Source organism: Manihot esculenta, chromosome 7 (assembly GCF_001659605.2).
Source record: "Manihot esculenta cultivar AM560-2 chromosome 7, M.esculenta_v8, whole genome shotgun sequence".
NCBI lineage: Eukaryota > Viridiplantae > Streptophyta > Magnoliopsida > Malpighiales > Euphorbiaceae > Manihot > Manihot esculenta.
Genome location: NC_035167.2, coordinates 27,931,855 through 28,003,943, shown reverse-complemented (window position 1 = coordinate 28,003,943; position 72,089 = coordinate 27,931,855). Strand labels below are relative to the sequence as shown.

Sequence of the window (72,089 nt, the reverse complement as noted above, 5' to 3'; positions counted from 1 at the left end):
ACTTGTTCTAAAACATACATACACATCATACATCACACCTAGGGGTCTCAAACTACCTTAAACCCCAACTACAACACACATACACAAGCATTTGCAAGCCACATTTGCATAAACTCAAAAATCATCCATAACTCACTAAAAATCTACACATGCATTTCTACCCCATAGATCTTGCATAAAACTTACTTAAAACATACAATGAGCTCAAGATCGGCTCTTACCTCTTGAAGATCGAGAGAGAGACGACCTAAACTCGAAGATCCAAGCAAATGAGCTCCTGAGTTCCCAAAGCTCCAAAACTTGTCTTAAATGCTCAAAACTTGCAATGAGAGGTGAAAACTCAAGAAAAATGGAGGAGATTTGGAGAAAGAACACAAGATCAGGGGAGAGGGAGGTCGGAAGCTAGCTACGGCCGAAAATGGGAGAAAGCTCGCCCATTTCGGCTAAGTGACCCTTTTATAGTGGCTGGCCAGGCCACGTTCGGGGGCCGAAAGTGCTTCCGCATGCATGCCATGTTCGGCGGCCGAACTTGACTTTCGGCGGCTGAACCTGGACTTCCCTCACTCATGCTTTCGGGGGCCTAACGTGCCTCCAAAACGCATGCATGTTCGGCGGCCGAACTTGACTTTCGGCGGCCGAACCTGGGTTTTCCTCCAAAGACTTTTCATGCAAAAACTCATTTCCTTTTTATTCAAAATCATCAAAAACATTAAAACATCTCATGAAAACATGGTTTTACCCTTCTAGAGGTCTTCGACATCCGAGATTCCACCGGGCGGTAGGAATTTCGATATCGGAGTCTAGCCGGGTATTACATTCTCCCCCCCTTAAGAACATTCGTCCCCGAATGTACCTCAACTAGCACACATGGCATGGCATAAAACATAACATACATACAAAGCACATAAACCCAAAGAGATCCAACCTTAAAAGAGATGAGGGTACTGCTGGAGCATAGACTCCCGTGTCTCCCAAGTGCATTCTTCCAAGTTGTGGTGGTTCCACAGGACTTTCACCATCGGGATTTCCTTGTTTCTTAACTTTCTGATCTGGGTGTCTATGATCCGTACCGGCTGTTCAACATAAGTGAGATCCTCTTGGACCTCCACATCAGGCTCACTAAGAACCTTGCTCGGATCTGACACGAACTTCCTCAACATGGAAACATGGAAAACCGGATGGATTCTCTCCATTGAAGCAGGTAAATCCAGCTTGTACGACACATTCCCAATCTTTTGCAAGATTTCAAAGGGTCCGATGTATCGTGGGGCTAGTTTACCTTTCTTCCCGAAGCGAACCACTCCCTTCATTGGAGACACCTTGAGCAATACCAGATCCCCCTCCTGAAACTCTAACTGTCTCCTGCGGACGTCTGCATAGCTCTTCTGTCTGCTGGCAGCAGTCTTGATTCTCTCTCTGATTATGGGTACCACCCTGCTGGTGATCTCTACTAGCTCAGGCCCTGCCAAGGCCTTTTCTCCAACTTCCTCCCAGCAAACAGGTGACCTGCACTTCCTTCCGTATAAAGCTTCATATGGAGCCATCCCGATGCTAGCATGATGGCTGTTATTGTAGGCAAACTCCACCAAAGGTAGATGTTGCCTCCAAGAACTGCCAAAGTCCAGCACACACATTCTGAGCATATCCTCTATGGTCTGGATGGTCCTTTCTGATTGTCCGTCCGTCTGTGGGTGGAAGGCAGTACTGAAATCCAACCTAGTACCCATGGCATTCTGCAGACTCCGCCAAAACCTGGAGGTGAACTGGGGCCCTCTATCTGACACTATCGAAACAGGAACCCCATGCAGCCTGACGATCTCATCCACATATACCTGCGCCAACTTGTCCACAGAGTAGCCACTCCTGACAGGAATGAAGTGAGCAGATTTGGTGAGTCTGTCCACAATCACCCATATGGAGTCCACTCTGTTGGACGCCGCCGGTAACCCCACTACGAAGTCCATAGCTATATTCTCCCATTTCCATTCTGGAATAGGTAGCGGGTTAAGCATTCCAGCCGGCTTCTGATGTTCCAGCTTCACCCTCTGACACACTTCGCAGGCTGACACGAACTGTGCCACTTCTTTCTTCATAGCTGGCCACCAATAAACCTTCTTTAGATCTTGATACATCTTGGTGGCTCCGGGGTGAACGCTGTATCTTGCATTATGAGCCTCTCTCATAATGTCTCCTTTTAGCCCTATGTCATCTGGTACACATAGTCTGCTCCCATAGCGGAGGATCCCCTTGCTGTCGAATCTGAACTCACTACCATTGCCTGACTGAACAGTCCTGGCAATCTTCACTAACTCCGGGTCCTCATGCTGTTTCTGAGCCACCTGCTCCAGAAACACGGGTGCTACTCTCATCTGGGCCACCAAGGCACCTGTACCAGACAACTCCATCTGTAGACCTTCCTCAATAAGCTTGTAGAACTCCTTCACCACTGGCCTCCTCTCTGCCGATATGTGGGATAAACTGCCTAGTGACTTCCGGCTTAGGGCGTCTGCCACGACATTCGCCTTACCCGAATGATACTGAATCTTGCAATCATAGTCACTCAGCAACTCCACCCATCTCCTCTGTCTCAAGTTCAAATCTCTTTGACTCAGGATGTACTGCAGGCTTTTATGATCTGTGAAGATCTCACATTTTACCCCATAGAGGTAGTGCCTCCACATCTTGAGTGCAAAGATTACTGCTGCCATCTCCAGGTCGTGTGTGGGGTAATTCAACTCATGCTTCTTCAGCTGCCTAGAAGCATAAGCAATCACCCTCTCATTCTGCATCAGTACACAACCCAGTCCCACACGGGACGCATCACAAAAGACTGTAAAGTCTTCATCACTAGATGGCAGAGCTAAAACTGGTGCTGAAGTCAACCTCTTCTTAAGCTCTTCAAAACTCTCTTCGCACTGGTCGGTCCACAGAAACTTCTGATTCTTCCTGGTTAACCTGGTCAGAGGAGCTGCTATCTTTGAGAAGTCCTGAACGAACCTCCTGTAGTAACCTGCCAAACCCAAGAAACTTCTAATCTCTGTCACTGAAGTGGGTCTAGGCCAGTTAACCACAGTTTCTGTCTTCTTGGGGTCTACCTCTATCCCATTCTCTGACACTACATGCCCCAAGAACGAAATGCTCCTCAGCCAGAACTCACATTTAGAGAACTTGGCATACAAGCCGTGTTCCCTCAAGGTCTGCAAGACCAACCGCAGATGATGGGCATGCTCCTCTGCATTCCTGGAATACACTAAAATATCATCTATGAAGACAATAACAAAGTGATCCAGGTATTGACTAAACACTCTGTTCATGAGATCCATGAATGCTGCAGGGGCGTTGGTCAACCCGAACGGCATTACAAGGAACTCAAAATGCCCATATCTGGTCCTGAAAGCTGTCTTTGGCACATCTTCTTCTTTTATCCTTAGTTGATGGTACCCCGATCTTAGATCTATTTTGGAGAAACAACCCGCTCCTGCTAGCTGGTCGAATAGATCATCGATCCTTGGCAAAGGGTACCTATTCTTGGTAGTGACTTTGTTCAACTGCCTGTAGTCGATACAAAGTCTAAGGGATCCATCCTTCTTTCTCACAAACAAGACCGGAGCACCCCAAGGTGAGGTACTCTGTCGAATGAAACCCTTTTCTACCAGCTCTTGCAATTGCTCTTTCAACTCCTTCAAATCGGCTGGGGCCATCCTGTAGGGAGGGATAGAGATCGGTCTAGTTCCAGGCACCAACTCTATCTCGAACTCTATCTCCCTAGCAGGTGGTAAACCTGGAAGCTCATCCGGAAAAACATCCTGAAACTCTCTGACAACTGGCACCGAGGCCGGCTCCCTGACCTGACTGCCTAGCTCTCTCACATGAGCTAAGTACCCTTGACATCCCTTCCTAAGCAACCTACGAGCCTGAAGAGCTGATATCAGACCTCTAGGTGTGCCCCTCTTGTCTCCTCTGAAGACGACCTCTGACCCGTTCTGATCTCTGAACCTGACTACCTTGTCCCCGCAGTCCAAGGTAGCACCATGGGTAGATAGCCAATCCATCCCTAGAATGACGTCAAAGTCTGTCAAATCTAGAACCACAAGGTCGGCGGAGAGGCATCTTCCCTCAATAAAAACTGGACTGAACTGGCAGACTGACACTGCCACTGACGGGTCACACTTGGGTCCACTAACCCATAGGGGACACTCTAACCCAGAGACTATTAGACCCAACCTCTCAACGGCTCTCGGAGCAATAAATGAATGAGATGCACCCGGGTCCATTAATGCATACACATCAGAACACCCAATGACGAGATTACCTGACACCACGGTGTTGGATGTGTTAGCCTCCTGCTGAGTCATGGTGAAGATCCTGGCTGGAGCTGATGGACCTTCACCTCGGGAACCAGAAGAAGAGGCTGCCCCTCTCCCTCTACCTCTGCCACTGCCCTGAGTTGTGGCTGGAACTGCTGGCTGTGCCACACTACCAGAAGCTGTCTGCTGGGGCTGGCCCATAAAAGGCGCTCTAGGACACTCCCGAGCTATGTGTCCCTCCTGTCCACATCTGAAACATGTATTAGTCCCAGCTCGACACACTCCCCTGTGCGGTCTTCCACATCTCTGGCATTCTGTACCATCTGAGCCTGAGCTCGAGCCACCGCCAAATCCCAGACCGGATTTCAACTTGTTCCAAAACTTATTCTTCTTCGGCTTCCTGGTGGTGTTATCCCACCTCTTCTTACCTGAGCTCTGAGAAGAGAACCCTGGTCCTCCTCTACCTGGGGTCTTAACCCCTAAAGGCTGGGTCACTGACTGCTTCACTGACCCCTCAACTATAGCACTTGCTTCCATTCTTCGAGCCATATCCACCACAGTGTGGAAACTTTCTCTCTCAGCTGACTGAATCAACGAGGAGTACCTGGAATGCAGCTTCATAACATACCTCTTGGCTTTCTTCGTATCTGTATCTAGAGCTTGCCCTGAAAAAGGCAATAGCTCTAAGAATTTATCCGTGAACTCCTCTACACCCATGTGCTCTGACTGCCTCAGTTGCTCAAACTCAATCATCTTCAGTTCTCTAGAACTGTCTGGAAAAGCCCATCCAGCGAACTCATTCGCAAATTCTTCCCATGTCATACCGTCTAGTCTCGGGTCCACATAGCACTTGAACCATTCCCGTGCCTTCTTGCACTTTAAAGTGAACCCTGCCATCTGAATGGCCCTGCTGTCACTTGCCCCTAGCTCATCAGTTATTGTCTTCACCACTCTCAGATACTCAAAGGGGTCATCCCCTGACTTGTATTTGGGAGCATCTAGCTTGAGGTAATCTGTCATCTTTACCTTGCTCCCATCAGCTGAGCTAGGTCTAGGAGGTTGAGTAACTGGGGCTGCTGGTTCTGTAGGTGGTGGAGGTGCAGGTGCAGCATTCCCCGAGGTGGGGTTTGGCGGGTTTGGATAGAAGGGTTGAGGGTGGATAAGCTGGGTACTGTGTGTAAGGTGGATAGAAAGGTGGATAAGGCATGTAGGTAGGGTAGGGGTTAAAGCTGGAGTAATCCGATGTACCTCCCATCGGATACCCTGAACCCTGTGGGAAGGGTGGATAATGGGGTGGAAAACCATACCCCGAGGCCTGAATGCCTCCCTGAGACTCCCCTGTCCCTTCTTCCTCCATGCTCACATCCAGGTTCCCATCCCTCCTCTGATCCTCTTCCATAACCTCCCTCACATCTGAAGAACTTCCTCCTCTATCAGTCCCCCTTCTGCTAGCATCAAAAGACCTTCTAGGGTCCCTTGACACCCTTTCTCTGTTGGCTCTACAAGACATTGCCCTAGGCAATGTGGGAGGACGGGCGCTCGTGCCCTCATCCTCAGGTGGCACTCCAGTCAATCATGCAGATCGACGAGTTCCTCTCATCCTATTTTCTGAAAGACAGTACACATCAAGCAAGCATTAGCATCATATGGTTCATGTGGGCACACATGAACCCTCATCACATACATCACATAGCATAGCATATCATTAATGCACATGCACAAAGTCATGGCAATTCACATCATTATGCAAGACAGGACTCCACATCCTATCCTAGTGGACATGATCTTCCTATTGTGCTTGACCTTCTATAACATCTATGAGCCCGACACTCTAGGTCCGACCATATGAACCTAGGGCTCTAATACCATTCTGTAACGACCCGAAAATCAGACCGCTACCGTCGCTAGGATCCGGGTCGACTTAAGGCCGCCGAGACCCGTAGCAAGCCTGACATGAAACCTGTAAACCTGTTTAATCCCATACATGATCAACAACATACATAAAAATTAAAACTTTTCTTTCATTCATTTCTCATACACCAAACTCAACCTGTGCATGCACTAAAACATAATCATAACTTGACCCCTCTGTGGGATCTCATCAATGCCCCAAAGGGCGATATACATGTGTTGAGTTTGGCTAACATCTGTATCATCAAATATCTAAGATCATGCATCAACAAGGGATTACAATACTCATAGGGTCAAGCACATCTATAACCTCAATATACCTCGTTACATAACATACTGTAATCTCTTACATTACATTTTAGTACAACTGTCATGTCCACCATCTAACTATTACATACACATACTTTAAAACTCTGGCTAACCTCCTGGTCTACCCTGTACCTGCACATCTGGGGTTAGGGGAGAGGGGTGAGCTACAAAGCCCAGTGAGCAGAATAGAGAAATCATATATTTAAAAATCTCATGCCATTATGTAATGCAACACATCACAATAAATCACATCTCGGATGATATTGTCACCAATAGTCCTCTACATAGTCCAACTGTGCCGGGACGTAGAATGGGTACAACCTGGACTTTCTCTTACATCGTGCCAGGGACGTAGAATGGGTACAACCTGGACTTCCATACCATATCATGCCGTAACATCATCATGCCATATGAGGACTAAAGGATCATCCAATAACCAATCCACATCAACATCATAAATGCAATGCAACATATTCGTGAATACTAATGCAAACAACCTACTATATTTCATGGCATTCATGATGCATGGATCATGCTCAAAATTCATATTTCATTTATTTTAAAACTTAAGGTTTATTCCACTCACCTCTGGCTAGCTCTGATAAACTCTGTAGCAGCTGGCTCACTGCTGGGTTCCTCGGTTCCTCAGGTCCGAACCTACACAGGTGGACTCCAATGAGGGACCAAACATACATAAACATAACTCTAATATACTCCCCAAAAACCCCCTAAAACATCATAAAACAACTACATAAAAACATGCAAGAAATGGCTGGACAGGGCACTTTCGGCGGCAGGTTCGGCGGCCGAAAGTCCCTCCAGAGCCGAAAGTCAGGCAGGTTCGGCGGCACCTTCGGCGGCCGAAACTCCCAGACAGAGACGAAAGTCTCTTTTCGGGGGAAACTTCGGCAGCCGAAAGGCCTGCCTCCCCAGCCATGATCGGCGGCCGAAAGTGCCTTCGGCTGCCGAACCTGGTTTCTGCCAAAGGGCAGAAACTTGGCTCCTTTATGCACATTTGCCTCCAAAACTAACCAATCATGCATAAACTTGTTCTAAAACATACATACACATCATACATCACACCTAGGGGTCTCAAACTACCTTAAACCCCAACTACAACACACATACACAAGCATTTGCAAGCCACATTTGCATAAACTCAAAAATCATCCATAACTCACTAAAAACCTACACATGCATTTCTACCCCATAGATCTTGCATAAAACTTACTTAAAACATACAATGAGCTCAAGATCGGCTCTTACCTCTTGAAGATCGAGAGAGACGACCTAAACTCGGAGATCCAAGCAAATGAGCTCCTGAGTTCCCAAAGCTCCAAAACTTGTCTTAAATGCTCAAAACTTGCAATGAGAGGTGAAAACTCAAGAAAAATGGAAGAGATTTGGAGAAAGAACACAAGATCTGGGGAGAGGGAGGTCGAAAGCTAGCTACGGCCGAAAATGGGAGAAAGCTCGCCCATTTCGGCTAAGTGACCCTTTTATAGTGGCTGGCCAGGCCACGTTCGGGGGCCGAAAGTGCTTCCGCATGCATGCCATGTTCGGCGGCCGAACCTGGACTTCCCTCACTCATGCTTTCGGGGGCCTAACGTGCCTCCAAAACGCATGCATGTTCGGCGGCCGAACTTGACTTTCGGCGGCCGAACCTGGGTTTTCCTCCAAAGACTTTTCATGCAAAAACTCATTTCCTTTTTATTCAAAATCATCAAAAACATTAAAACATCTCATGAAAACATGGTTTTACCCTTCTAGAGGTCTCCGACATCTGAGATTCCACCGGGCAGTAGGAATTCCGATATCGGAGTCTAGCGGGTATTACAGAACATGAGGTTCGGCGGCCGAATCTGGCAATTCCTTCAAAACCTCTTTTCTTTCAAAACTCATTTCTTTCTTGATTAAAACCATAAAAACATGTAAAAACATTTTGGAAAACCTTTATTTTACCCTTCTAGAAGGCTCCGACATCCGAGATTTCTGTATTCCAATGGAAATTCTGCCGGAAAGTTGGAATTCCAATGCCGGGGTCTAGCCGGGTATTACATTCTCTCCCCCTTAAGAACATTCGTCCCCGAATGTTCCTCAACTAGCACATGCATACACATAGCATAAACATAAACTTATAAACACATAAACTCTAGCCTAAAAAGAAACACGGTACCACTGGAGTATGAACTCCTGGTCTCCCAGGTGCACTTTTTATACTGAGGTGATTGCAAGGGACTTTCACCATTGGGATATCCTTATTCCTCTACTCTCTGACCTACGTGTCTATGATCCGTACTAGCTGCTCAACATAGGTAAAATCCCTTGAGATCTCCACCTTTGGTTCCTTAAGAATCTCACTCGGATCCGACATGTTCTCACTTAACATGGGAACATGGAAAACCGGATGGATCTCCTCCATTGAAGTAGGTAAATCTAACACGTAGGATACATTCCCAATCCTTTGTAGGATCTCAAAGGGTCCGATGTATCTTAGAACTAACTTACCCTTCTTCCCATAACGAATCACCCTCTCTTTAGGAGACACCTCCAGCAATACCTCAACCTTCTCCTGAACCTTAACAAGCTTCCGCTACGCACTCCGACAAAACTCCTCTCCCTTCTAGAACTCTACATACTTCCTGCAGACATCTATATAACTCTTCTGCTGACTCACAGCAATTTTGATTCTTTCTCTGACCACCGACCTTTTCTCTACTGTAATACGGGATAAACTGCCAAGTGATTTCCGGCTGAGGGCATCTAACATATTATTTGCCTCACCCGGATGATACTGAAACTTGAAATCATAGTCACTAAGCAGTTCTACCCATTTCCTCTGCCTCAGGTCCTTCTCCTTTGACTCAAGATGTACTGCAAGCTCTTTCGATCTATAAAGATCTCCCATCTTACCCCATATAGGTACTGCATCCACATCTTGAGTGCAAAGTTTACAACTGCCATCTCTAGATCATGTGTAGGATAATTCAGCTCATGCTTCTTCAGCTACCTAGAAACATAAGCAATTACCCTGTCATATTGCATCAACACACAATCTAGTCCCACATGGGACGCATCACCGAACACTGTGATATCTTCATTACTGGTAGGCAGAGCTACCACCGGTGCTAACGTCAACCTTTTTTTCAGCTCTTCAGAACTCTCTTTACACTGATCAGACCACACAACCTCTGGTTCTTCTTGGTCAATTTGGTCATAGGAGCGACAACTTCTGGAGATGTCCTGGACGGACCTCCTGTAGTAACCTGCCAAACCCCGAAAACTGTTAGTCTCTGTCACTGTGGTGGGTCTAGGCTAGTTAGCTACAGTTTCTACCTTCTTAGGGTCCACTTCAATTCCTTTCTGATACAATATACCCCAAGAATGAAATGCTCTTCAACCAGAACTTACACTTGGAGAACTTGGCATACAAGCCATGTTCCCTCAAGGTCTGTAACACTATCTTCAGATAATAGGCATGCTCCTCTGCATTTCTGGAACTCACCAAGGTATCGTCAATGAAGACAATAACGAAGTGATCTAGAATCTAACTAAAAACTCTACTTATGAGATCCACGAATGCTGTAGGGGCATTTATTAGCCCGATTGGCATTACTAGGAACCCATAGTGCCCATATCTGATCCTGAACGCCGTCTTCGGCACATCTTCTACTCTCAATCTTAACTGATGGTACCTGGATCTCAGATCTATCCTGGAAAAACAACCTGCTCCTGCTAGCTGGTTTTAAAAATAGATCGTTGATCCAAGGTAACAGATACTTATTCTCGGTAGTGACTTTGTTCAACTGCCTATAGTCGACACAAAGTCCTAGGGATTCATCCTTCATCCTTATAGACAACACTGGAGCACTCCAAGGTGAAGTACTCAGTCAGATGAAACCCTCATCTACCAACTCTTGCAACTTGCTCTTCCTACTTCTTTAACTCTGCAGGTGCCATCCTGTAGGGAGGGGTAGAGACGGGTCTGGTCCCCATCATCACTTTAATTTCAAACTCTATCTCCCTAGCAGATGGTACACCTGGCGGCTCGTCTGGGAAAACATCTAAGAACTCTCTGACTATAGGTACTGAGGCGAGTTCCCTGACCTGACTACTGTACTCTCTCTCATGAACTAAAAACCCCTGACAACCTTTCCTGAGCAACCTACGAGCCTGTAAGGCTGATATCAAATCTCTAGGTATCCCTACTCTGTCCCTTCTAAAGACTACCTCTGATCCATCCTGATCTCTGAACGTGACTACCTTGTCTCTACTTTCCAAGGTAGTACCATGAGTAGAAAGCCAATCCATCCCTAGAATGACGTCAAAAACAGTCAAATCTAGAACCACTAGGTCAGCTGGAAGGCATCTACCCTCAACATACTCTGAACTATATCGGCAGACTGACTCTGCCACTGATGGATCACACTTGGGTCCATGGACCCAAAGAGGACACTCTAACCCAAAAGCTATCAGACCCAACCTCTCTACGGCTCTCAAAGCAACAAGGAAAGAGAAACATCAGGGTTCATAAAAGCACACACATCAAAACATAAGGGAGTGAGATTACATGTCACCACCATGTCCGATGTGTTAGCCTCCTGCTGTGTCATGGAGAAGATCCGTGCTGGAGCTGATGGACCTTCACCTAGGGAACCTGCTGAAGAAGGGGCTGTCCCCCTTCCTCTGCCTCGACCACTACCCTGAAACATGGCTGGAGCTACTGGTTAAGCCATACTGTCTAAAGCTGTCTGCTGGGACGGTGCCAACAAGGTCGCAGTGGGACACTCACGTGCCATGTGCCCCTCCTGTCCGCACCTGAAACATGCTGTTGTCCCAATCCGACAGACTCCCTTGTGCGACCTACCACACCTCGTACATCTGGAGCCATCCAAACCAGAGCTTGAACCATCTCCTATTCCCAGACCAGACTTTATCCGATTCCAAAACTTGTTCTTCTTTGATCTTCTGAGGCCTCTGTCTCCCTTTTTACTTTTCGTGACAGCCTCGCTCAGAGGGGAGGGATTAACATCACTTGTCCCCGGGATTTTGGAACCCGAAGACTGTGCCACAGACTGCTTAACTGTCCCTTCAATGATAGCACTAGCCTCCATCTTCCGGGCCATATCCACTATGGCATGGAAGCTCTCCCTTTCTGCTGATTGGATCAAAGAGGAACACCTGGAATGAAGCCTCATAACATACCTCCTAGCCTTCTTTCGGTCTGTGTCATAAGCTTGCCCCACATACGGCAACAACTCTAAGAACTTATCTGTAAACTCATCAACACTCATCTCTTCTGTCTGCCTTAGGTGCTCGAACTCAACCATCTTAAGCTCCCTTGAACTGTCTGAAAAAGCCCATCCTACAAACTCATTGGCAAACTATTCCCAGGATAAGCTCTCCAACCTTGGGTCCACATAGTTTTTAAACCATTCCCTTGCCTTCTTGCATTTCAATGTGAACCCTGCCATCTGAATGGCTCTACTGTCACTTGCTCCCAATTCATCCGTTATCATCTTTACCATTCTAAGATACTCAAAAGGGTCATCACCTGTTTCAAACTTGGGGGCATCCAACTTTAGATAGTCCGTCATCTTTACCTTACCCCCAACTGATGAGCTAGGTTTGGGTGTTTGAACAACAGGGACTATTAGTTCTGCTGGTGGTGGAGGAGGTGCAGCATTCCCTGGGTTAGGGTTTGCTGGACCTAGGTAGAAAGGTGAGGGTAGAAACATGGGGTACTGTGGGTACGGTGGGTAAAAGGGAGGATAGGGCATGAAGGTGGGGTATGGGTTGTAACTGGAGTAATCCGACGTACTCCCATCGGATACCCTGGGCCCTGTGGATAGGGTTGGTACTGGGGTGGTGAACAAAACCCGAGGTCTGAGCGCCTCCTTGGGATACTCCCATACCTCCTACTGATATACTTATGCCTATACTACTATCTCTTCTCTGTTCATCCTCCTCTGTTTCCCTCACATCATCTGACATTCCGCCCAGAACTGATCTCCTCCTGCTTGCATCAAAAGACCTTCTAGGGTCCCTCGATGTTCCTTCTCTGCTTGTCCTACAAGACCTTGCCCTTTGCAGAGCAGGGGGATGGGCATCCATGCCTTCATTCTCTGGTGGAGCTCCAGTCAATCTAGCAGATCGACGAGTTACTCTCATCCTGCTTTCTAAAAAGCATAACACACACACTTAAACATAACATCATATAGTTCATGTGGAAACACATGAACCCACATCACGCATAGCATATCATATAAACATAGCATCATATGGTCCATGTGGTAACACATGAACCCTCATCACATATATAGCATATCATTAATGCACATGCATATCATCAATGCACATGCATATCATCATGGCATTTCACATCATAATACATGACAGGACTCCATATCCTATCCTAGTGGACATGATCTTTCCTATTGTGCTTGCCTTTCTATAACCTCTATGAGCCCGACACACTATAGGTCCGACCATATGAACCTAGGGCTCTGATACCACGCTGTAACGACCCGGATATCGGACCGCTACTGGCGCTAGGATCCAGATCGACTTAAGGTCGCCGGGACCCGTAGCAAGCCTAACATGCATCCTGTATACCTGTTAAATCCCATACATGATCATACATACACATAAAAACTGTAACTTTTCTTTCTTTCACCAAGCTTAACCTGTGCATACTCATACTCATAAACATAAATCCCACACTGGAGCCCTCATCAAATGCTCCAATGGGGTAACATAACATACATTAAGCTTGGTTTACATAAAACATTATAAAAACATTACATAGATCATGTATAAAAAGGGATTAACTATAAACATTAGGGCCAAGCACAAATCTAAACCTCAATATATATCATTACATATCTTACAATACTATTCATTACATCACATTCTTTCTCATGTCCACTACTAACTATTACATACATAAAACCTCTCTACTCTAGCTGACCTCTCGGACTGTCTCTGACCTGCATACCTGGAGGTTAAGGGAAAGGGGGTGAGCTAAAAAGCCCAGCGAGCAGAACCATAAAAAAACAGTTCATTAAAACATATGCCATCATGAAATGCGTCACATCACAAACAACTCACATCAAGGATGAACTTGTCACCAATAGCCCTCTACATATCACTATCATAACAAGTCCAACTATGCCAGGGGCGATACGGCCACGCCTGAACTTCTCTCACTCTGTGCTAGGGGCGATTAGGCCACACCTGGTCTTCTCTTACTCTGTGCCAGGGGCGATTAGGCCACACCTGGTCTTTCCATCTCATATCATATTATATCATATCATATCATATCGTATCATAGTGAGGGCTAGAGGATCATCCAATATCCATCCACATCAACATCATAAAATACAATGCAACATATTCGTGAATTTTAATGCAAACAACCTATTACATAACATGGTATTCATGATGCATGAACATGCTTAAAACACTTGATTTAATTCAAAACATAAGGTTTAGTTCCACTCACCTCTGGCTAGCTCTAGACTAACTCTGAAGCAGCTAACACTGCTAAACACCTTGGTTCTTCGGGTCCGATCCTACATAGGTGGACTCAAATGAGGGACCAAACATACTCTAACATAGCACTGAACATCTCCCCAAAAATCTCCTAAAACATCATAAAACACTCATGCAAAACAGGCAAAGGAAGGCTGGACAGGGCACCTTCGGCGGCAGGATCGGCGGCCGAATGCTCCCACAGATCCGAAAGTCAGGCACTTTCGGGGGTAGGTTCGGCGGCCGAAAGTCTCCTCCAGAGACGAAAGTTAGGCACTTTCGGCGGCACCTTCGGCGGTCGAAAGTTCATTTTCGGGGGCAAGGTTTGGCGGCCAAAAATTGCTTCCACAGGCAGGTTCGGAAGCCGAAACCACTTTCGGCGGCCGAACCTGGGTTCCCCAGCAAGGCAGAACCCATTTTTGCCTCATGCAATCCACCTCCAAAACCTCCCACACATGCATCCAACACTTCCAAAACATGCACAACTCATACAATAAGCATATAGGGGTCTCAAACTAGCTTAAACCCCCAACAAACATCACATAAACATGCATTAACATACTTTTATCATAAAGGGTATCAAAACCCTAACATAAAATAACTAGCTTAAGCATGCATTTCTACCCCATAAACTTTCATAAAACTTACTTAAAACATCATAAAAGATAAGGATCTACACTTACCTCTTGAAGATCGAGGGTTGGTGCGACCCAAACTTGAAGATATGGAGAATCCAAGCTCCAAAAGTCTCCAAGCTCTCAAAACCTTGATCTAAACTTAAAACCTTCAAAACATGGTAAAAACTCATAAAAACTCTGAGAAATTGAAGGAAAACATAAAATCGACCGTGGGGAGTCAAGAACTCACCTTTGCCCGGAAATGGAGAGAGAAAGCTCGCCCATTTCCGGTCACGGAGCCTTTTATAGGTGGCTGGCCAGACCACCTTCGGGGGCCTAAGGTGCTTCCACATCTTCACCACGTTCGGCGGCCGAGCTCAAGATTCGGTGGCAGTAAAAGGGAGCCACCTTCGGCGGCCGAACTTGGCAATTCCTTCAAAACCTCTTTTCTTTCAAAACTCAATTCTTTCTTGATCAAAACCATAAAAACATGTAAAAATATTTTGGAAAACCTTTATTTTACCCTTCTAGAAGGCTCCGACATCCGAGATTTCTGTATTCCAACGGAAATTCCACCGGAAAGTTGGAATTCTGATGCCGGGGTTTAGCCGGGTATTACACCTCAAGCTCAGGCCTCTTATCCTCTCTATCTTTTCCAATGAACTTTCAAATTGCGTCGTCTCTTATCAGTCTTTCGATTTCATACTTTAACTTTTGGCATTCTTCAGTAATGTGCATGTTATCCTCATGAAAATGATAATATTTCGTCCTGTCTCGCCTACTTGCTTTATTAGGATTGAGCGTGGCAAGCGATTCTCTTTATCATATTTCCTGATTCACATCAGAATTTGTGTGCGTGAGTTATTTAATGGGGTATAGTTTCTATACTTACCTCGATCGTCCCTCCCTTGTGACATGGGATAGTTCAGCCGGTCTCCTTCATAATATTGCCTTTTCTAGTTTTTAATTTTTACTCATCCTCTCAGTGTTTAGACTTCATTGTCTAGCCGTATGTATTTCTGAACTTTGTCCATCAGCTACTGGTAGGTGGCTGCAGGGTTCTTAATCAACGAGTCCATAAACTTTATATTACATGTTCCTTTCTTAAAGGCCTCACACGCTATTTCTTTATTCACTCTTCTATCTATATCGCTTCAGCATTGAAACGTGAGATAAAGCTCCTTAAAGACTCGCCCTTACCTTGTTGAATTTTTCACAAGTCTGAGGAGAGCTTTTTAGGCGCCATGCATATAATACATTTGGATTTAAAAAGTATAACAAGTTGAGTAAAGCTATTGATAGAACATGGACTCAAATATTAGTACCATTTCTAGGCCATACCTATGAGAGTGGATGGAAAGACCCAACATAACATGAAGTCATTGATATGCTAGTGCTGCATTGCAGTCTCGAAGATATCCAGATGGTTCATGGGGTATGCCGTCCCGTCGTACTTGTCCATGCTGGAAAGCTTGAACTTCATGGAAAAGGTCTCCATGAGGACTTCCTCTGATAGGGGCAAGGCATCATCTAGACCATAGTCTTCTTCCTGCTCTTTCTAGTCAACGTCTCTTGGAGCTTTATCCAATGATTCCTCATCCTCAATCTTGGCCTTCTCTTTGGACTGTGTGACTGTGTGTGAATAGCCTCCATCCGAGTCTTTGCAGTCTCGAAGGAAGCTTCCTCCCTTATTCTAGGTGCCATGAATGAGGCCTCCTCTCAAGCTTTATACTGCTCGAGAGTTGCATGCAACTTCTTAATGTATCATCTGCTCATTACTCAGATTATTAAAGTTAGTCTCATTTATCATGGGAGGAGTATCCTATCCACTCCTAGCGGTGGAGGAGACAATGGCTCCCCTATTGGTAGCAGATTTGGCAACTTCTCACGAATTTTCAACCATATTGAGAGTAAAGTGATGTAATACCCGGCTCGAGTCCGGCATCGGAATTCCTGTAGTCCGGTGCAATCTCGGGTGTCGGAACCCTCGAGAAGGGTACTGCATATGTTTTCCAAGGAATTTTCACTTGTTTGCATGTTTTGAAGTGTTAAAAGACTTGAGTTTTGACAGAAAAGCAACAAGGGAGAAATGCAAAGGTTCGGCCGCCGAAGGTCACTTTCGGCCGCCGAACATTGCATGGTTGCGGCTTCACGTTCGGCTGCCGAAGGTGGTCTGGCCAGCCACCTATAAAAGGGCCAAGGGTCGGTGGAAGGAGGTTATTTCTCCTCCACTTGCAGCCAGAGGTGCGTTTCAGCCTCTCCTACGTTGACTTTCATGTTTTCCATAATTTTCAGCAAATCTTTCAAGAGTTTTAAGAGTTTTGGTGACTGATGAAGGTTTTGAGCAAAAGAACCAAGTTTTGAAGCTTGGAGCTTTAGAAGAGCTTTTCTTCATATCTCCACGTTAGGATCCTTCATCCTCACGTTGTGTAAGAGGTAAGTGAAGATCCTGAGCTTCTTTGATGATTTTGAAAGGTTTTATGAAGTTTGTATGGGTAGTATGCATGTTTAGGTTTAGGTGAGGTTTTTGGTGATTTGTGGTGTTCCAGCATGATTAAGTGTTATGTGCTAGGTTTGTTTGGGGTTTTAGGGTAGGTTTAGACCCCTTTGTGCATATATATGTGTATATGCTAGTTGGGAGTAGTTGATATGCATGTTTGTAGGTTTTTGGGCAAAGTTTGCATGAAACAGAGCAGGGTTCTGTCCTTCGGGCAAAACCAGGTTCGGCCGCCGAAGGAAGGTTCGGCCGCCGAACCCCTTGTGGAGGCAGTTTCGGCTGCCACAGGTTGCCCCCGAAAGCTAGGCTTTCGGTTTAGACAGAGACTTTCGGCCGCCGAAAGAGGGAGTTCGGCCGCCGAAAGTGTGTGAGTTTCGTCTCTGGACGAGACCTTCGGCCGCCGAAGGTGCCGCCGAACATGCATGAGTTTCGTCTCTGGAGTAGGGTTTCGGCCGCCGAACCTGCCGCCGAAAGTGCCCTGTCCAGCTTTCTTTTGCATGTTTTATGTGTTGGTTTTAGGATCGTTTAGAGGGGTTTTGGGGAGTTTCTTAGAGATGTTCTTGCGTGAGTTTGGTTCCTCATTTGAGTCCACCTGTGTAGGTACGGACCAGAGGAATCAGGGAAGTCAGCAGTGAGTCCAGTGTCAGAACCTGCAGAGTCAGTTCAGAGCTAACCAGAGGTGAGTGGAACTTAACTTAATGTTTTAATCTGAGAACTGAATATTTTATCATGCTTCATGCATCATGAATATGCTATAGGGTGAGTGCATTAGTGTACACAAAGATGATGCATTGCATTTATCCTTGTACTTGGCATTGCTCCTTGTACATTGCTTATGTGAGACGGCACGGACTTCGTGAGGATTCATTAGCCCTCAGAGGAAAGACCTGGAACAGCCCTACGGGGACCAGGCACACAAAGACCTGGAACAGCCCTACGGGGACCAGGCACATGGTACTTAGGTACCCCAGATGAGATAGAGGGAGTTTTGATCCGTCCGGCCGAGGTGGTGTGATTATGTGTTGCATTCCATGAGAGCATGTTTTATCACCTGGTATTTTATTACTATTCTACTCACTGGGCTATCGTAGCTCATCCCTCTCCCCTAATTCCGGTTGTGCAGGTTCAGAGGTCAGAGAGAACTCAGCAGGGTACAGGAAGAGGACAGAGTGGTGTAATAGCTAGTGTGGACATGTAAATGTATAGAGATAATGTAGATGTACAGTGTATAGAATGGTGCTTGACTTATAAGACTTGTAATCCCTTTGTGGAGTCACATGATCAGTTTATGTATGTTTCTTTATTGTTGTATGTATGAGCAAAACCAGGCTTCACATTATGAGTTTGATCCGCCTAGAGCCATGAGGAGCTCTAGTAGGGATTGGTAGAGCACAGAGAGAGTGCATACACAGGTTAAGCCTTGGAATAAAGAAAAGTTTTATGTTTTTACAGAAAATGTATGATCATGTATGGGATTTCACAGGTACACAGAGTTCAGAGTAGGCTTACTACGGGTCCCGGCGACCTTAAGTCGATCTGGATCCTAGTGCCGGTGGCAGTTCGGTTTCCGGGCTGTTACAGATTGGTATCAGAGCCCTAGGTTCACATGGTCGGACCTAAGAGAGAGAGTTGGGCTCATAGAGAGGTTTAGCAGGTCAAGCACCATAGGAAAAACATGTCCACGAGGATAGGATGTTCTGCTGATGTGCACTGCCATGAGTTATGCATGTGCATGTTTTTGATGTGTTGCTGATGTGTTCTGTGATTTGTTGTTTTCCAGAGAGTGAAGATGCGAGGAACTCGTCGATCCGCGAGATTGACTGGAGTCCCACCTGTAAGTGAGGGTACAGCTGCTCGTCCACCTGCCTTGCCAAGGGTAAGATCTCACAGGTTAAGCAGGGAAGGAACGTCACGAGACCCTAGAAGGTCTTCTGACGAGAGCAGGAGAGGAGTAAGCAGAGGGGGAAGGTCAGTAGAAGAAAGAGGTGTGGTGGAAGAGGATCAGAGTAGAGATGTAAGTATGGGTGTAGGAAGGTCAGAAGAAGGTATGGGGGAGTCCCAGGGAGGCATGCAGGCCTCGGGGTTTGGCTATCCACCCTTTCCTCAAGGCCCAGAGTATCCGATGGGAGGCACGTCGGATTACTCCAGTTTTGCCCCATATCCACCCTACATGCCATATATGCCCTATCCTTCCTTTTATCCACCATATCACATGTATCCACCCCCACCTGTTCATCCAAGTCCAGTACAGCCTGTAGTGAGGGAACCAGTTCCTCCACCACCACCTCCTGAACCAGTAGCCCCTGTTGTGGAAGCACAGCAACCCAGTTCTTCAGGGGGAAGTAAGGTGAAAATGACCGAGTACTTAAAGTTGGATGCTCCTAAATTCAATACAGGAGATGATCCCTTTGAGTATCTCAGTGCAGTCAGAATGATAACAAGTGAGTTGGGAGCTGATGACGGTAGAGCCATTGAGATGGCAGGGTTCACTTTAAAGTGCAAGAAAGCTAGAGAATGGTTCAAGAACTATGTGGACCCGAGACTTGAGAGTATGACATGGGAAGAGTTCGCCAACGAATTTGCTGGGTGGGCTTTTCCTGACAGTTCCAGGGAACTAAAGGTTGTGGAGTTTGAGCAGTTGAGACAGACGGAGGAGATGAGTGTTGATGAATATACAGATAAGTTCCTAGAATTGTTGCCATATGTCGGTCAGGCATATGATACAGATCAGAAGAAGGCAAAGAGATATGCCACAAGGCTTCATCCCAGGTATTTCTCATTGATTCTTCATGCGGAGAAGGAAAGTTTCCACTCTATTGTGGATGCTGCTAGAAAGATGGAGGCCAGTGCCATAAGTCAAGGTGTAGTCAAGGCACAGTCTTCTGGTGTTAAACCCGGTTCCTCCTCACAGAGTACAGCAAGTGCAAGTAAGAAGAGATGGGAGAAATTTAGAGGAAAGAGAGGCAAGTTCTGGAACAGGCTTAAGTCGGGTCTGGGAATGAGTAGTGGCTCCAGTTCTGGCACAGATTTTCCAGTGTGCAAGAGGTGTGGCAAACAGCATAGAGGAGCTTGTCAGTTGGGATCCACAGCCTGCTATAGATGTGGGCAGGAGGGACATTATGCACGAGAATGTCCTCAGGCGATTTTAGTTGCACCATCCCAGCAGATGAGTACGGGCAGTGTAGTACAGCCAGTAGCTTCAGCCCTACCACCAAGCAGTGGTAGAGGAAGAGGAAGAGGGGCAGCCTCTTCATCAGGGATGGGTTCCCGAGGTGCAGGTCCGTCAGCCCCAGCACGGATTTTCACCCTGACTCAGCAGGAGGCAGACACGTCGAACACGGTGGTGTCAGGTAATCTCATCATTGGGTGTTCCGAGGTGTATGCTTTAATGGACCCCGGTGTTTCTCACTCTTTCATTTCTTCTAGAGCTGCAGAGAGGTTGGGTCTGATGGTGTCTGAGTTAGAGTGTCCTCTATGGGTCAGTGGACCCAAATGTGATCCATCTTTGGCAGAGTCAGTCTGTCGGTTCAGTCCAGTGTGCATAGAGGGTAGATACCTTCCAGCTGACCTGGTGGTTCTAGAGTTGACAGATTTTGATGTCATTCTAGGGATGGACTGGTTATCTACGTATGATGCTACCCTGAACTGTAGAGACAAGGTAGTCAGTGTCAGAGACCAGGATGGGTCAGAGGGTGTCTTCAGAGGAGACAGGAGAGGGACACCTAGGGGTTTGATATCAGCCCTCCAGGCTCGTAGAATGTTAAGGAAGGGGTGTCAGGGGTTCCTAGCTTATGTGAGAGAGCTAGACAGTCAGGTTAGGGAACCATCCTCAGTACCAGTTGTTCGAGACTTCCCAGATTTGTTTCCTGAAGAGCTTCCAGGACTACCACCGGATAGGGAAATAGAGTTCGAGATTGAGTTGATGCCCAATGCCAGACCGATCTCTATTCCTCCCTACAGGATGGCACCAGCAGAGTTGCGAGAGTTAAAAGAGCAGTTACAGGATTTGGTAGCTAAGGGTTTCATCCGCCTGAGTACCTCACCCTGGGGTGCTCCAGTATTATTTGTTAGAAAGAAGGATGGACCTCTGAGACTTTGTGTCGACTATAGACAGTTGAACAAAGTCACTATCAAAAACAAGTATCCATTACCCAGGATCGATGATCTATTCGACCAGCTGGCAGGAGCAGGTTGTTTTTCTAAAATAGATCTGAGATCTGGATACCACCAGTTGAAGATCAAGGAAGGAGATGTATCCAAGACTGCTTTCAGAACCAGATATGGGCATTATGAGTTCCTTGTGATGCCGTTCGGGTTGACTAACGCCCCTGCAGCATTCATGGATCTCATGAACAGGGTTTTCAGGGAGTACTTGGATCGTTTTGTGATCGTCTTTATTGATGATATCTTGGTGTACTCCAGGAATGCAGAGGACCATGCCCAGCATCTGCGGATAGTGCTGCAAACCTTGAGAGAGCATGGCTTGTATGCCAAGTTCTCCAAGTGCGAGTTTTGGCTAAGGAGCATTTCCTTTTTGGGACATGTTGTATCAGCGGAAGGTATAGCAGTAGATCCCAAAAAGGTAGAGGCAGTAGCCAACTGGCCTACACCCACTACAGTGACAGAGATCAAGAGTTTTCTGGGTTTGGCAGGCTACTATCGGAGGTTTGTTCAAGACTTCTCAAAGATAGCTGCTCCTATGACCAGACTGACCAGAAAGAATCAGAAGTTTGTGTGGTCAGAGGAATGTGAGGAGAGTTTTGCAGAGTTGAAGAGACGGTTGACTTCAGCACCGGTGTTAGCGCTGCCGATCAGTGATGAAGATTTCACAGTGTTCTGTGATGCATCCCGAGTGGGATTAGGTTGTGTGTTGATGCAGAATGACAGAGTGATAGCTTATGCGTCTAGACAGCTGAAGAAGCACGAGCTGAACTATCCGACACACGATCTGGAGATGGCAGCTGTTATCTTTGCACTTAAGATGTGGAGGCATTACCTCTATGGGGTAAAATGTGAGATCTATACGGATCATAAGAGCCTGCAGCACATCTTAAGTCAGAGAGAGTTAAACTTGAGGCAGAGACGGTGGGTAGAATTGCTCAGTGATTACGATTGTACGATCCAGTATCATCCGGGCAAGGCTAATGTTGTAGCTGATGCCTTAAGCCGAAAGTCACTTGGCAGTTTATCCCACATTGCAGTAGAGAGAAGACCGGTGGTGAAGGATTTCTACAAGCTCGTGGAAGAAGGGTTACAGTTGCAGTTATCTGGTACAGGTGCTTTGCTCGCACAGATGAGAGTGACACCAGTGTTTCTAGAGCAAGTGGCTCTGAAACAGCACGAAGACCCCGAGTTAGTGAAGATTGCCAGGACTGTTCAGTCTGGCAACAGTGCAGATTTCAGATTTGACGGTGAGGGGATTCTTCGGCACGGTAAAAGGTTATGTGTACCAGATGATAGCAGTTTGAAGGTAGCCATTATGAGGGAAGCTCATAATACGCGGTATAGCATTCACCCGGGAGCCACCAAGATGTATCAAGATCTGAGAAGGGTGTATTGGTGGCCAGCAATGAAGAGAGAAGTGGCACAGTTCGTGTCAGCCTGCGAAACATGTCAAAGGGTGAAGCTAGAGCACCAGAAGCCGGCTGGAATGCTTAACCCACTGCCGATTCCAGAGTGGAAATGGGAGAACATAGCTATGGATTTTGTAGTGGGGTTACCGGCGACGTCTAACAGATTAGACTCCATATGGGTGATTGTGGATAGACTCACTAAATCTGCTCACTTCATTCCAGTCAGGAGTAACTACTCTGTGGACAAATTGGCGCAGGTGTATGTAGACGAGATAGTAAGGTTGCATGGAATTCCAGTGTCGATCGTATCAGATCGAGGACCTCAGTTCACCTCCAGGTTTTGGCGGAGTCTGCAAACGGAAATGGGCACAAGGTTGGATTTCAGCACTGCTTTCCATCCACAGACAGACGGTCAGTCAGAGAGGACCATCCAGACCATTGAAGATATGCTGAGAATGTGTGTGTTAGACTTTGGCGGTTCTTGGAGGCAACATCTACCTCTGGTGGAGTTTGCCTACAACAACAGCCATCATGCTAGCATAGGGATGGCTCCTTATGAAGCTCTGTATGGGAGGAAGTGCCGAACACCTGTTTGCTGGGAAGAGGTAGGAGAGAAAACTCTTGCAGGGCCAGAGTTAGTTGAGATAACCAGCAAGTTAGTGCCTATCATCAGAGAAAGGATCAGAACAGCTGTAAGCAGACAGAAAAGCTATGCAGACATCCGTAGGAAGCAGCTAGAGTTCCAGGAGGGGGATATGGTATTGCTTAAGGTGTCTCCGATGAAGGAAGTGGTTCGGTTTGGAAAGAAGGGTAAACTGGCCCTACGGTACATTGGTCCCTTTGAGATCTTGCAGAAGATCGGGCCTGTGTCGTATAAGCTAGATTTACCGGCTTCTATGGAAAGAATTCACCCGGTATTCCATGTTTCTATGTTGCGGAAGTTTGTGTCAGATCCAGAGAAGGTTCTTAGTGAACCTGAGGTGGAAATCTTAAGTGATCTCACCTATGTAGAGCAGCCCGTGCGGATCCTTGACACCCAGATCAGAAAGCTGAGAAACAAGGAGATACCCATGGTGAAAGTGCTGTGGAACCACCACAACCTAGAAGAGTGCACTTGGGAGACTCGGGAGTCCATGCTCCAGCAATACCCATATCTGTTTTAAGGTTAGTTTTTCCCCTTTTCTATGTGTTGATGTTGTGTTAGGGACATTCGGGGACGAATGTTCTTAAGGGGGGGAGAATGTAATACCCGGCTCGAGTCCGGCATCGGAATTCCTGTAGTCCGGTGGAATCTCGGGTGTCGGAACCCTCGAGAAGGGTACTGCATATGTTTTCCAAGGAATTTTCACTTGTTTGCATGTTTTGAAGTGTTAAAAGACTTGAGTTTTGACAGAAAAGCAACAAGGGAGAAATGCAAAGGTTCGGCCGCCGAAGGTCACTTTCGGCCACCGAACATTGCATGGTTGCGGCTTCACGTTCGGCTGCCGAAGGTGGTCTGGCCAGCCACCTATAAAAGGGCCAAGGGTCGGTGGAAGGAGGTTATTTCTCCTCCACTTGCAGCCAGAGGTGCGTTTCAGCCTCTCCTACGTTGACTTTCATGTTTTCCATAATTTTCAGCAAATCTTTCAAGAGTTTTAAGAGTTTTGGTGACTGATGAAGGTTTTGAGCAAAAGAACCAAGTTTTGAAGCTTGGAGCTTTAGAAGAGCTTTTCTTCATATCTCCACGTTAGGATCCTTCATCCTCACGTTGTGTAAGAGGTAAGTGAAGATCCTGAGCTTCTTTGATGATTTTGAAAGGTTTTATGAAGTTTGTATGGGTAGTATGCATGTTTAGGTTTAGGTGAGGTTTTTGGTGATTTGTGGTGTTCCAGCATGATTAAGTGTTATGTGCTAGGTTTGTTTGGGGTTTTAGGGTAGGTTTAGACCCCTTTGTGCATATATATGTGTATATGCTAGTTGGGAGTAGTTGATATGCATGTTTGTAGGTTTTTGGGCAAAGTTTGCATGAAACAGAGCAGGGTTCTGTCCTTCGGGCAAAACCAGGTTCGGCCGCCGAAGGAAGGTTCGGCCGCCGAACCCCTTGTGGAGGCAGTTTCGGCTGCCACAGGTTGCCCCCGAAAGCTAGGCTTTCGGTTTAGACAGAGACTTTCGGCCGCCGAAAGAGGGAGTTCGGCCGCCGAAAGTGTGTGAGTTTCGTCTCTGGACGAGACCTTCGGCCGCCGAAGGTGCCGCCGAACATGCATGAGTTTCGTCTCTGGAGTAGGGTTTCGGCCGCCGAACCTGCCGCCGAAAGTGCCCTGTCCAGCTTTCTTTTGCATGTTTTATGTGTTGGTTTTAGGATCGTTTAGAGGGGTTTTGGGGAGTTTCTTAGAGATGTTCTTGCGTGAGTTTGGTTCCTCATTTGAGTCCACCTGTGTAGGTACGGACCAGAGGAATCAGGGAAATCAGCAGTGAGTCCAGTGTCAGAACCTGCAGAGTCAGTTCAGAGCTAACCAGAGGTGAGTGGAACTTAACTTAATGTTTTAATCTGAGAACTGAATATTTTATCATGCTTCATGCATCATGAATATGCTATAGGGTGAGTGCATTAGTGTACACAAAGATGATGCATTGCATTTATCCTTGTACTTGGCATTGCTCCTTGTACATTGCTTATGTGAGACGGCACGGACTTCGTGAGGATTCATTAGCCCTCAGAGGAAAGACCTGGAACAGCCCTACGGGGACCAGGCACACAAAGACCTGGAACAGCCCTACGGGGACCAGGCACATGGTACTTAGGTACCCCAGATGAGATAGAGGGAGTTTTGATCCGTCCGGCCGAGGTGGTGTGATTATGTGTTGCATTCCATGAGAGCATGTTTTATCACCTGGTATTTTATTACTATTCTACTCACTGGGCTATCGTAGCTCATCCCTCTCCCCTAATTCCAGTTGTGCAGGTTCAGAGGTCAGAGAGAACTCAGCAGGGTACAGGAAGAGGACAGAGTGGTGTAATAGCTAGTGTGGACATGTAAATGTATAGAGATAATGTAGATGTACAGTGTATAGAATGGTGCTTGACTTATAAGACTTGTAATCCCTTTGTGGAGTCACATGATCAGTTTATGTATGTTTCTTTATTGTTGTATGTATGAGCAAAACCAGGCTTCACATTATGAGTTTGATCCGCCTAGAGCCATAAGGAGCTCTAGTAGGGATTGGTAGAGCACAGAGAGAGTGCATACACAGGTTAAGCCTTGGAATAAAGAAAAGTTTTATGTTTTTACAGAAAATGTATGATCATGTATGGGATTTCACAGGTACACAGAGTTCAGAGTAGGCTTACTACGGGTCCCGGCGACCTTAAGTCGATCTGGATCCTAGTGCCGGTGGCAGTTCGGTTTCCGGGCTGTTACAAGTGAAAGAAGTGAGAAGAGTTTTAGGATGAAAAAGGCAAATAAAATTGCTAAGCTGGATTTATCCCAAATGAACAAGAGAATTAATGGAATTCTAAAAATAGAACCAAATGATGTTGCCGAAAATGAAGTGAATATGACCTGACAATCTGCAAAAAGAGAAGGTGAGGTGGTTTGCGCCTAATAGCAGCCACTCTAACGCTCAAGTGAGTGAACTTTTCAAGAAGGATGAGTATAAGTAAAGAGCTTGAACTTAAAGATTGGAGTATCAGAGTGCATACCTTCAACTCTGCGTATGCCTTGCTTTTATACCGCAATAAAATAGGATTAGTTAATGACTTTTTTGAAAATCCGACTAGTACTGACTAGTGAATAAGAGATTCTGTGATCATAGGTGTAATGAGGATCTAATGTGTAATGTCCTTTAATAATTACAAGATGATTTGATAGACTCAGAAAGCTATATGGCGAGCCTCTTATTAAATTGAACGTTGTTCATCCAGATAACCGAGTTTTCTCTTTAAGAGGTTTGAGTCTGAGCGACTGAGAGTCGTAGTCTATAAAGATTATGTCACGTGAACTAATTGTATGTTGATACATGTTATTCACTTTGTTCGATCATCGAATTATATCAATATGATAATTTAAATTTTCAAAATTTTTATTATTTTATTCAATTTTAAATTTTAATTTAAAAAAAAGTGTAAATAATCTCACATTGGCAGAATGACTTACATGTTTTATTCTTTATATGGATATCACATGAGACATTTATATTTAAAAAATAATAAATTTTTGAATAATTAATTGAATATTATTTTATAAATAAAAAAATCTTAAATTTTTCATCCTTGTTTGAAAAAAAAAAAAACATATGTGTCATGTCAAATATATGTATAAAGGAAAAAAAAAATACTGACTGTATCACCATATAGAATATTAAATAAATTACATCTAATTTTCAAAGATTGTATTGATTGCTAAAACATGCAATGATTTGACTTTTCAATGTTATAATTATTTAATTTTCATAATTTATTATTTATCAAATAGTAATTTTCTGAAGTGACCTAACAAGTTAGGTGGTTTTAGTTAGAAGTGAACCCGTTGGTTCAAACTTAAAAAATTAATTAAATTAAATTAATTTAAAAATTCGATTTCATTTTTAATTTAATTTAATTTTTAATTTTTAATTTTAAAACTTTTAATTATTTTGATTTAATTTAATTTTAATAAAAAAATTACAAAAATTATAAAATTTTAAATATTAAAAATTAGGTCAATTAATTAAAAAAACTACTGTTAAATCATTTTATATTTTAATTTAAATATTTAAATTATGGATGAATTAATCTAACATTTGTAGTTAGATATAATTTTAATTAATTTTTAAAAATTAAAATATGATAGTTCAAGTGATATAAAAAATATAATATTTTATTATTTTTTAAATATAAAAAAATTATATATATAAAAATAATATTAATTCATACTTACTATAATTAATTAATATATTTAATTCTAAAAATAATAATAATCTATTTATTAAATATATAAACACAATTTTAACAGTATATAAATTTTTTATTTTGTAACAATAATTATGAAGATTTTATAATAAATATATGATTTTTAATTATTTTATATATATATATTGTTATTTTAAATTAAATAAAATATATATTATAAAATATTCATAATTATTATTATAAAAAAAAATTATTACTGTGAAAGATATGAAATGTACATTTAACAATTGAGTCATTTATTTTTAATTTAAATTTTAAAAATTAACTAAAATTACACTCAAATATAAATATTTGGTAAATTTATTTAAAATTTAAATGTTTAACTTAAAATGCAATAATACAAATGTCAAGTTTTTTTAATCAATTGATCTAAAATTATATGAACTAAATAATATGCATATTAAAACTATTGAGACTAGATATTATAAATATTTTAAGCTGACTAGTTTTTTTTTTTTTAATTTTTTAACATAAAAATTAAAAAAATTAAATTTTATAAAATATACAAATATTTTAATTAAATAATTTTAAAGCGGAGATGAAATAATAAATTTTTTAAAAAGTGAAAGATTTAATTATCATTCACTTTAATTTTTTATTTTAATAATTTAAATTAAATTCAATAGAGTAAAAACAAAAAATACTATTTTCAAATTAAATAGAATGTACATTTAAAAAAAACAAGAAAATTTTAACTACGTTCTTTGGCTTTGAAAAATCTTTTTCTATGTTAAGAATTACTAAGGTTTTTTAGAGTTAAAAATGAAGTACAGAGCGATTTAGAGTATTTTTCGTCCCTCAAAGTGGAGGAAGCCTATTTCTTCATTCCATGGAGAAGTAGGACCGACCTTAATCGTTTCTCTATTTAGAATTTATACATAGTTTTATGTGGATTTTTTATCTAGAGTTTATCTTGGTTGAGGTTTTCATGAAGTTAGATTTCTGTTGAGAGTTGTTATTTTCTTATTTATAGAGAGAGTTCTGTGCATTTGGTGTTGACAATTAGGGAACACTATGCCATGTCCGGTGATAACGCTCTCGACGGCCTTTCAACAGTCATGAGCCCTATTTCAGAGTCTCTTTGTGCATGGTCCTCTATTATTTCAAAGTCTTTATCTCATCTTGTTGGTTTTGGTTTGAATGGCAATGAATTACTCTGTTTGGATGTTTCTATGCCTTTGTTGCTACTTTCTCATCTTAGGATATGAGTTGAGTGTGCTTGTCTTTTTTTTTTTTTTCTTTTAGTCATTTGCATGTTTTATTTTCTAGACATGTGATGGTTAGTCTGATCCTACGATGGCCCATGTGGCAGTATTCTTTCCTTCTTCATTTGTATAGCAATGTGAGGTGATGAATATGATGGATTTGAGCCCTAGAAGTCATCAGGTGAGTAAAATGGTTGAGCAGATTGGGTTAAGGTTTTTATTTATTAAACTTCGGTCTTCTTTTTATTTTTTCTTTGGGCCTTATTCTTTATTACCCACTAGAATTTCAATGCAATACTAATTGCATGTTTTAAAAAAAAAAAACTTTTTTTTTCTAGAAGAACAAAAACAGATCAATGAAAAATAGATAATAATGAGGTGAGAAAACGAATTGCTCAATATAATTTTTTTTTATTTTTATTTTTTAACTATACAAAAAAGATTGCATTGAAATGGTCTAAAATGGCCTACACTGCAAAGGGATTGGTCTAATAATAACATAGTAAGCCTACAACCCAAAGATCATAGGAGGCCAAACAAAGAAAAAGCCAAACTTAATCCAAACATACACCGATTCAAGAGATAGTTGAAAATTACCTAATTAGTTATCCACATCGCACCGAACCAAAATCCATACTAACATCACATTGATCACACTACTCCAACAGCACTAGTGAAGGCAATAAATAATCATTCCATATAACCACAAAACCATCTAAATAAACCGACATTAATTATCATCTATGACAACTAAAAAGCAAAAGTAGGAGCATACTCAACCAACCAAAACCAGGAGGCAATTCAAACCACAAATCATCACCCATTTTGACTCGTACCATCTTAAACAACAACCACACAAGTAGAGGCTGCCCGATGAGTTAGCGCCAACAAACTTCAGAAAAAGGGTTAGTCCGTAATATTTTCAATCTAATATAGTCATAGAATCACCTTTAAGAATAACGTTAGTATTCCGACATCAAGATTCACTAGCCTAATGACTTCCGATAGAATCAACATAAATGAATCTAAAAATTAAAACCGCACCAACAAAATACTAGCAAAGCGTACCAAAATAATAACCAACAAGTGCAACTAAAATAAAAGAAAAATAGTAACCACATACACCTAAGATAGGAATAGTATATTTTATTTTAAATTATTAAATTTTATCTTTTTATGCCTATATAAAGGCTCCTAGCATTAAACCTAAATAATCATATTCTACCTCTCACCCTCATTTTCTCTCTTGCTGCCCCATCTTCTTCTCCATCTTCTTTTCTTCTTCTCTTTTGCTTAATTTTTATAATTTTATTATTTATTCAAGTTGTGAGGTTATGCACTTTAACTCTCTTCATCTCATTTCTATTTTTTGTCAATTTCTGATTTCAAGGAACACCACCTCCATTGTTATTTTTTTGAGAATTGTTATTTTTTTGAGAATTCAAAAGGCCTATTAGATCTCTTGGAAAAATAAATTAAATCCGTCAATTGTTTAATTGGGTTAATAACAAGCAGTAATTAACATATTAGTTTATATCAAGAAATTGACAGATTTAATTTAAATAAAACGCATGTTTTTATTGATCAAGTTTGGATTCTTCCCTCGTAATGCAGTTGACTAATTAAATGTACACGCGTATTGGAGTTATTAATTAACTAGGAATTAATTTAAGCGCGAAGCGAATTAATTTATTCATAAGAAATAATTGGTGAGATTCGCGTGTTTGATCACTATAACCAAACAATAGATGATAACATAAATTATTTTTTCTAACCAATAATCATCTGCAAAACACCTTAATTTGATTAATTTCAATTGAAAGTTTTAAATATTTATTTATTTTTTAAATTTCAATTGCATTGTTTATTATTATTAGTTTGTCCAAGACACAATCACTTTCATAAAAAAGAAAAATTCTCTTCTTCTTACTTTTTCGTATTAAACTATTTATTTATTTCAATTTAGTCATTTAAATTAAACAGAATTGAGATATCTCGATACTCACTCACCCTATCTTCAAGTTCTTATCAATTAAAAAAAGGAAATAAATTTTAAATTGATTAATTCGACACTCGTCAATAATAGTATATTATTTTCAATAATATAGATATTAAATTATATTAAGGTTAGAATATTTTAATTAAATTTTAAAATATTAAAAATAAAATATAAAAAAATTTATTAAAAATTAAAATTAATCATATTGAATTGAATTAAATCGATTCACTTCGATTTAATTTTTAATCAAAATCGATTCGATTCAATTTTCATTAATATTAAAATTTTAATATTTGATTTCATTTGATTTTAAACCGAATTGATCTCAGCCAAAGCATGATGTATATTACCATCAAAATGAGTTTGGGGAGATGTTATGTGGCAAGCACAAGCTGATGTGGGGGTTAATTTAATAACTATTACGTATAAATTTATCCATTTAAATATAGTATGTATTTAATTTATTTTTGCTAAAAGTTAAATCGTGTCTGAAATATACAATAAAAATAAAAAATATTAAATTTTATTTTTTAATTTAAATTTATCTATAAATTACCGTTAAAATAAAAATAAAATTTCTATTTATAAGTATTTAAAAGTGTGAGGTAGTTTTTTTAAAATAAAATATTTAAAAATATTTAATTTTTTAATAATAATTTAAAAATAATTTTGAATCAAAAAATAAAATTTAATATTTTTTTATTCTCTCAAGGAGAAAATTTAGTTTTTTTTTTTTTTTTTTTTTTATAATTCATTTTTACAACTTAAATGAGATGCAATCAATTATACAATTAAATATCTAAGTTCTCAAACAATCGGCATATAATCATCAATGGTGAAAAAATTACAAGATTTATATAGTAATTTACTCAATATGCAATTATGCTCCAGCTCCAGCCTAATTTTCCTTGTGGCTTCTGTTTATTTTCAAGGAGATTTGCCTTTAATTTCTAATATAATAAAAGGGAAAAAATAGGCTACGCAGGATGTTCATGTGGTCTCTGTTTCTCCTGCAAACTTACAAAGCAAAAACGACCAAAACAGAAAGAAGAAAAAAGTGAAGAACTATCTTCAGCTCTGATTGCGATTGTTTGTTTAGTTTCATTCGAGGCGCGAGTCTCGTATTTACTTTTCCATTAACAACCCACAACGTTTGTGCATATTGTACTATAGCATACGTTCTTTATTCATACTTGCAGAGGAATTTTCTTGGTCCCAACCAAAATTTGTTTGGTTTCAGGTGAGAACTTTTGTTTTGCTAATTTTTGCTGTTTCTTTATCTGGGTTTTGATTTTTACCTGGTTCTGTTTCTTGTTATTAGATTTTTTTTTGGGTTTAATGTTTGGTGTCTTTGTGGATTGATAGCTTTATGGTTTTTCATTTCTTTGAATTTCAATTTAAATTGAGTGTTTATTGTGATTCTTGTGGATGGAGTTGTTTGATTCTGACGTTTATGATATAGTTATCTTAGTGGATCATGGGGAATTTTGTTCTAATTTTGAAATAATGGTGCGGTTAAAAGTGTCAGTGCCTGTTTGGTTTCTGAGAAAACAGAGGGTAAAAAAGTATGCATTAGGTCACTTCTAGTTTTGGGATCCAAAATGATGGGAAAAGAAAAGGCTACATTTTCCTGAGGTTGATGGAGCTTTAGATTCTTCGTTAATAACAAATTTTACAGATTTTAGTCTTTAAATTTCCTTTTTCTTTTGGGTCTATTCTCGGGTATTAATTTTGAGTCTTCATTGTTCAAACGATTTGCTTCATTTAATAATTTTAATGCATGGTTGTCTGATGATGTATTTAAAACAATGATTTTTACGTCTTTTTACACTTTCTAATCCAAGGTGTATTGTTTAGTTGTGTCTTGAGTCAAAGCAGGGTTCTCGGAATCACCTTGATTAAAGGCATTTTTGAATTTGTTGCAGTTTGATTTGTTTGATAAGCATTTTATAGATGGGAACTTCTGAGGCAGTTCTTCAAGTATTGTCTTCTGGACCTTGCATTTTGAGTTTTGATCCATGTGCTAGCAATTTAGATTTGAAATTTGTTTCCAAATTTCACATAAAATGTGTTAAGAAAAGGGCCTCAAGGCGTAAGCAAATATTCAACTGTTCAAGTTTCCAACAGAATTACACAGAAATCCACCGGTTTAAGAGAACAGGTGATTATGGCTTTTTTGTGAATACATCAGTTGACAGATTGCAGCTTCTTAGATGGAAATGCCATCAGGCAGAAAATGTTAGTGGTTTAACTGCAGAAGATGGGAACAAAACATGGTTTGTAGATAATGCAAGGCCATTAAACCTTAATGGTGTGGAAAATTCTCCAAATGTTTTGGAGTGTGGGAATGTCCAGCACTCAAAACAAGAAAATGGCAATTTGACATCTAATGGTGCAGTTAAACAGGAAAATGAGAATTTACCAACTAATGGTGCATTAGGAATAGGTAGAGATACGCCTCACAAGGTTACTGTAGATTCTATTGAAGATGAAGCTTGGGACCTCCTGCTCAATTCTATGGTTTATTATTGTGGAAGTCCTGTTGGAACAATTGCTGCCAGTGATCCTACTAGTTCCAGTGTGTTGAATTATGATCAGGTCTTCATTAGAGACTTTATACCTTCTGGTATTGCATTCCTTTTGAAGGGAGAGTATGATACTGTTAGGAATTTCATCCTTCATACACTTCAATTACAGGTAATTTGATGGTTGATTCTGGCATCTTTTTTATTGTTCAAAGTAATCTTTTTCAATATCTTGCATGTAAGTTGAGATTATTATCCTATATTGTTGATTACATTTGTAATATTCAACTGATTGAAGAGAATAGCTGCGCTATTATGTTATTTTTTACGTTCTGTTTCCAAGAGAGTTGTTCTTGTAATAACAGTTGTTTTCTATACCATGTGGCTGATTGCTAATGAGTAAGGTTTTATGGTAAAATAGTCACTGATTGAAGTGTTCATTTCCAACATCAGTCATTGCTTTCTGGTAGAGATTGTGGATTCCTGCTGCATGTGGGAGAGTTCCTTACACCCAAAACAAAAGGAAAAAATTAGGCAGCTAATGATGTGAATTTCTGATTAATTTCTTCTATGTGATTAATTGTCCTTGTGAAAAATCAGAAAGGTGATTAAAACACGGCCCATATGATAGATATGTAAATGCTAGAATGGTGTTCCTTTTGTGGTTGCATGTTTGTCCTTAAAGGTTAAAAGAATAACCAAGAAATTGCTAGTGCATTTTGCAGTTGCCTCGTTCTGTATCTGTTGCAAACCTACAATATGGTAAAATTTGCATAGTATTTGCTCATGGGAAATTCTTAGGTGGACCCGGTCTACATGGACCCAAGAAACATCAAAGTGGGTCCCATCTATTTTTTCATGTGGGGACCCACTTAACATTGTCTTGAAAATTTCTTGGATTCATGTGGACCGGGTCCAGGTAAGTATTTCCCTTTGTTCATAAACTAGGATTAGTGGCTCTATATCTAGATCAATGCTAAAAGTAAAAATTAGTTCTATTACTTTTTAATTTCATGTAATGAGAATATTTGACTGTCTGCCTCACAGCGAGACTAATGATGCATTTTGTCCAGCAATAACGGCTAAGCTTTTATCCCAAATGAGCTGGCGTCAGCTATTCTCATTTCATCCATCTTTATTATTATTATTATTATTTTATCTGGATTTACCTATTTTATTATATTACATATGAATCTTCATATTGCAGAGCTGGGAGAAAACAATGGACTGTCACAGTCCTGGTCAAGGATTGATGCCTGCTAGTTTCAAGGTGCGTACAGTTCCTCTAGATGGTGATGACTCAGCAACTGAAGAAGTGTTGGATCCCGACTTTGGAGAGGCAGCAATTGGTCGTGTTGCACCAGTTGATTCTGGTAAATAAAAATTTTCAGTTCAAGATGTTTTTAATGGCAGCAAACTGTTTGGCTCACCCTTCACATTGCTGAATTTTCCTCTTATGTTATAATGTCAAAATTAGGATTATGGTGGATTATCTTATTACGTGCATATGGAAAATGTTCTGGTGATCTATCAGTTCAGGAGAGAATTGATGTGCAGACTGGGATTAAGATGATTCTGAGGCTGTGTCTTGCTGATGGTTTTGACATGTTCCCAACATTGTTGGTGACAGATGGTTCTTGCATGATAGATCGTCGTATGGGAATTCATGGCCATCCTCTGGAAATCCAGGTAAATTAATAGTAGAATTTTTAATATTTACCTGTGAAATAATCTATGTAACACTTTCTAATGTGAACAGATGTGTTCTGTAGAAAGATAATGTGGATGTTCTCCTGTTTCTGTTAGATGATGGGTAGGGGTTTGGCAAGGTATTTCAGATGGGATTTGTGTTCAAGTAATGGTGGCTTAAAAAATCGATATCATCTTTTTTGGTGGATAGGAGGAGAAAAATTTTTTACACTATCATCTTATGAAGGAATTGAATCTTCTCCATTCTATACTTGGAGCTGGAATAGAAACATTATATATAGATAGGCCTAAGGATAAAGATGTTAAGATCTTAAAGGAGACACACTAGTTCTGTTGGTCTACTCCTTGTCTCGAGACCTTGGCTATGCTAGTTTATATGTCTTTCGCCTATGTCAAATGACTATTATAACAAATTAGTCTTTGAAAGGAGTTGGAAAAGCATGCGCAAGTTAATAGCATTTTAGAGAAGAAAATCTTAATTGTGCTTCAGGTTGTTATGCCAATATCTCTTGATTTTGTGAAATAAATTGTCATTATGCATTGAGTGAGTGGCAAGGTTTAGTCATTGCGTCTTTTTCAGAAGAGCATGGTGAATTGGAGAGTTTGATTTGCAGATTATGAGACACTGATAAAATAAAAAGGTTAAAATCTGGGGTAACTACTTGTAATAGTTGAGTAAACTTTTGACAATTTAAGGAAGTCTACAGACTTGTAATACTATTTTATCAAAATTTTCTGGTGCAGTTATACAAAATTAGATTTATGATGCATGGAAAGGGATGTTGTGATGCATGAAGAGATGTTTGAAGTTTATTGACACCTTTTGATATTAGTTTCATTAGATAATTCTGTGTTTTGGTTGACATTAATAGAACCTAATAAAATGTGTTGTTAAGAAACACAATTACAGAAAGAATAGATAATTAATTTGTGGTTGATCACAAAAGAACTTTTGATGTATGATCTGATTCCTTTTATTTAAAACAGTACATTTCAAAACCTGAATGCTTCAATAATTGCAATTCCAATTCCTGTCAAAATTTTGTTTTGTCATCTCTCTTAACTGATCTTGTTTTTGGTAATTGGCTTGGGTTTAATTATCAATGCTATTTAGGATAAATTACAATTTTGTCCATATATTAAGGCAATATTAATGAGTTAGTCCCTCCATCCAAAGAATTACATCCTTTCTGTTAAATGCACATGAAAAAACTATTATCCTTATTTATTCCCTCAGTTTGATAGAATTAATAATGAAATCTCTTTTTTTTTTGGGAAAGTTTTTTTTAAGAAAAATTTAAAAAATTATTTTCAAATAAAGATATTTTTAGAAAAATTTCAAGAAAGATATTGTGTGAAAAAATTTTATTATGAAGACAATTTTTTTTTTCAAGAATTTCCCAAAAGAAAATAATTTGAGGGTTTAAATTTCACAATTGAGCATGTGTATTTAAAGATGGTATATATGGCTTGCATAAAGGGTTTAGTATTTTATAACAAAAGTTTTAGGAGAAATTTTAAATCTCAACAATTATTATTATAATTAGGCTAATTATCTGAAAGACCTAAAGTTTATATCTTTTTGCATTTTAATCTAAATAATTTAAATTTTGGATGAATAGACCCAACATTTGCCTTTGCCTTTGAGTGTAATTTTGGCAAATTTTCAAAAATCAAAATATGAGAATTCAGGTGACATGTTGCATGTGATATTTTATTGTTTTTAAATATAAACTAATTTCACATGTGAAAATAGTAATAACTGTCTTTTAGTCATAGTTAACTAATATATTTAATCCTAAAGACAAGTAATCTAATTGTTAAATATGTAGTTTACATATTCAAAAATAGATGGTTTTTGTTTTGGGATAATAACTATAAAGATTTTATAATAGACATGTTATTTAATCAAATTGAATACCATTGATTAAGTCAAATCCAATAAGGGCAATACATACCAAGCGTTTAACTAAGTTTATCACCTATAAAATACTTTCAATATAGCAGTATATACAAAATAAATTCAAATTACATCTAAAATAGCATCATATACAAAATAACTAAGCATAACATATCTGCCATAAATTTTTTATGATTATTGATGTAAAACAAAATATATCTATTGTTAAAGGTATGAACGGCATATTTAATAAGCCTTTAACAATTGGGTTGCTTGTCTTAGTTAATAGGGTTAAGTGAGAGTTAATATTATTTTCATATGTGGAATTAGTTTATATTTTTTTGAAAGAAATATTATACGTGGCATGCTACTTAGATTCTAATATTTTGATTTGAAAAATGGCCAAAATTACACTTAGATGCAAACATTGGGCCAATTCATCTAAAATTTAAACGTTTAGATGAAATGCAAAATGATGGAAATGGTAGACTTTTTTTCAGCAAATTGGTTTTATAATTAATGTATCGGTTGTTCTTTGCAACTTGAACATATATAATTGTTTTACTCTATGAGAATTTTCTTTCAACATATCATCTGACAGATTTTAAGGAGAAACTAACAAGGATTTGAGGAAGCAAAACACATAAACATTTTTAGTTCTGCCTGCAATTTTTATGACAGTAATACTGATATATGTTAACCCCATACCTTACATTTATTATGGTTAGCCTTGAACTGATTATAAGTTGAAATGTGCACATTTATTATGGTTAGCCTTGAACTGATTATAAGTTGAAATGTGCTTGATTTTATGTCTATTAAGTTTAATATGTTTTAGTGCTCCATGGAATGGACAGGTGAGATGAAAATGTTGAAAGAAAAACTTGAATGATTGTATAGGCAGAGCATTCTCTGTGTTAAGTTTACTTTTACCCTTTCTTTGCAAGTGGAAGGTTGTTTTGGTGAAAAGACATAATAACCAAACATTATATCGCGTAATTTGTTGCAATAGGTCGACAATAATCAAGTTTCTATACATTCTTAGAATGTTATCCTACCAATGTCTTTAACATATATTAGAATATTCGCCCCTAAGAAATTTCGGTGTTAGAATCACGAGCAGGTTTATGTGAAATGTTTTTCATAATCTGATTGTCTGATGTAAAGCATTTGTTTTGGTTAATCTAGGCACTTTTTTATTCAGCACTACTTTGTGCGAGGGAGATGCTTGCTCCTGAGGATGGATCAGCTGACCTCATCCGAGCATTGAACAATCGTCTAGTTGCTCTGTCATTCCATATCAGAGAATATTATTGGATTGATTTAAGAAGGCTAAATGAGATTTATCGTTACAAGACTGAAGAGTACTCGTATGATGCAGTTAATAAGTTCAACATTTATCCAGATCAGATTTCTCCTTGGTTGGTGGAATGGATGCCCAACCAAGGGGGTTACCTAATTGGGAACTTGCAACCAGCTCATATGGATTTTAGATTCTTCTCTCTTGGAAACTTATGGTCTGTTATAAGTGGTCTTGCAACAATAGATCAGTCACATGCGATATTGGATCTCATTGAAGCCAAGTGGACAGATCTGATAGCAGACATGCCATTGAAGATATGTTATCCTGCTCTTGAAGGCCAGGAGTGGCAGATTATCACAGGCAGTGATCCTAAGAACACGTAAAATTTTTAATCCTTCGAAAATTTTGATCTATTTATTTTACTTTTCTATTTTCACTATTTGATGGTCTGTTGTTCTTGTACAGGCCTTGGTCTTACCACAATGGGGGTTCTTGGCCGACTCTTCTTTGGCAGGTTAGTTTACAGCTGTAAACATGGTTTAGTAAGTTTTTAATTAGAAGTATGTTCAAGAGAATTGTAAATAAATGCCAGTAAGAAAGATGGGTGAAATCAACACCCTACTAGCATCTTAGGTAGTTTAGCATGTGTTTTGGGACCAGTCGGGGTTGAAAATTCCTAAGGAACAAGGAAGAAACTGTGCTATCTTAGAATTTTTTGTCCTGCGTGGTTGTTCCTGCCTAATATATTCAACTAGATGCTTAGGATATTGAACTAAATATTTAGGGGGGTGAACGGACCGAGCCGAGTTTTGAAGAGTTTAGGTTTTGATTTATTAGAAGTTTTTCAAGTTCGAGCCGAGTTTTGAAGAGTTTAGGTTTTGATTTATTAGAAGTTTTTCAAGTTCGAGCCAAACTTGAGTTTTACTCGTGTCAAACTCGAGTCGAATATCAATAAGCTCTAACTTGGTTCGTTTAGCAAATGAGTTAGACGAATCGAGTTTTTGTCAAATCTAATCTCGGATATTTCAATTTGTTTACAACTATTATAAGTTTTAGCGTAAAATTAATAAGTTTAAAACTAAATAATTTTAGTTAAATAAGTATACATACAAGTTACTTCGTAAACCTATAAAATATGAACTCTTAAATATTAATAATTCAAATATTTACAAGCTGTAAGAGTATAATTAAATTTTATAGAGCTGAACTTTAAAAAACTCAGATTTGACTTATGAAAATTTATGCTAAGTTTTAAACTAAGTTCTCTTATGACATTGAGCTCAGCCTGCGTAACAAGGTTGTTCATAAGCCAATTTGCGTACCTACTCATAAACTTAGAAACGAGCAAACTCACGAGTTTTAATAAGGCGAATATTGTGGAGTTCAAACTCGGCTCATTTACTAAACAAGCATAAAAACTAAGTTCAAGCTTGACTCATTTAGAAGTCGAGCCAAGTTTAGTCGAGTTTTTATTGAGCTGAGTTTAGTTGAGTTTTTATCGAGCCTAATCTTGAATAGTTTACGAATAGTTTGATTTATTTACACTCCTATGGATGCTCATTACCATCGATTGTCATGGTGCGTGTTTTTTGATGATATCCTCCATAGAGATTTTTGATAGTTGTATTACATAAATATGCTTGTATGTCTGGGTCTGTTTTCAGCTGACAGTTGCGTGCATAAAGATGAATAGACCGGAAGTTGCTGCCAAAGCTGTTGAAGTTGCTGAAAGGCGCATATCAATGGACAAGTGGCCTGAATATTATGATACTAAAAGTGCAAGATTCATTGGAAAACAAGCACATCTATTCCAGACCTGGTCTATTGCTGGATACCTTGTGGCTAAACTCCTACTTTCAGACCCATCTGCAGCTAAGATGCTCATAACCGAAGAGGACCCAGAGCTTGTCAATGCCTTCTCTTTCATGATCAGTACTAACCCAAGAAGAAACCGAGGGAGAAAGAATTCGAAACAGACCTACATAGTATGAGTGTTTGAGCCATGCATGTAGAATTAAGGTAAATATTCTCATTATTAGTGATCAATTGATCCAGGTAATATACATATACATATACAGATTAATTTATAATTCATCCAATTCAGCAAGCGGATAAGCTGAAAATTATAACCGCGATACACATAGTCAAACACATATATATTTATTGTAACGTCGCAGCTATATGCAAAGATCATATACACTGATATTGGATACTGGGGGAGGCACTGGGAAACCTGTTTGTTATAGGTGGACTATGGTGATTTTTCTTTGCTTCAACCTTCAATATTGGATAAATCTATGCAATTTTCTTTTGGTCAGAACTCAATATGAGAGAGATCAGATGTATTTTCTTTCTACACCTGCTCATATGGTTAAGGGCATGATGTAATGCAGGCTGTGCTAGTCTTTGTATCCTTGATGTACCATGTTAGTCCATCAATAAATCATTTGAATTCTATTTTTCTTCAAGGCCTTAAACATTATTTAGCCTAAATATTCATTAATTGAGGTAATGAATTATGAGACTGATTAATTAAAATAAAAGAAATTAATTTAATTAATTATAATTAAGCAACTAATTTATTAATTAAATAAAATAATTAATGTATGTATATGATATATGTAATATTCACTTTAGCTAAAAAGATAGTGCATGGATTGCTAGGGGTTAGGGATTAGAACTCCTCAACTACTCCTTACCCATCCTACTATAAAAGGGAGGCTTTTAGGGGTTTGGGCGCATCCAAGACCCTTTCCTTCCCTTAGACCAAATTGAGAGCTATATAGACTTTGGAACATATTTAGGGGAACAATAATCATCAAATCTAACTTTCGGTAGAAACCTCATATGATTAGGTTTAATAGATACATATGCAATGAATGCCTATCTGATTTTATTGTCAGTGTTTGATTCAACTACTTTTGCTTGAAAAAAAAAATCATATTTAAATACTAAAGACAGTGTATAAGAAACATGTGTAGGGTAGAGTTTGTTCTGTAAATTTTGAACGAAAAGGTTGTCTAACACTTTTTTTCTTTCGTACTCACTATCTCAAACTTAATAAAAAAAAGGCGTATTTTATTAAAAGAAAAAAAAAAAAATACATACAAATTTCAAAAGAGATTAGAGGGATTGTAACCACAATATCCCCTCCTCTCAGAAAAAAAAAAAAAATACAACATCCATTGGTCTGTGCCAATAACAGAAATGTGCCATAAATTTAAACAATCTCATAAAGCTGACATTTACATTATTTGTGCAAATACTTTCCTTTCCTATCAAATATACCAGGACCATAAGTGGATATAAAAATTTCAACAAGGAGAGGAAACTGTAAAAATATGAAAAGAGTGACAGGAATACTAGCCAATAAAACTAGTGGAATGATAAGGTTCAATTCTCCTTCCAACATAAGTATAAGTGTAGCACAAAAAGATACCATCATAGTTGCAATTGAGAAAAAAAGTGTGGAAAGACCAATGATCAACTTAGTGGGCAAAGATTTGAGGAAATCATCTTCTGCATAACGAGATGTTAAGATTCCTAAAAACATTAACACTGATGTTGATGAAGAGAAGAGAGAAATTGCATCAGCTATTATGAAAACCATGAATGCTTTTTCATGTAAAAACATTGGATACCCAGTATCTTGAATGTTACCACCAGGAACAGTGAATGCTGCAGTAAACATAATCGTAATAATAAGAGCACCAACAACTGTACAAGATGTTGCAGTATCTTTCATCCATTTCTCTCCTTCTGCCATTAAAAATTTGTGGGTATCTGAAAACATTTGAGTAGGTTTGACCCCAAATTTGTTAACATATTCCTTATATGGAGGTTTTAGAATGCTTTCCACCTCCTGCAATGAAATCATTTAGTTTACTGTTATAAACAAGTAAAGTTTACTTTGAAAATTCCCTTGGTTAATGTTATGTTATGTTTGGTATAACCTAATACAATGGATGCTTAGTGATATTACTAACCTACAGCTCAAGCCTATTCTCTATTTTGGGTACATAATGAGCTGAATGTAAACAAAAACTTTAATTAATTGAAGTTAAGAAATATCACCTTATACCACTGCAGTTCTCTCTGCATCTGTAGAGCTGCACCGGAGATACGAGCAAGTCGATGAGGAGGGGCCAACATGGCTGCCAGATGCAGCATGTTGTTGTTATTCTTATCGCAGCCAACAAGCAAAACGTTCTTCCTTGTATCAAGCCCATATACAAGGCTGAATACTTTTTCTTGCCGAAACTTGACAGCATTCAGAAGTATATTATTATCTGAAGCCAATTCTTGAACAGTCAAAAGTGGTGGATGAGCTTTAATAATTTTTGTAACTATTTCAACAATCCCATTTTGAATAGCTGTAAAGTATGCTTCATATATTCCATACTCCTCCACTTTTGAGTCATCTAAACTTGATATTGCTCCATCACATATGCGATCAAGAAGTTGCAAAGCTTGAGTGTGTATCAACTTCAAATCATAGATCTGCTTTATTCCTTGATTAACAAGCATGTAAACAATTTCAAGGTGAGAATAAATAAGGACAAGGTCTAGAAAGAAATGTTAAAAAATGGACAAAAGGGTACCTGATAATTCCAGGAATTTTGAACCCAGAGAACGCAATTGATTTAACACTGCAAATTTAACCAACGCAAGAATTAAACGACTCTTTGAAATCAACCTAATTATAGCCATGCCATTACTACAAAGTATGAGTGATTAGTATCCTATTCAAACCGAAATAATCCACTGAACTAAATTCGTCTTATATTATTTGCACTTCGATTTTAATTTTTAAAAAATTTTATATTTCGATTCAAGACAATTTGGTCAGAAAAAATTAGATAAATTCAAACTGAACCAATTAATTATCTATATTATATCGTTTTAAAAATATAGATAGGTCAAATTCTAACTGAAGTTAAAATACTTTAATTGAATCATAGAATACTTAAATAAGGAGTAAAAAATTATTAAAAAATCCAACTGACCGAATCAAATTGGCCAAATGCTTAACTCTACTATAAACGCTATAATGTTATAGCAATTGATAGAGTTAATGATAAATTAGAGTTACTGAAGAGAGAAACGTAGAGAAAGAATGAAGCATACCTCTCATCAGAAAGTTTCCGTCTTCGTTTGGACCATATTGTGGAATGTATATTCGAACATCTTTTGAGGAAGCTCGTTGTTGCACATTGATACCTTCCATGAATAGTTAACTTATGAATATTTAGTTACATGCACATATGTAACCAAGAAATTTATCAACAGTGCAAAAAGAATGGAAAGGAAAGGACACTAACATGAATAGATGCATCGTTGCCAAAATGATAGACGACTGCTTTCTGGGAATAAATGAGTTAGATTGGAGAATTCAATCAGAGGGTTGGTTCCAAGATGATTTCTTCTAATCGCCATAAATGGGCAATTTTGGACCAGATCCAAGGCAATATCTAGTATTGTTGCAACATACTAATGTAAAATGTCAAAAAGAAACACAATGAAATGGTAATGCAAATACTACTAAGCAGTATTTTAGCAGTTGTCACGATATTTTAGCAGTGACAACAGTTTAAAATTATTATAAATAAAATTTACCTTTTTATCATATATAATAATATATTTTAATAAAAAGTCTATTTTATATTTAATAAAATTATAATTTTAGTTTCATGTGTTATCCGTTGTAAAAAAATAAATAAACCGCTATTTTATACTCAGTATCGGAGGCAAATGCAGTGGATTTTAAAGGATTGTTATTGACTTATGACTATAACTAAAGTATATAAGACAACAAATTGCCATCGTTGTCTTAGACCTACTTTTGTAGTAGTGAAATCGTGGAAACTGCAAGCTTTCTTACCAAAAAATTGATTGCCGATAGCTTCATGGAGAAGCAAAGATCCGAAAGCACCAACTTCTGGATGTAGAAAGTCTAATGGAGTGACAGAATATAGATAATAAGTCATATCCCTGTGGCCAGTGCTACAAGCTACAATGACAGGGATATGGGTAGTTCCTGTGACACAGGCCAATTTTTTGTTCTTGTTTATCATGCATTCTGCAAGTCTTAATATTCCAGAACCAGCAGCTATATTTAGGGCTGTCTCATTATTATTGTTTAGTATTTCTAAGTCTTCTTCTTTCATTAACTTTACTAACTCTTCCACCAACTTCACATCCCCATTAGAGGCTGCCAGATGAAGAGCTGTATTACCAAATCTTGTAAGTTTTTCTCTTACTGCCTCTGGGCATTCCTCAAGAAATTCTTTAACAGCTTTGCAATCACCATTCTCTATGGCTAGGCATAACGGTCGAAATTGAAGGTACACATTCTCCTTCTCTCCCCCTGAGATCCCCCCCTCTGTCCCTGTTAACAACATTCACACAGAAAAAGGAATGGATTACCAAGCATGAAAGATTACCAAAGAATGGTGTATATTGTAGTGACTCTTATTCTAGCATTTACTATAGAGTATTTTTTTTCCCTTCTTTACAATGAATATAATTAAAAATAAGATTTGTAATACGATAAAAGGTGAATTCATCTCAAAATCGCTAAAAGTTTACTATAGATTCACTTATAGATGATTTTGGTAATTATAAAGAGCAATATTTCTTTTTTTGATATGTTACATATGACAATGAACATAAATTGATAAAAACTATTCAATGAATGTTATTTAATGCTAAGAATTTGTTAGAATTGATCTAGTCACCGAGAGTTTTCTTTTAAACTTCTTATATCTATATATTATACCTATATTAAACAAGAAAATAAAAAATAAAAATTTATCTAAACCCAATTCAGACTCAAAATACAAATGTGTAAGTGTCATAATTTCAAACGTGACATGATGATGTCATCGCCAGATATAGCGATGATAGATGTGGCGATGACATCATCATCATGTCACCTTTGACAAAAAAGCAAAGTGAAATAAAAAGGTATAAGAGGAGAGAGGGAGAGATTTTCTCTCTTGCAATTGTCTCTTTCTCCATCTCTATCTCACTATGTCTCTCTCTCTCTTCTCTCCCTCTCTCACTCTCACTCTCTTTCTTATTTTATTTTTTTTTTCATGCATTTTGAAAGTTACATATTTTTACCATTAAGGGTTGGAACTTAATTCTATTAGCAATTCAAAAATTTTATTTTTAAACTTTTGCATTTAGGCCACAAAGGGAAAAGTTGATGATATAGAGATGACATCTGTACGCCACATTAGCATATCTAACATGTTAGTTATTAGATCCTCAAATTGCTAACAGTGTGAAAGTTCAAACCTTAAAATGTAAACAAAATTACTTTAGTCCCTAAAGTGTAAAAACGCAAAAATACAAGTAATTAAAGTGTACTTTTTCCTTTATGTTTTATGCTAAGTGTATAATATAAGGTGCATCTATTAACCTGATTGTAGCATGGGCCTTGGCTCCGGTAAGCATTCCACCTTAATATCAGCCAAAGCATTCCAACAAAGACTAGCTAAATCTATCTCTTTGATCTTCAAAAATACATCAAGGGAGCATGAAACATGGATTGCATATAAAGCTGCAGCATTCTTCTTTTGCCAATCCTTAAATTCAGCTTGTTCTGGATTAGGAGTTTCTGCAGTTGCTTCAACAACGTCCCAGAGACCATGAGCCAATAGATAGTTCTTCATCCAAATTCTCCAGTTCTCATAATTATGGGTTGCTAAATGCTCTGGAACAATGCTAGTCCACATGTTTTCCAAGCTCAATCTGTCCATTGTATGAAATGGATGTGTTATTGGTAGGACAACTAACAACTGTTTGGGAAAAGACAGAGGTAGGTTTTCTAAAGTTTATTTTATAAAATAAGGTTTTTCATGCGCTCACACTTAACATTATAGTAAGTGCATTTGAGTAAATCTGAAAGATATTGAGTTCTACTCTCCCAATTCCAAATTTCCGATTAAAAAAAAAAAAAATTTCATGAGTTGAACTTAAACCTTTAAAAACCTTTAAAAACATCTCCACTCTTCCAAATGCAAAACCTTAAAAAATCTTTCATTATTTAAGAAAAAAAACCTCCATCTAAACAAAGAAAAAAGAAATAAAAGTTTACATACCCAAGCTGGTAAGAATTAACCAAATCCAAAGAAAGTAATAATAATAATAAAAGGAAGTAATGAATTTAGTATAATGAAATAACATAAAACATTTGTTCATGGAAACTTACAGATGGTAGCTTTGCTTCTGCTGAACTCCTTGTGTTTTAGCTCAACGTGGAAGGCATCAATATATGAACACCCAATAATTGAAAAAGCAAAGAGTCGATTCTTATCAAAGACAACTTTTAAATGAAAGAAATAAATAATTGTTCTTTTCGATAAAAAAATAAATAATTGTTCTAAGAAAGCAGAAAAAAGATAAAAGAAAAGACAAAAGTAAATTTTTTTGTGATGTATTATGCTTAGACAGTTGGCTTAGTGGAAAAGTTGAGTTCTTTTTGAAATCGTGAATCAGGGACAGTATAACCAAAAATACTATTTAAATTATTGTTGTCCACTTTTGTAATTCTATAAATTTTTAATAAGGAATTTATTCCATTACGTTAAAGATTTTTTACAAAAGGCATTAAATTATATTTATTATAAAGCTAAATACATAATTTATCACTCACATTTTTATAAAAAATTATTTTATTTCTAAATTTTATTTTTATTATATTTATTTCTTTAATTTTTAAATAATTTAATTTTTATAAAGTGATTCTCTTTTAACTTTTAATTATTGAATAATTTAATTATATATTATAGTAACGCATTAATATTACATATTAATTCTGATAAGTCTGAGATCCGATGAAATTAGAAGATGATGGCACGTGACTAATAGATTTGATTTATGGAAAAGTTAATCAATCTGATTAAGTAGTTAGAATGATCGTGGATCGGACTGATTTTTTCGGCTTCACAGAGGTGGAGACTTTGAGAGAAGTTAAGAGCTTTTAAGGCCTTGGTTTTTTATCTCCCTCTTCTCATGATTGGTTCAAACGTATTAATACTTTTATTATTTAGAGCATTCTGATAAATCGTTCTATCAGATACGACAAAGGAGTGTTGTAGCATAAATATAAGGTAACTCATTTATAGTGGCTTGTAGCATAAATATAAGGTAACTTATTTATGGTGGCCAGTCGGTAAATAAATTTTGGAAATCTGAGTGCTTTAAAGAGGTTGGCTTGCTTGCTTCGAGTATAAGTGAGGTCAGAGATGTAGGAGGTCTGACTTGCGTTTTATGACGAATAGTCCTTCTGCAAGGTAGTGGGACCAGACGTGTTGATGTTAACTCCTTTTTTTCTTATACACAGTGATGATCTGAGATCTAGAAAATAGGGTTTTACAATGGGTTCTGTAAAACTGGAAAAAACCTCCCTCATCTGAGGGAAGGGTCTCCCCTTTTATCCTTTTCCTTTCGTCCGCTAGTGACATACAACGGAGCCCTCGTCTTTGGGCCACGTGTCTCTGCTGTACAGATACGGACGTACGAACATATCAGGCTCCTGCTACATGCGTAACGATCTTTGATTCGCCTCTGACACGCATGCAAGGGGACCCGCTAGCAAGAAAGGTCGGCCGCCTCCTGTCTTCCGGGTCGGACCAGAAGATGGGGTTGTGGCCAAGGATGGAGAAGGCTGGACTGTGGGCCTAGAGGGTTTGGGCCAGCTTGTAAGGAAAGCTTAGGTGGGGTACGATCTTGCGGCGGAATGGGCCAGGTCTGGCTCTTGGGGAAGGTCTGGAAGCCTTCATATCTGTAACGACCCGAAAATCGGACCGCTACCGGCGCTAGGATCCAGATCGGCTTAAGGCCACCGGGACCCGTAGCAAGCCTGACATACAACCTGTAAACCTGTTTAATCCCATACATGATCAACAGCATACATAAAATTTTGAACTTTTCTTTTACCAAGCTTAACCTGTGCATGCCTATAAACATATACATAAATATAAACCCCACACTGGAGCTCTCATCAAATGCTCCAATGGGGCATCTCATCATACACAAGCTTGGTGGAACATAACATCATAAAACATAGATCATGTTTACAAAAGGGATTTCTATACAAACTCGGTCAAGCACAACTTCTAAACCTCAATCTCAAAATCAACATTTACATGACATAACTATATATCATTTTACAATTTATCATGTCCACATTCTATCTATTACATATACATGACTTCATTCATCTCGACTTCTCTGCCTAGCCCGTACCTGCAAACCTGGGGGATTAAGGAGAGGGGTGAGCTACTAGAGCCCAGTGAGCAGAATAATAAAAACATTATATTAACATTTCATGCTTTCATGGAATGCATCACATCACAAACATATCACATCAAGGATGAACTTGTCACCAGTAGCCCTCTACATATCCAATAGTGCCAGAACGTAGAATGGGTCCTGGTCTTTCTCTTACATAGCATAACATAACATTCCAATGTGTCAGAACGTAGAATGGGTCCTGGTCTTTCTCTTACATAGTGCCAGCGAACGTAGAATGGGTCCCACTGGTCTTTCATTCCATACCGTACATATCATATCGTCACATCATAGGTCGAGGGCTATGGATCATCCAACGTTCATCCACATCAACAACAAAATATGCAATGCAACATATTCGTGAATTCTAATGCAAACAACCTAATATATCTCATGGCATTAATGATGCGTGAATCATGCTAAAATGTCCATTATTTGCTTTAAAACGTAATGAGTTATTCCACTCACCTCTGAATAGCTCTGACTAGACACTGGAGCAGCTGACTCACTGCTGGGGTCCTCGGTTCCTCGGGTCTGAACCTACACAGGTGGACTCAAATGAGGGACCAAACATACATGAACATAACTCTAAACTACTCCCCAAAAACCCCCTAGAACATCATGAAACAATCATAGAAAAACATGCAAAGGAGGGCTGGACAGGGCACTTTCGGCGGCCGAAAGTCCCTCCAGAGCCGAAAGTCAGGCAGGTTCAGCGGCACCTTCGGCGGCCGAAACTCCCAAATAGAGACGAAACTCATGCATGTTCGGCGGCCGAAACTGCCCTCCAGAGACGAAAGTCCTCTTTCGGGGGCAGGCTTCGGCAGCCGAAGGCTGCCTCCACAAGCGGGTTCGGCGGCCGAAAGTTCTTTCGGCGGCCGAACCTGAGTTTCTCCAAAGTGGCAGAAACTCAGCTCCAACATGCACAAACGCCTCCCAAACCTTTCAAACATGCATAAACCTATTCTACAACACTCCCAATCATACACAATCAAGCATACAAGTTCATAGGGGTCTCAAACTAGCCTAAACCCCAACTTCAACACATCAAACATACCCACATTGCTCATGAACACACATTAAACCCATAAACTCAAAACAACCTAAACATGCATTTCTACTCCATAAACTTGCATAAAACTTGTTTAAAACACATCAAAAGCTAGAGATCGACCCTTACCTCTTGAATATCGAAAGTAGAGGCGATCTAACTTGGAGTTGGGAGAGATTTAGCTCCTTGGGTCTCCAAGCTCAAAAACTTATTTTATACTCGAAAATCTTCAAAACAAAGTGAAAACTAGTGAAAATCGTGAAAGATTTGAAGGAAGAAACTCAAGATTGGTGAGGGGCGGCGGAGAGCTCACCTTGGCCGAAAATGGGGGAAAAGCTCGCCCGTTTTTGGCTAAAGGACCCCTTTATAGGTGGCTGGCCAGGCCACATTCGGGAGCCGAACGTGCCTCCGCATGCATGCCATGTTCGGCGGCCGAACATAAGATTCGGCCGCCGAACCTGGACTTCCCTCACTTATGCTTTCGAGGGCCTAATAGCGCTCCCGAAGGCATGCATGTTCGGCGGCCGAACCTGAGTTTTCCTCCAAGGCTATTTTCATGCAAAAACTCATTTCTTTCTTGATTAAAAACATAAAACACATTAAAACATTTTATAAAAACATGGTTTTTACCCTTCTAGAGGTCTTCGACACCCGAGATTCCACCGGACGGTAGGAATTCCGATACCGGAGTCTAGCCGGGTATTACATTCTCCCCCCTTAAGAACATTCGTCCTCGAATGTTCCTCAACTAGTACAAGCAAGGCATAACACACATCATACACATAAAACACACATAAAACCAACCTCAGAAAAGATAAGGGTACTGCTGGAGCATGGACTCCCGTGTCTCCCAAGTGCATTCTTCCAAATTGTGGTGGTTCCACAGGACTTTCACCATCGGGATTTCCTTGTTTCTCAGCTTCCTGATCTGGGTGTCTATGATCCGTACTGGCTGCTCAACATAAGTGAGATCTTCTTGGATCTCCACATCAGGCTCACTAAGAACCTTGCCCGGATCTGACACAAACTTTCTCAACATGGAAACATGAAAAACCGGATGGATTCTTTCCATTGAAGCAGGTAAATCCAGCTTGTACGACACATTCCCAATCTTTGGTTCGTTTAGCAAATGAACTAAGACGAATCGAGTTTTTGTCGAGTCTAATCTCGAACATTTCAATTTGTTTACAACTATTATAAGTTTTAGTGTAAAATTAATAAGTTTAAAACTAAATAATTTTAGTTAAATAAGTATACGTACAAGTGACTTCGTAAACCTACAAAACATGAACTCTTAAATATTAATGATTCAAATATTTACAAGCTGTAAGAGTATAATTAAATTGTACAGAGCTGAACTTTAAAGAACTCAAATTTGACTCATGAAAATTTATACTAAATTTTAAACTAAGTTCTCTTATGACATTGAGCCTGACTTGCTTAACAAGGCTATTCATGAGCCAATTTGCGTACTTGCTCATAAACTTAGAAACGAGCAAGCTCATGAGTTTTAATAAGGCGAATATTGCGGAGTTCAAACTCGGCTTGTTTACTAAACAAGCATAAAAACTAAGTTCAAGTTTGATTCGTTTAGAAGTCGAGCCGAGTTTGGTCGAGTTTTTATCGAGCTGAGCTTAGTTGAGTTTTTATCGAGCTGAGCTTAGTTGAGTTTTTATCGAGCCGAATCTTGAATAGTTTACGAATAGTTTGATTTATTTATACTCCTATGGATGCTCATTACCATAGATTGTCATAGTGCGTGTTATTTGATGATATCCTGCATAGAGATTTTTGATAGTTGCATTACATAAATATCCTTGTATGTCTGGGTCTGTTTTCAGCTGACAGTTGCGTGCATAAAGATGAATAGACCGGAAGTTGCTGCCAAAGCTGTTGAAGTTGCTGAAAGGCGCATATCAATGGACAAGTGGCCTGAATATTATGATACTAAAAGTGCAAGATTCATTGGAAAACAAGCACATCTATTCCAGACCTGGTCTATTGCTGGATACCTTGTGGCTAAACTCCTACTTTCAGACCCATCTGCAGCTAAGATGCTCATAACCGAAGAGGACCCAGAGCTTGTCAATGCCTTCTCTTTCATGATCAGTACTAACCCAAGAAGAAACCGAGGGAGAAAGAATTCGAAACAGACCTACATAGTATGAGTGTTTGAGCCATGCATGTAGAATTAAGGTAAATATTCTCATTATTAGTGATCAATTGATCCAGGTAATATACATATACATATACAGATTAATTTATAATTCATCCAATTCAGCAAGCGGATAAGCTGAAAATTTAAAACCGCGATACACATAGTCAAACACATATATATTCATTGTAACGTCGCAGCTATATGCAAAGATCATATACACTGATATTGGATACTGGGGGAGGCACTGGGAAACCTATTTGTTATAGGTGGACTATGGTGATTTTTCTTTGCTTCTACCTTCAATATTGGATAAATCTATGCAATTTTCTTTTGGTCAGAACTCAATATGAGAGAGATCAGATGTATTTTCTTTCTACACCTGCTCATATGGTTAGGGGCATGATGTAATGCAGGCTGTGCTAGTCTTTGTATCCTTGATGTACCATGTTAGTCCATCAATAAATCATTTGAATTCTATTTTTCTTCAAGGCCTTATACATTATTTAGCCTAAATATTCATTAATTGAGGTAATGAATTATGAGACTGATTAATTAAAATAAAAGAAATTAATTTAATTAATTATAATTAAGCAACTAATTTATTAATTAAATTAATAAAGATTAGTTTAATTAATTAAATTAAAGAATTAATGTGTGTATATGATATATGTAATATTCACTTTAGCTAAAAAGTTAGCACATGGATTGCTAGGGATTAGGGATTAGAAATCCTTAAATACTCCTTACCCATCCTACTATAAAAGGGGAGCTTTTAGGGGTTTGGGCGCATCCAAGACCCTTTCCTTCCCTTAGACCAAATTGAGAGCTATATAGACTTTGGAACATATTTAGGGGAACAATAATCATAAACCTCATATGATTAGGTTTAATAGATTCATATGCAATGAATGCCCATCTGATTTTATTGTAAGTGTTTAATTTAACTACTTTTCCTAAAAAAAAAAATTTATATTAAATGCTAGAAACAATATATAAGAAACATATGAATGGTCGAGTTTGTTCTATAAAATTCTGAACAAGAAGAATGCCTAACACGTTTTTTTTTCCGTACTCATTATTCCAAATTTAATTAAAAAAATATATTTTATTAAAAGAAAAAGAAAAATAATACATACAAATTAGAGGGATTGTAACCACAATATCCCCTCCTCTCAAAAAAAAAAAAATTACAACATCCGTTGGCCTGTGCCAATAACAGAAATGTGCCATAAATTTAAACAATCCCATAAAGCTGACATTTACATTATTTGTGCAAATACTTGCTTTTCCTATCAAATATACCAGGACCATAAGTGGATATAAAAATCTCAACAAGGAGGGGAAACTGTAAAAATATGAAAAGAGTGACAGGAATACTAGCCAATAAAACTAGTGGAATGATAAGGTTCAATTCTCCTTCCAACATAAGTATAAGTGTAGCACAAAAAGATACCATCATAGTTGCAATTGAGATAAAAAGTGTGGAAAGACCAATGATCAACTTAGTGGGTAAAGATTTGAGGAAATCATCTTCTGCATAACGAGATGTTAAGATTCCTAAAAACATTAACACTGATGTTGATGAAGAGAAGAGAGAAATTGCATCAGCTATTATGAAAACCATGAATGCTTTTTCATGTAAAAACATTGGATACCCAGTATCAATGTTACCACCAGGAACAGTGAATGCAGCAGTAAACATAATCGTAATAATAAGAGCACCAACAACTGTGCAAGATGTTGCAGTATCTTTCATCCATTTCTCTCCTTCTTCCATTAAAAATTTGTGGGTATCTGAAAACATTTGAGTAGGTTTGACCCCAAATTTGTTTACATATTCCTTATATGGTGGTTTTAGAATGCTTTCCACCTCCTGCAATGAAATCATTTAGTTTACTGTTATAAAGAAGTAAAGTTTACTTTGAAAATTCCCTTAGTTAATGTTATGTTATGTTATGTTTGGTATAACCTAATAAAATGGATGCTTAGTGATATTACTAACCTACAGCTCAAGCCTATTCTCTATTTTGGGTACATAATGAGCTGAATGTAAACAAGAACTTTAATTAATTGAAGTTAAGAAATATCACCTTATACCACTGCAGTTCTCTCTGCATCTGTAGAGCTGCACCGGAGATACGAGCAAGTCGATGAGGAGGGGCCAACATGGCTGCCAGATGCAGCATGTTGTTGTTATCCTTATCGCAGCCAACAAGCAAAACGTTCTTCCTTGTATCAAGCCCATATACAAGGCTGAATACTTTTTCTTGCCGAAACTTGACAGCAGTCAGAAGTATATTATTATCTGAAGCCAATTCTTTAACAGTCAATAGTGGTGGATGAGCTTTAATAATTTTTGTAACTATTTCAACAATCCCATTTTCAATAGCTATAAAGTATGCTTCATATATTCCATACTCCTCCACTTTTGTGTCATCTAAAGTTGATATTGCTCCATCACATATGCAATCAAGAAGTTGCAAAGCTTGAGTGTGTATCAACTTCAAATCATAGATCTGCTTTATTCCTTGATTAACAAGCATGTAAACAATTTCAAGGTGAGAATAAATAAGGACAAGATATGGAAAGATATGTTAAAAAATGGACAAAAGGGTACCTGACAATTCCAGGAATTTTGAACCCAGAGAACGCAATTGATTTGACACTGCAAATTTAACCAACTAAAGAATTAAACAACTCTTTGAAATCAGCCTAAGTATAGCCATGCCATTACTACAAAGTATGAGCGGTTAGTATCCTTTTGAAACCGAAATAATCCACCAAACTAAATTTGTTTTATATTATTTATACTTCGGTTTTAATTTTTAAAAAATTTTGTATTTCAATTCAGTGCAATTTGGTCAGAAAAAAATAGACAAAACTGAACCGAACCAATTAATTGAATTATAAAATACATGTAAAAAAATATTAAAAAATTCAACCGACCAAATCAAATTGGCCGAATACTTAACCCTACTATAAAGGCTATAATGCTATAGTAATCGGTAGAGTTAATGATAAATTAGAGTTACTGAAGAGAGAAAGAATGAAGCATACCTCTCATCAGAAAGTTTCCCTCTTCATTTGGACCATTTTGTGGAATGTATATTCGAACATCTTTTGAGGAAGCTCGTTGTTGCACATTGATACCTTCCATGAATAGTTAACTCATGAATATTTAGTTACATGCACTTATGTAACCAAGAAATTTATCAACAGTGCAAAAAGAATGGAAAGGAAAGGACACTAACATGAATAGATCCATCGTTGCCAAAATGATAGACGACTGCTTTCTGGGAATAAATGAGTTAGATTGGAGAATTCAATCAGAGGGTTGGTTCCAAGATGATTTCTTCTAATTGCCATAAATGGGCAATTTTGGACCAGATCCAAGGCAATATCTAGTATTGTTGCAACATACTAATGTAAAATGTCAAAAAGAAACACAATGAAATGGTATGCAAACACTACTAAGCAGTATTTTAGTAGTTGTCGTGGTATTTTAGCACTGACAACAGTTTAACAATATTTTAAAATTATTATAAATAAAATTTACTTTTTTATCATATATAATAATATATTTTAATAAAAAATCTATTTTATGTTTAATAAATTATAATTATAATTTATTTTTTATTCGTTATAAAAAAATAAATAAATTATTATTTTATACTCAGTATGCAAATGCAATTAAAGTATATAAGATAACAAATTGCCATCTTTGTCTTAGACCTACTTTTGTAGTAGTGAAATCGTGGAAAATGCTAGCTTTCTTACCAAAAAATTGATTGCCGATAGCTTCATGGAGAAGCAAAGATCCAAAAGCACCAGCATCTGGATGTAGAAAGTCTAATGGAGTGACAGAATATAGATAATAAGTCATATCTCTGTGGCCAGAGCTACATGCTACAATGACAGGGATATGGGTAGTTCCTGTGACACTGGCCAATTTCTTGTTCTTGTTTATCATGCATTCTACAAGTCTTAATATTCCAGAACCAGCAGCTATATTTAGGGCTGTCTCATTATTATCATTTAGTATTTCTAAGTCTTCTTCTTTCATTAACGCTACTAACTCTTCCACCAACTTCACATCCCCTTTAGAGGCTGCCAGATGAAGAGCTGTATTACCAAATCTTGTAAGTTTTTCTCTTACTGCCTCTGGGCATTCCTCAAGAAATTTTTTAACAGCTTTGCAATCACCATTCTCTATGGCTAGGCATAACGGTCGAAATTGAAGGTACACATTCTCCTTCTCTACCCCTGAGATCCCCCCCTCTGTCTCTGTCAATGTTAACAACATTCACACAGAAAAAGGAATGGATTACCAAGCATGAAAAATTACCAAAGAATGGTGTATATTGTAGTGACTCTTATTCTAGCATTTACTATAGAGTATTTTTCCCCCTTTTTTACAATGCACACAATTAAAAATAAGTTTTGTAATAAGATAAAAGGTGAATTCATCTCAAAATTGCTAAAAATTTACTATAAATTCATTTATAGATGATTTTCGTGATTATAAAGAGCAATATTTCTTTTTTTGATATGTTACATATAACAATGAACATAAATTGATGAAAAATGTTCAATGAACGTTATTTAATGCTAAGAATTAGTTAGAATTGATAAAGTCTGAGAGTTTTTTTTTCGAACTTCTTATACCTATATATTATACTTATATCAAATAAGAGAATAAAAAATAAAAACTTACCTAAACCCGGTCCACAATAGACTCAAAATACAAATGTGTAGGTGTCATAATTTCAAGTTGCTTCCTTTCTAGCTTCTTGTACTTGTATAAAATGAGAGGAAAAAAAACTTGCCTATACTTGGTCTATTATATACTCAAAACACAAACGTGTAGGTGTCATAATTTCAAGTTGCTTCCTTTCAAGCGTCTTATACTCATATAAAATGAGAGGAAAAAAAACTTACCTACACTTGGTCTACTATATACTCAAAACACAAATGTTTGGGTGTTATATAACTTTTATATGGAATGACTCACATATTTGTATCTTGGACTCATGATAGGTTGGATACAGGCAAGATGTTTTATATTTAGAAAATGTACACTTTAGTTACCTATATTTTCGCAATTTAAGGTCTAAAATAACTTTCGTTACATTTTAGGATTGGAACTTTCATATTGTTAGTAGTTTGAGGATCCAATGGCTAACGACGTTAAATAGAATGATGTGACATGACCACATCTGACGTGGCACGCTGACGTCATAGCCATGTCATCAACCTTTCCATTTATGACCTAAGTATAAAAATTTAAAAATACAAGTTTTTGAATTAAAAATAAAATAAAAGTTTCAACCCTTAATAGTAAAAGTGTGCAACTTTCAAAATGCATGAAAAAACATAAGAAAATAAGGAAGAGAGGGAGAGAGAGAAGAGAGAGTAGTGAGATAGAGAGGGACAAAAGGACAAAGGCAAAAGATTCTCTCTTACTTTCTTTCTTGTCTCTCTTTTCTCTGGTACCTTTCTATCTCACTTTACTTTTCTATCTAATTTTTTTCTCTCACTACTCTTACAGTATCTCTATTCAATTCTATTTCCTTAATATTTATCCATAAGAGTAAATGGAAAATTTTGATAAAAAAGAAAAATGAGATAGAGAGGTACAAGAGGAGAGAGGGAGAGACTTTCTCTCTTGCAATTTTCTCTTTCTCCCTCTCTATCTCACTATGTCTCTCTCTCTCTTCTCTCCATCTCTCCCTCTCTCCTTCTCTCACTATCTTCCCTATTTTCTTTTTTTTTTTCATACATTTTGAAAATTATATATTTTTACCATTAAAAGTTGGAATTTAGTTTTATTTGCAATGCAAGAAATTGTATTTTTAAACTTTTGCACTTAGGTCATAAAGGGAAAAGTTGATGACGTGGAGATGAAGTCGTCAGTATGCCACGTTAGCGTATCTAACATAGTTAGTCACTAAATCCTTAAATTGCTAACAATGTGAAAGTTTAGATCTTAAAATGCTACAAAAATTACTTTAGTCTCTAAAGTGTAAAAACGCAAAAATACAGGTAACTAAAGTGTACTTTTCCCTTTATGTTTTATGCTAAGTGTATAATATAAGGTGCATCTATTAACCTGATTGTAGCATGGGCCCTGGCTCCGGTATGCATTCCACCTTAATATCAGCCAAAGCATTCCAACAAAGACCAGCTGAATCTATCTCTTTGATCTTTAAAAATACATCAAAGGAGCATGAAACATGGATTGCATATAAAGCTGCAGCGTTCTTCTTTTGCCAGTCCTTAAATTCAGCTTGTTCTGGATTAGGAGTTTCTGCAGTTGCTTCAACAACGTCCCAGAGATCATGAGCCAATAGATAGTTCTTCATCCAAATTCTCCAGTTCTCATAATTATGGGTTGCTAAATTCTCAGGAACAATGCTAGTCCACATGTTTGCCAAGCTCAATCTGTCCATTGTATGAAATGGATTTGTTATTGGTAGGACAACTAACACTTTATTTGAGGGAGACAAAATAAAGCAAGGTTTTCTAACTTTGGTAATATTTTTCATAGTTTTTAAACTTTAATAATTTTTTATTCTTTGAGAGAAAAAAAACTTTTTAAGGTATTTGAAAGTTTTAAAGATAAAATCTTTTCAACTTACCAATTTTGTGAGTTGAAATCGAACATTTAAAAACGTTTAAAAACATCTTGACTCTTTCAAATACAAAACCTTAAAAAATCTTCCATTATTTAAGAAAAAAAAAACCTCCATCTAAACAAGAAAAAAGAAATAAAAGTTTACATACCCAAGCTGGTAAGAATGAACCAAATCCAAAGAAAGTAATAATAATAATAAAAGGAAGTAATGAATTTAGTATAATGAAATAACATAAAACATTTGTTCATGGAAACTTACAGATGGTAGCTTTGCTTCTGCTGAACTCCTTATGTTTTAGCTCAACGTGGAAGGCAGCAATATATGAACACCCAATAATTGAAAAAGCAAAGAGTCCATTCTTATCAAAGACAACTTTTAAATGAAAGAAATAAATAATTGTTCTAAGAAAGCAGAAAAAAGATAAAAGAAAAGACAAAAGTAAAATTTTTTGTGATGTATTATGCTTAGACAGTTGGCTTAGTGGAAAAGTAGAGTTCTTTTTGAAATCGTGAATCAGGGACAGTATAACCAAAAATACCATTTAAATTATTGTTGTCGACTTTTGTAATTTTATAAATTTTTCATAAGGAATTTATTTATTTTTCTCCTTTTTTCGTGGCCATTAAGGAATTTATTTATTTTTCTCCTTTTTTTTGTGGCCATTACGTTAAAGATTTTTCACAAAAGGCATTAAACTATATTTATTATAAAGCTAAATGCATAATTTATCACTCACATTTTTATAAAAAAATATTTTATCTCTAAATTTATTTTTATTATATTTATTTTTTTAATTTTTAAATTTTAAATAATTTAATCTCTATAAAATGACTATTTTTTAATTTTTAATTATTAAATAATTTAATTTTTATAATGTAGTAGCATGTAAATATTATATATTAGTTATAATAAATTTGAAATTTGATGAAATTTAGAGATGATGGCACATAGTTAAAGGGTTTGATTTACGGAAAATTAATAGATTTAATTGAGTTTTTAGAATTAATCGATGGGGCTAGTTTTTTTGGTTTTAGAGAGGTGGAAACGTTGAGAGACGTTGAGAGCTTCTAGACCTTGGATTTTTTATCCCTTCTTATTATGATTTGAAGCGTTTTGATGTATTGTTTAATCGGATACACCAGAGAAGTGTTATAATAGAAATGTAAGGCGGTTTATTTATGATTGGCAATCGACAAATAAATGCTGAACTATTTCATCCATACTCACTCATCACTCATGTTTTATATATTAGTCCTACTATAAATAAAATTATGATCAATCCACGTATCTTAAAGAAGTCACTTTGAGCATAAGTAAAGTTGGAGATATGGGATGATGCAGAACGCTTACATCATAGCAAGTCTGACATCATAGCAGGTACGTATTAGTTTGGATAATTCATTTATCTTGTACATGCATTACGATTTTTATTGAAAAATAAATAAAATAAAATTAAAATTAAAACTTTTCGCGTGAAGGTGAGGGATAAATTATAATTTTATTTTATTATAATGCAATTTAGATGTAATTAATCATAAAATTAAATAAATGATGTAGTATTGTAATGCTCATTGCCCCGTGGGATAATATCCCACATTTGCTAGTTAAGAAATTATGTGATAGTATATAATAACTAGCTTCAAATCATTAAATAATTTAAATTAATTATTTTGAGTTTAATGGAAATTAACTGCACGTTTAAATCAATTTTAGCTGAATGGTTATAAATATAATTATTATTATTATTATATTTTTTAAATTAATTGCAATACATATAATAATATTTTATTAATATTTAATTTATTAAATTTAATAATTAATTTTATTCAAGCGCATGTTAATAATAGAAATTTTCTTTTTCACTCTTTCCTTTTAAATAATTCTTTTTCTTTTTCTATTTGACATTTAATTTAAACAAAATTAAAATATATGTGGGATCAACACTCATTCACCCTTTTTACAAAATCTATTAAATTAAGTAAAGGATAATCAATTTTAATTAATGGATTCAACGTACGTCAACCTTTTCCTTTATGACCTAAGTGCAAAAGTTTAAAAGTATAAATCCTTAAATTGCAAATAAAATAAAGTTTCAATCCTTAATAGTAAAAGTGTGCAACTTTCAAAATGCATGAAAAAAATAAGAAAATAGAGAAGAGAATGAGAGAGAGACAAGTAAGAGTAGTGAAATACAGAGGGAGAAAAAGATAAAGGCAAAAGATTCTCTCTCGCTCTCTTTCTCTCTCTCCCTCTCTCTCTTTTCTCTTATATCTCTCTATCTCACTTTACTTCTCTTTTTAGTTATCTCTATTTTCCTAACATTTATCCATAGGAGTAAATAAGAAATTTTGACAAAAAAGCAAAGTGAGATATATAGAGAGGTACAAGAGGAGACTTTCTTGTAATTGTCTCTTTTTTCCTCTTTATCTCACTATGTCTATCTCTCTCCTCTCCCTCTCTCCGTCTCGTACTCTCTTCTATATATATTTTTTTCATACATTTTAAAAGTTATATACTTTTATTATTAAGGTTAAAACTTTATTTTATTTACAATTTAAGAATTTATACTTTTATACTTTTAAACTTTTACACTTACATCATAAAGGGACAAGTTGATGACGGGGAGATGATGTCAAAACACCACGTCAGCATATCTAACGTCGTTAGCCACTAGGTCCTCAAATTACTAACAGTGTCAAAGTTCAGATTCTGAAATGCAACGAAAGTTGCTCTAATCCCTAAGTTTGTAAGTTTTTTTCTTAGGTGTATTTTAAGGAATTTTTTAACAGCACTGCAATCACCATTCTCTATAACCAGGCATAACGGCTGAAATTTAAGGTACACATTCTCCTTCAGTGTCATAGTTGATATCATTCACAGAAAAAAGAATGGATTACAAAGTATGATAAAATAGATTTGAGTGTGTGAGAAAATTGTAATTTTTGTGCCACAAAAATTTGTTTCTATTTATTTTATCCAATAGATAATGATTTTTTAATCACTTATTTATTATTCTGATTATATATTATTATTTTCAAACTTTAATTAATTTATGAATATACTTGAATCCTTAAAATCTAAGTTTAGTTTCACTGCAACATTTACAGTGTAGTGACTCATTATTCTTGCATTTACTATCTATTAGTTACTATAGAGATTTTTTTTTTTTTTGAAAAAACTATAAACACAATAACAATAAGCTTCATAATAATATTAAAAATAGATTCATCTCAAAATTACTGAAAATTTACTATTGATTCACTTATCGATGATTTTCATGATTTTAAAAGAAAATATGAGACTCAATTTGTTTCTGAAAAATAACTTACGTCGTTTTTTTAAAAAATATTTTTCAACAAAATAACTTATTTTTTATTGTTTAAGCTTCATTCAAAATTATCTGTACAATATTTTTCGTAAAACAATGAGAACCTAAGTCTTTTTTTTATATATATTACATATAATATTATAATAATGAACTTAGCTACAAGAAAAACTTAATGAGATCATGTCCATATAAACTCGAAATGTAATAAATTATCTCATGCGATCTTTTATGCTTTATATTAAGTGTATGAGATAAGTTGCAGCTAATAACCTCATTGCAGTTTAGGCTCGCGTATGCATTCCAACTTGATATCAGCCAAAGCATTCCAACAAAGACCAGCTGAATCTATCTCTTTAATCTTTACAAATACATCAAGGGAGCATGAAATATGGATTGCATATAAAGCTGCAGCATTCTTCTTTTGCCATTCCTTAAATTCAGCCTGTTCTGGAAGAGGAGATTCCGTAGTTGCTTCAACAATGTCCCAGAGATCATGAGCTAACAGATAGTTCTTCATCCAAATTCTCCAGTTTTCATAATTATGTGTTGTTAAATTCTGAGGAACAATGCTAGTCCACATGTTTGCCAAGCTCAATCTGTCCATTATATGAAATGGATGTGTTATTAGTAGGGTAACTAACAATCTGTTTGGTGGAGTTAAAATAAAGTAAGGTTTTTTAAATTATAGTTTATAAGATAAATTTTCCATTGCTTTTAAACCTTAATAATTTCCTATTATTTGGGTTGAAATAAATTTTTTTAAAAATATTTAAATAAAGGTTCTAAAAAAATATCTTTTCAACTCACTAATTTTATAGAAATTGAATGGATGAATGAAAAGCCAAAAATAAGCCGACGAAATGAGTATATACATGAGGGAGAGAAAACCACTTTGAGGCCATGGAGGTGTCCAAACCCAAAAGAAACCCAAAAACCCAAGATTGAAGGTTTCTTGCATGGATATTCGGCCCAAGGGCCATGTAATTAATAGGATATTTTAGTTCTTTTAAGTTTTCGTTTTATTTTCAACTTCTCTGAGGGTTTGTTATTCTTTTGTCCTCCTTTTTTTTAAGTTGTAGAAAGGATTGTAAAGTTAATTCTTTTCTCCTTTTTTCCTTTCTTTGGATGTTTAATTACTTTCCTTGCAAAATATTCTTTGAGTGTTTAGTTACTTTCCTTACAAAACGAGTATAAAAAGAATTTAATAATCTAATTAGGTTCACTTGGTAACTGAAAAGAATTTTATGATAGTCTTTGGAACATATTTAGGGGAACAATAATCATCAAACCTAACTTTCAGTAGAAACCTCATATGATTAGGTTTAATAGATTCATATGCAATGAATGCCTATCTGATTTTATTGTGAGTGTTTAAACTATTTTTGTTTGAAAAAAAAATTCATATTAAATACTAAAAACAATGTATAAGAAATATGTGTAGTGTCGGACTTGTTCTATAAATTCTGGATGAGAAGGGTGTCTAACACCTTTTTTCTCTTGTACTCACTATCCCAAACCTAATAAAAAAAATGTTATTATCATTATTTTTATGATATTTTTTATCATAATAATATTTCAAGCTCTATAATAATAATAATAATTATTATTATTATAGAGTCAATACATTACTGTTATAATATATCTAATTAAAAAATTTAGAATCCACTTATATATCTAATTAAGTTTTTAATTAGAAGTATGTTCAAGAGAATTGTAAATAAATACCTGTAAGAAAGATGGGTGAAATCAACACCCTACTAGCAGCTTAGGTAGTTTAGCATGTGTTTTGGGACCAGTCGTGGGTGAAAATTCCTAAGGAACAAGGAAGAAACTGTGCCATCTTAGAATCTTTTGTCCTGTATGGTTGTTCCTGCCTAATATATTCAACTAGATGCTTAGGATATTCAACTAGATGTTTAGGGGTGAATGAACCGAGCCGAGTTTCGAAGAGTTTAAGTTTTGATTTATTAAAAGTTTTCAAGTTTGAGCCAAACTTGAGTTTTACTTGTGTCAAACTCAAGTCGAATATCAATAAACTCGTTCGTTTAGCAAATGAGCTTAGACGAATCGAGTTTTTGTCAAGTCTAATATCAGATATTTTAATTTGTTTACAATTATTATAAATTTTAGCGTAAAATTAATAAGTTTAAAACTAAATAATTTTAGTTAAATAAGTGTACATATAAGTTATTTCGTAAACTTATAAAACATAACTCTTAAATATTAATGATTCAAATATTTACAAGCTATAAGAGTATAATTAAATTGTATAGAGTTGAATTTTAGAAAACTCAGATTTGACTCGTGAAAATTTATACTAAATTTTAAATTAAGTTCTCTTATGACATTGAACTCGGCTTGCTTAACAATACTGTTCATGAGCCAATTTGTTTATCTACTCATAAACTTAGAAACGAGCAAGCTCACGAGTTTTAATAAAGCGAATACTGTGGAGTTCAAATTCGACTCATTTACTAAACAAGTATAAAATTAAGTTCAAACTTGACAGGTTTAGAAGTTGAGCCGAGTTTGATCGAGTTTTTATCTAGTTGAGTTTTTATCAAACCAAATTTTGAATAGTTCACAAATAGTTTGATTTATTTACACTCCCATGGATGCTCATTACCATCGATTGTCACATTGCATGTTATTTGATGACATCCTGCATAGAGATTTTTGATAGTTGTATTACATAAATATGCTTGTATGTCTGGGTCTGTTTTCAGCTGACAGTTGCGTGCATAAAGATGAATAGACCGGAAGTTGCTGCCAAAGCTGTTGAAGTTGCTGAAAGGCGCATATCAATGGACAAGTGGCCTGAATATTATGATACTAAAAGAGCAAGATCCATTGGAAAACAAGCACATCAGTTCCAGACCTGGTCTATTGCTGGATACCTTGTGGCTAAACTCCTAATTTCAGACCCATCTGCAGCTAAGATGATCATAACCGAAGAGGACCCAGAGCTTGTCAATGCCTTCTCTTTCATGATCAGTACCAACCCAAGAAGAAACCGAGGGAGAAAGAATTCAAAACAGACCTACATAGTGTGAGTGTTTGAGCCATGCATGTAGAATTAAGGTAAATATTCTCATTATTAGTGATCTATTGATCCAGGTAATATACATATACATATACATATACATATTAATTTATATTTCATCCAATTCAGCAAGCGGATAAGCTGAAAATTTAAAACCGCGATACACATAGTCACAGCACATGGATTGCTAGGGTTAGGGATTAGAAATCCTTAACTACTCCTTATCCATCCTACTATAAAAGGGAGGCTTTTAGGGGTTTGGGCGCATCCAAGACCCTTTCCTTCCCTTAGACCAAATTGAGAGCTAGAACATATTCAGTGGAACAATAATCATCAAACCTAACTTTCGGTAGAAACCTCATATGATTAGGTTTAATAGATTCATATGCAATGAATGCCTATCTGACTTTATTTGTTTGAAAAAAAAATCATACTAAATATTAAAGACATAATATAAGAAACATGTGTAGGTCGAGTTTGTTCTTTAAATTCTAAACGATAAAAGTGTTCAGCACCCTCTTTTCATTTTTTTTACCTTTTTTCTCTCATATTTACTATTTTAAATCTAATTAAAAAAATAAGAAATCATGAAAGATAATAGACTCTTTCTAAGGGAAGTATCAATATTTTTTACTATATATATTTTTTTTAAGATTTCACCTGAATGGCAGACTTCTACTAAATCCGCCAATTTTCACTCCTACTAAATCAGCTGGAGTCTCGCAACTCTCCTCCCACATTACTTTTTTCTTTTCTATATATTTATTCTTTATTTAAAAAACATTCTAAATAGATATTCAAAACTTATTATAAGTATTTAGCGTTATTATCATTATTTTTATGATATTTTTATCATAATAATATCTCAAGCTCTATAATAATAATTACATTACTATTATAATATATCTAATTAAAAAATTTAGGATCCACTTATATATCTAATTATTAAGTAAGGTATTTTATTAAAAGAAAAAATAAAATAATACATACAAATTTCAAAAGAGATTAGAGGGATTGTAACCACAATATCCCCGCATCTCAAAAAAAAAAAAAAATACAACATCCATTGGCCTGTGCCAATAACAGAAATGTGCCATAAATTTAAACAATCTCTTAAAGCTGACATTTACATTATTTGTGCAAATACTTGCTTTTCCTATCAAATATACCAGGACCATAAGTGGATATAAAAATCTCAACAAGGAGGGGAAACTGTAAAAATATGAAAAGAGTGACAGGAATACTAGCCAATAAAACTAGTGGAATGATAAGGTTCAATTCTCCTTCCAACATAAGTATAAGTGTAGCACAAAAAGATACCATCATAGTTGCAATTGAGATAAAAAGTGTGGAAAGACCAATGATCAACTTAGTGGGTAAAGATTTGAGGAAATCATCTGCTGCATAACGAGATGTTAAGATTCCTAAAAACATTAACACTGATGTTGATGAAGAGAAGAGAGAAATTGCATCAGCTATTATGAAAACCATGAATGCTTTTTCATGTAAAAACATTGGATATCCAGTATCTTGAATGTTACCACCAGGAACAGTGAATGCTGCAGTAAACATAATCGTAATAATAAGAGCACCAACAACTGTGCAAGATGTTGCAGTATCTTTCATCCATTTCTCTCCTTCTTCCATTAAAAATTTGTGGGTATCTGAAAACATTTGAGTAGGTTTGACCCCACATTTGTTAACATCTTCCTTATATGAAGGTTTTACAATGCTTTCCACCTCCTGCAATGAAATCATTTAGTTTACTGTTATAAACAAGTAAAGTTTACTTTGAAAATTCCCTTAGTTAATGTTATGTTATGTTATGTTTGGTAAAACCTAATACAATGGATGCTTCAGTAAATCTATATTTAACACCCAATAATTTCTCAATTTGTCATGGTTTATTAGTGATATTACTAACCTACAGCTGAAGCCTATTCTCTATTTTGGGTACATAATGGGCTGAATGTAAACAAGAACTTTAATTAATTGAAGTTAAGAAATATCACCTTATACCACTGCAGCTCTCTCTGCATCTGTAGAGCTGCACCGGAGATACGAGCAAGTCGATGAGGAGGGGCCAACTTGGCTGCCAGATGCAGCAGGTTGTTGTCATTCTTATCGCAGCCAACAAGCAAAATGTTCTTCCTTGAATCAAGCCCGTACACAAGGCTGAATACTTTTTCTTGCCGAAACTTGACAGCAGTCAGAAGTGTATTATTATCTGAAGCTTGAACAATCAATAGTGGTGGATGAGCTTTAATAATCTCCACAACTATTTCAATTATCCCATTTCTGATAGCTGTAAAGTATGCTTCATATATTCCATATTCCTCTACCTTTTCGTCATCTAAAGTTGATATTGCTCCATTACATATGCAATTAAGAAGTTGCAGAGCTTGGGTGTGTATCAACTTCAAATCATAGATCTGCTGTACTCCTTGATTAACAAGCATGTAAACAATTTCAAGGTGAGAATAAATAAGGACAATATATGGAAAGAAATGTTAAACAATGGACAAAAGGATACCTGATAATTCCAGGAATTTTGAACCCAGAGAACGCAATTGATTTAACACTGCAAATTTAACCAACGCAAGAATTAAACGACTCTTTGAAATCAGCCTAAGTATAGCCATGCCATTACTACAAATTATGAGCTTCAAACCGAAATAATCCACTGAACTAAATTCGTCTTATATTATTTGCACTTCGATTTTATTTTTTAAAAAATTTCGTATTTCGATTCAGGACAGTTTGATCAGAAAAAATTAGACAAATCCAAACTGAACCAATTAATTATCTATATTATATCATTTTGAAAATATAGAGAAGATAAATTCTAACTAAAGTTAAAATACTTTAATTGAATCATAAAATACTTAAATAAAGTGTAAAAAAATATTAAAAAATCTAACCGACCGTATCAAACTGGCCGAATGCTTAACGTACTATAAAGGCTATAATGCTATAGCAATTAGTAGAGTTAATGATACATTACAGTTACTGAAGAGAGAAAGGTACAGAAAGAATGAAGCATACCTCTCATCAGAAAGTTTCCCTCTTCGTTTGGATCATATTGTGGAATGTATATTCGAACATCTTTTGAGGAAGCTCGTTGTTGCACATTGACACCTTCCATGAATAGTTAACTTACGAATATTTAGTTACATGCACATATGTAACCAAGAAATTCATCAACAGTGCAAAAAGAATGGAAAGGAAAGGACACTAACATGAATAGATCCATCGTTGCCAAAATGATAGACGACTGCTTTCTGGGAATAAATGGGTTAGCTTGGAGAATTCAATCAGAGGGGTGATTCCACGATGATTTCTTCTAATTGCCATAAATGGGCAATTTTGGACCAGATCCAAGGCAATGTCTAGTATTGTTGCAACATACTAATTTAAAATGTCAAAAAGAAACACAATGAAATGCAAACACTACTAAGCGTTAGCAGCGACAACAGTTTAAAATTATTAAAATTCACATTTTTACTATATATAATAATATATTTTAATAAAAAGTATATTTTATATTTAATAAAATTATAATTAAAGTTGTGTTTTTTATTCATTGAAAAAAATAAATAAACCGCTGTTTTATATTCAGTATCAAAGGCAAATACAGTAGCTTTTAAAGAATTGTTATTGATTTATGACTATAATCAAAGTATATAAGACAATAAATTGCCATCGTTGTCTTAGACCTATTTTTGTAGTAGTGAAATGCTGCTAGCTTTCTTACCAAAAAATTGATTGCCGATAGCTTCAAGGAGAAGCAAAGATCCAAAAGCACCAACTTCTGAACGTAGAAAGTCGAATGGAGTGACAGAATATAAATAATAAGTCATATCCCTTTGGCCAGTTCTACATGCTACAATGACAGGGATATGGGTAGTTCCTGTGACACAGGCCAACTTTTTGTTCTTGTTTATCATGCATTCTGCAAGTCTTAATATTCCAGAACCAGCAGCTATATTTAGGGCTGTGTCATTATTCTTATCTAGTATTTCTAAGTCTTCTTCTTTCATTAACGCTACTAACTCTTCCACCAACTTCACATTCCCGTTAGTGGCTGCCAGATGAAGAGCTGTATCACCAAATATTGTAAGTTTTTCTCTTACTGCCTCTGGGCATTCCTCAAGAAATTCTTTAACAGCTTTGCAATCACCATTCTCTATGGCTAGGCATAACGGTCGAAATTGAAGGTACACATTCTCCTTCTCTTCCCCTGAGATCCCCCCCTCTGTCCCTGTCAATGTTAACAACATTCATACAGAAAAAGGAACGGATTGCCAAGCATGAAAAATTACCAAAGAATGGTGTATATTGTAGTGACTCTTATTCTAGCATTTACTATAGAGTATTTTTTTTTTTCACCTTTTTTACAATGAACACAATTAAAAATAAGTTTTGTAATAAGATAAAAAGGTGAATTCATCTCAGAATCGCTAAAAATTTACTATAGATTCATCTATAAATGATTTTCGTGATTATAAAGAGCAATACTTCTTTTTTTGATATGTTACATATGACAATGAACATAAATTGATGAAAAGTGTTCGATGAATGTTATTTAATGCTAAGAATTTGTTAGAATTGATCAAGTCACACTAAGAGTTTTTTTTCAAACTTTTTATACCTATATATTATACTTATATCAAACAAGAGAATAAAAAATAAAAATCTACCTAAACCCAGTCCACACAAAAACCTACTTAAACCCAGTCCACAATAAACTCAAAATACAAATGTGTAGGTGTCATAATTTCAAGTTGCTTCCTTTCGAGCTTCTTATAAATGAGAGGAAAAAAAACTTACTTACACCTGGTCTACTATATACTCAAAACACAAATATGTGGGTGCCATATAACTTTTATATGGAATGACTCACATATTTGTATCTTAGACCCATGATAGGTTGAATACAGGCAAAATGTTTTATATTTAGAAAATGTACACTTTAGTTATCTGTATTTTTGCACTTTAAGAACTAAAATAACTTTTATTGTATTTTAGGATTGGAACTTTCATATCGTTAGTAATTTGAGGATCCAGTGACCAACGATATTAGAATGACGTGACATGACCACATTTGATGTGGCACACTCATAGCCATGTCATCAACTTTTCCCTTTATGATTTAAGCGTAAAAATTTAAAAGTACAAGTTTTTTAATTGAAAATAAAATAAAAGTTTCAACTCTTAATAATTAAAGTGTGCAACTTTCAAAATGTATGAAAAAAAAATTAGAGAAGAGAGGGAGAGAGAAAGAGGAGAGAGAGTAGTGAGATAGAGAGGGACAAAGGAACAAAGGGAAAAGATTCTCTCTCTCACTTTCTCTCTCTTCTCTTGTATTTCTCTATCTCACTTTACTTCTCTGTTTAATTTTTTTTCTCTCACTCCTCTTACACTATCTTTATTCAATTCTATTTTCCTAATATTTCTCATTACTCTTACAATATCTCTATTCAATTCTATTTTTCTAATATTTATCATTAGGAGTAAATGAGAAATTTTGACAAAAAAGCAAAGTGAGATTGAGAGATACAAAAGGAGAGAGGAAGAGACTTTCTCTCTTGCAATTTTCTCTTTTTCCTTCTCTATCTCACTATGTCTCTCTCTTCTCTCCCTCTCTTCCTATTTTCTTTTATTTTTTCATACATTTTGAAAATTACGTATTTTTATCGATAAGGGTTGGAGCTTAGTTTTATATGCAATTCAAGAAACTGTACTTTTAAAGTTTTATATTTAGGTCATAAAAAAAAAAGTTGATGACATGGAGATGTTAGCGTATCTAACATCATTAACTGCTAAATTCTCAAATTGCTAACAGTGTAAAAGTTTAGATCCTAAAATGCTATGAAAATTACTTTAGTCCCTAAAGTGCAAAAACACAAAAATACATGTAACTAAAGTGTACTTTTCCCTTTATGTTTTATGGTAAGTGTATATAAGGTGCATCTATTAACCTGATTGTAGCATGGGCCTTGGCTCCTGCATGCATTCCACCTTAATATCAGCCAAAGCATTCCAACAAAGACCAGCTGAATCTATCTCTTTGATCTTTAAAAATACATCAAGGGAGCATGAAACATGGATTGCATGTAAAGCTGCAGCGTTCTTCTTTTGCCAGTCCTTAAATTCAGCTTGTTCTGGATTAGGAGTTTCTGCAGTTGCTTCAACAACGTCCCAGAGATCATGAGCCAATAGATAGTTCTTCATCCAAATTCTCCAGTTCTCATGATTATGCGTTTCTAAATGCTCTGGAACAATGTTATTCCACATGTTTGCCGAGCTCAATCTGTCCATTGTATGAAATGGATGTGTTATTGGTAGGACAACTAACAACTGTTTGGGAAGAGGCAGAGGTAGGTTTTCTAAAGTTTATTTTATAAAATAAGATTTTTCATGTATTCATAGATTTAACCTGATGGTAAGTGTATATGAATAAATTAAGTCTCAGATTCTACTCTCCCAAAAAAAGATAAAATCTTTTCGACTTACCAATTTCATGAGTTGTACTTAAATGTTTAAAAACCTTTAAAAACATCTCAACTCTTTCAAATACAAAACCTTAAAAAATCTTCCATTATTTAAGAAAAAAACCTCCATCTAAACAAGGAAGAAGAAATAAAAGTTTACATACCCAAGCTGGTAAGAATTAACCAAAGTCAAAGAAAGTAATAATAATAACATAAAACATTTGTTCATGGAAACTTACAGATGGTAGCTTTGCTTCTGCTGAACTCCTTATGTTTTAGCTCAACGTGGAAGGCAGCAATATATGAACACCATTTCATTCCAATAATTGAAAAAGCAAAGAGTCCATTCTTATCAAAGACAACTTTTAAATGAAAGAAAAAATAATTGTTCTTTTCGATAAAAAAATAAATAATTGTTCTAAGAAAGCAGAAAAAAGATTAAAAAAAAAGAGACAAAAGTAAAAGTTTATTTGATGTATTATGCTTAGACAGTTGGCTTAGTGGAAAAGTAGAGTTCTTTTGGAAATCGTGAATCAGGGACAGTATAACCAAAAATACTATTTAAATTATTGTCGTCGACTTTTGTAATTTTATAAATTTTTCATAAGGAATTTATTTATTTTTCTCCTTTTTTTCGTGGCCATTACATTAAAGATTTTTCACAAAAGGCATTAAACTATATTTATTATAAAGCTAAATGCAAAATTTATCACTCACATTTTTATAAAAAATTATTTTATCTTTAAATTTTATTTTTATTAT

The 72,089-nt window shown here is 36.9% G+C and overlaps 3 protein-coding genes across 8 annotated transcripts; 1 reads left to right on the top strand and 2 right to left on the bottom strand.

Moving 5' to 3' along the window:
* Nucleotides 1-31,885: 31,885 nt before the first annotated feature.
* On the top strand, nt 31,886-40,784 carry LOC110619704 (neutral/alkaline invertase 3, chloroplastic). 3 transcript variants are annotated; one of them, XM_043958447.1, is made up of 7 exons: nt 31,886-32,118; nt 32,804-33,575; nt 34,611-34,776; nt 34,881-35,092; nt 38,202-38,695; nt 38,782-38,830; nt 39,981-40,784. In XM_043958447.1, exons 2-7 carry the CDS (start codon nt 32,832-32,834, stop codon nt 40,305-40,307), a joined length of 1,992 nt encoding a protein of 663 aa, XP_043814382.1. In that variant the 5' UTR covers nt 31,886-32,118; nt 32,804-32,831; the 3' UTR covers nt 40,308-40,784. The 3 variants fall into 3 exon arrangements, with proteins under 3 accessions (XP_043814382.1, XP_043814381.1, XP_021618941.1); XM_043958446.1 differs by having other exon boundaries at nt 31,887-32,118; nt 32,736-33,575; XM_021763249.2 differs by having other exon boundaries at nt 31,887-33,575.
* A 593-nt stretch (nt 40,785-41,377) lies between these two features.
* LOC110619232 lies at nt 41,378-46,640 on the bottom strand. Of its 2 annotated transcripts, none has more exons than XM_021762530.2 (8): nt 46,535-46,640; nt 45,743-46,074; nt 44,198-44,704; nt 43,638-43,787; nt 43,444-43,536; nt 42,918-42,965; nt 42,391-42,827; nt 41,378-42,178 (listed from the first exon to the last, which is right to left on the bottom strand). In XM_021762530.2, exons 2-8 carry the CDS (start codon nt 46,056-46,058, stop codon nt 41,567-41,569), a joined length of 2,163 nt encoding a protein of 720 aa, XP_021618222.1. In that variant the 5' UTR covers nt 46,059-46,074; nt 46,535-46,640; the 3' UTR covers nt 41,378-41,566. The 2 variants fall into 2 exon arrangements, with proteins under 2 accessions (XP_021618222.1, XP_043814378.1); XM_043958443.1 differs by lacking the exon at nt 46,535-46,640 and adding an exon at nt 46,425-46,504.
* A 6,272-nt stretch (nt 46,641-52,912) lies between these two features.
* LOC110619235 lies at nt 52,913-71,722 on the bottom strand. 3 transcript variants are annotated; one of them, XM_043958445.1, is made up of 8 exons: nt 71,567-71,721; nt 70,815-71,146; nt 68,588-69,094; nt 68,073-68,222; nt 67,879-67,971; nt 67,367-67,414; nt 53,918-54,354; nt 52,913-53,700 (listed from the first exon to the last, which is right to left on the bottom strand). In XM_043958445.1, the coding sequence occupies exons 2-8, from the start codon at nt 71,128-71,130 to the stop codon at nt 53,092-53,094; spliced, it is 2,160 nt and encodes a 719-aa protein (XP_043814380.1). In that variant the 5' UTR covers nt 71,131-71,146; nt 71,567-71,721; the 3' UTR covers nt 52,913-53,091. The 3 variants fall into 3 exon arrangements, with proteins under 3 accessions (XP_043814380.1, XP_043814379.1, XP_021618224.1); XM_043958444.1 differs by lacking the exons at nt 67,367-67,414; nt 67,879-67,971; nt 68,073-68,222; nt 68,588-69,094; nt 70,815-71,146 and adding exons at nt 54,445-54,492; nt 54,885-54,977; nt 55,079-55,228; nt 55,605-56,111; nt 57,937-58,268 and having other exon boundaries at nt 71,567-71,696; XM_021762532.2 differs by lacking the exons at nt 52,913-53,700; nt 53,918-54,354 and adding exons at nt 65,773-66,576; nt 66,846-67,276 and having other exon boundaries at nt 71,567-71,722.
* Between the last annotated feature and the right edge of the window lie 367 nt (nt 71,723-72,089).

Bases quoted from the DNA above. Each gene is read 5' to 3' on its own strand.
- LOC110619704 (XM_043958447.1), top strand. From the start codon at position 32,832: ATGGGAACTTCTGAGGCAGTTCTTCAAGTATTGTCTTCTGGACCTTGC. The intron at 33,576-34,610 runs GTAATTTGATGG...TTCATATTGCAG, and splicing joins TTCATACACTTCAATTACAG to AGCTGGGAGAAAACAATGGA. The intron at 35,093-38,201 runs GTAAATTAATAG...TGGTTAATCTAG, and splicing joins GCCATCCTCTGGAAATCCAG to GCACTTTTTTATTCAGCACT.
- LOC110619232 (XM_021762530.2), bottom strand. From the start codon at position 46,058: ATGTGGACTAGCATTGTTCCAGAGCATTTAGCAACCCATAATTATGAG. The intron at 43,788-44,197 runs GTAAGAAAGCTT...CAACAATACTAG, and splicing joins TATCGGCAATCAATTTTTTG to ATATTGCCTTGGATCTGGTC. The intron at 42,828-42,917 runs GTACCCTTTTGT...TTGTTAATCAAG, and splicing joins AAAATTCCTGGAATTATCAG to GAATAAAGCAGATCTATGAT.
- LOC110619235 (XM_043958445.1), bottom strand. From the start codon at position 71,130: ATGTGGAATAACATTGTTCCAGAGCATTTAGAAACGCATAATCATGAG. The intron at 67,972-68,072 runs GTTAGTGTCCTT...TATTCATGGAAG, and splicing joins GCAACGATGGATCTATTCAT to GTGTCAATGTGCAACAACGA. The intron at 53,701-53,917 runs GTGATATTTCTT...ATTTCATTGCAG, and splicing joins GAGAACTGCAGTGGTATAAG to GAGGTGGAAAGCATTCTAAA.